Raw genomic sequence first — 72,089 nt, 5'->3', positions numbered from 1 at the left:
TTCCCTTAGGTGGCCCACTTTCCAAAGAATAATATTATACATTTTTTTGGAATTCAGTTTTAGACTATGGCTATGGCACCAATTATTAATTAGTGACAAGCCGTCTTGGAGAATATTAATGTCCTTTGGGGAGTCTATAATTGTACTGAGCTTGCAATTGTCTGTGAACTTGGTCAATCAAAAGCCGTTGACTAGCTTCGACTTTCAAAAATTAGATGCCAAAAGGAATGGCCCCAGCACCGAGCCCTGAGGGACTCTGCTGGTAACAAACCCTTTTATGGCTGTAGAGTCCCCTATCCTGACTTCCTTTGCCTTATCTGTGAGTCAGCTGGCTGGCCAATGGGTGACATAGCAGTTTATTTCTAGTTTTGTGAGTTTGCCTGCAATACCCGAATGGGAAATAATGCTGAATGCTTTGATCAGGTCAAGATAGGGATCATGTACTTCTTTGCCATCATTCGCAGCTTTGCTTACTTTCTTAAAAAAGTCCACCTGGTTGAGTAGGCATAATATACCTTCAACAAAACCAAACTGTGTTGCATCCAGTGTCTGAAGGTTTCCTGTGTTTTTATTTTTTAATATTCATGATAATTCTTTCCATGGTTTTATATGTGAAACTTGTCAAACTTGGGTCAGTAGTTACCCTGGTCAGTGGATGGCCAACTCCAGTTCATTTAGGTATGTGTTATGGGTGGTCTGGGTCACAGAAGTGGACCTACAGTTTGTAATAATACGGTAGGGACTTTGCTTATGGTGAGCTGGGCATGGAGAAGCTCAAGTGCATCATATTACTTGACCAGTCTTGAGGTGTGAATGCGTGACTGCTCTTGATAAATAATGAGACATCTCCACCTTTTGTCCCTTCCAGTGCAGTAAATGGTTTAAACATGCGTAAGGCATTATAGCCTTGCACTGCTGGGATGCTCTCTATGGCTTTAAACTATACCTTCATAACTACACAGATGTCTACAATCTCCAGGGTGAGGACAGCTTGCAGGGAGTGGAGTTTTTTGTTTAGACTCCTGGCACTGAGTAGTAATACTTTTAGACTATCCTAAGTTGGTTTTGCTAGATTTATCAGTCTTGACATTGCCTAAAAAGGGAATTATGACAGTAGACAAAGTTTTAGCTAATATCTGAATCCCTAAAGGAGGTGGGTACAGACCATCCCTGGCAAAGCAGCATGGTCTGTCAACCATATCCTCCCACGCTGACAAATATTGTACCTCGTTTGACTGACACCAAAAACTAAGCTAGCTGTTAAAGTCAATTATCTTCTGCTCATATTGTGGCATCATCCTCAAAGAAGGTAGAAAACTGCTCAATGTTAGGCTCATAGTCTTGCCATTTAGTCCAGAAAGGTACATCTCAGGTCATTTACACCCACATGTACAATGGCAGAGTCATACTGGTACTTGTGGTTCAATGACATGAGTACTTGTGTCTTCTGGCAGATCCTGGCAACTGATAGGCAGCTGACTGTGACCCTCTCTTTGTTCAACTTAGCGAGTGGAACATGTGTGTGTCTCACAATGGAATCACTTATGATTAGAACATTTGTTTGTGTGGAGGTTTGCCTTATGGGCTTACAAGTTGAGACACCATAAACTGAAGCTATATGTGCCATGGTGGATGTTGCTTTGATAGAATGTTTGTGGGGTTGCTGAGGATCTTTGTTGCTATAGGCTACAGCCAGTCTATATTTCTATCTAGATTAAATCTTATGAAATTTTAATACCTGGAAAGTGACCAAAAAGTAGGTGAAAATAAAGTTGACGGTCACAAAAAAAGGAATACCTCAAGGAGAACTCATGGGACAACATATAAGGAATAATTATGCAGGTAGACTTTTGAGGTAAAATGGCTGAGAAGAGTGCAGTTACATGGGAGGAGAACACAACATTCATCTACTTTCTGCCCTATTGCTGCATAAAATGGACAGCAAAAATGAATTATTGGCCATTCACTGTCTGGATGTGTTATAGCCTGTAGTTACAGTCACACAAACCTTGATTAAGAAATTTCATTGCTGGCAGACAGGTCTTAGCCATTCTTCCTCTGAACAACAAAATCAATTGTTAGGTAGTAGGCCCCTGAAGAACAAAAGCAGAGGTTAAAAAGTATTCTGATGTCTTCAAAAGAGCATCCTCTACTGACAGATTCCCTCCCACTCTCTATGATCATAATAACATTAAAAATGCTGTAACCTGCATGCTAGTACTGTGCTACAATATGTGGACTTGAAATCTGCTGCCAAAATAAGGACAAAGCTGAGTGAGGCCTGCCAATAACAAGAAAATGTTAAGATGGGGAAAAAAGAAAGCATTTTACAGAAGTCTCTCTCTTTTCTCATTGCCTGCTAAGATTTCTGTACCTGAGTTTATGGCATTTAGAAAATCATTGTATCTGTGACGTAGTCACTCAAAACTTAGCACACACCTGCATCCTTCACTCTTAGCAATTTAAATATGCCCCTCTTACCCACCACTCTATCATTCAGAACATAGCTCTCATGGCAATCTCCAGATTTTTGGCAGAATGTCCAAGTTTTTGTCCCATACTTTTGGTCTTCTCCTCATAAAATTTGTGGTTTGCTGGCAAATCACTGGAATTGTCTAAGTATTGAAGTCAGTAAATAATGACATACTTTTGAGTTTCAGACTTCACATCCTTCAGAAAATGAATGTTAGCACAAATCCACTTCATCTAATGATTTTCAAAGTTTATTTTAACAATATTTAAAATCTGTTCCTGTTTTTGGCTCTCCCGTCATGTCAGCCTTTGTCCAGATTTCTTGCACTAAGAGAATGAGAGGTATGCTCCAGAGGGAATGCTGTAACAGTGATACATTAGCAAAAATGAAAACCTTTTATGACTGCCTGTAAAGTATGCAAAGTGAGAAACAGTAATCTTCTTACAAACTAATTTTTATCCTTCAAACACTTTAATCTGAATCCACAAAAATGTCAGCAAACAATCTGCATCAGTAAAAATCTGCATAGCAAGACAAAAACACCCCTTCCTCCTATACGGCACAAAAGCAAGCATGGCATCCTGTTCATGTTCAGCTGCAGATTCTTCCTTCTCTGTAAGATACTATATTTGGCCTTGGAAAGAGGAAGGCTGCCAAAAGTTGTGTTAATTTAAGGGTGTTATTGGGCAATACCTTTGTAGTGTCATGCTTTAGCCAAACCCATGCCAGACAAGGAAGAGAATGTGTGTACATGTTTATATCTGTGCACATTTGCCAAGTAACAGAAAATAAAATCTGCTTTAATATTTTGTCATGTGTTACACTAATTTATGCATATAAAATACAAAAGCACTATCCCCAGAGATTGAGTTTAAATCCATGTGATTAAACAACAGTCTTGTATCATTAGATGGTCAGCTACACAAAGAACATTTAGTAACACAACTCCTGCATGTGACCATATGATTAAATTGTGTCACAGGATCAAGGAAAGGATTCCTGAAAGCAAAAACATACCTTCAAAGCTACTTAGCAGTTGAAATGTAATCAGTTACCCATCCATCTTTGCTTAGTACACTAACAGTGTCAATAAAAGCACTACCAGAGGACAGAAGATGAGGTCTATGTAACTCTGAAACTTAAAATCAGGACAAAACCAGAATGACTAATAAGTTAAATGATACAGTAACAGTCTGTAAAGCAGAAACTACCATGTCTGCAACAGCCCAAGCTTCCAGGGAGGGCTTAAGGCAGGGGATATATCTAACTACAGTGGCCAAATGGTTAAAAGTAGAGTAAGGGTAACAACACAACAGCTGAATATGCAAAGATGCACAAATGACCAATAAGCACTTTCATCAATGAAGGTCACTGTAAGAGGAAAACTCCTTCATGCCAAGGAGCAACAACCATTGAATGTTTATAGTAAGTAGCGGGTGCAAATGATGTAAAACTGAATAACATCACCTACAAATGATTAGATCCCACTCTCACATTTGTATTCCATATCCTTGCAGAGGTAAAAGTGGTAGAATTTAACCTAAAGAGAATATATACCATGCCAGAAGTTGTACTATCACATCAATATCCATGAAACTGGACAGCAGCTTTCATGACTCTGATAACCAAAAGGCACCCCAAGAAGATTACAACTACTGTGGGTGTGGGATGCAACATGGCCTGACTTATAGTGATGTCTAAATACTCAAAAGGTGGTGAGGTAAAACATTGCACCTGTCATACTGTGATGATCGAGAATAATAAGGAGTAAACCACTGAGAAACTGAAATAACTGTACTGAAAGTGCGCAAGGGATAGCTGCCACCAGGCGATCACTTAGCGAAAACCTTGGGAGCCAAGAGAGATACTGAAATATCTGTACTGAAAGTACACAAGGGATAGCTGCCACCAGGCGATCACTTAGCAAAAACCTTGGGAGCCAAGAGAGATACTGAAATATCTGTACTGAAAGTGCGCAAGGGATAGCTGCCACCAGGGTGATCGCTTGGTGAAAACCTTGGGAGCCAAGAGAGATACTGAAATATCTGTACTGAAAGTACACAAGGGATAGCTGCCACCAGGCGATCACTTAGCGAAAACCTTGGGAGCCAAGAGAGATACTGAAATATCTGTACTGAAAGTACGCAAGGGATAGCTGCCACCAGGCGATCACTTAGCGAAAACCTTGGGAGCCAAGAGATACTGAAATATCTGTACTGAAAGTACACAAGGGATAGCTGCCACCAGGCGATCACTTAGCGAAAACCTTGGGAGCCAAGAGAGATACTGAAATATCTGTACTGAAGGTACACAAGGGATAGCTGCCACCAGGCGATCACTTAGTGAAAACCCTGGGAGCCAAGAAAAGCTCAAGGCATGGAGACCTAAACTGAAAGTGAGTGGTTCTACCTAGAAATTAAGGAAAACTTCATACCTCTTCTTGATGTGGAGACGGGCATACTGAAAACCCAGTTATCACTACCAGTTAACTATGGTATGGAAAGATGGAAAGGAGTGTTACCATATGGATCTTTACCTCAGGAATAAACAGTTCAGTGTGCTGGGTTTCAAGAAGGGTCTTGCAACTCCTGTGACTTTGCAATTAAACAAAAAAAATGAAATAGTGAACACTTCTCTGAAGGACTTCAGCAATGGGCAGGAGGGTCCAAACTTCTCAGTGTACAGCCACCTTCGCAATGGAAACTCATCTGGTAAGAAAGTGGTTATGGGATGGATGGGAAACAAAGCTAATATATAACCACTGGCAAAGATCTTCCGTACCTATTCATTTACAGTAAGAGATACCCCTGCCAAGGGAGTGGAGCAAGCATGGGGAAAAAATTAACAGAGACCCTATAAGGGCCTACTAGAACTTGCTGGAGGCCTCTGTATTGAAACTTACTGCCACAGTCCTTTCTAGATCTTAGTGTTGGGCTTGCTGCTGCATTTGCTCATGCAACAAATGTCATCTGTTAATGCTATCATTTTAAAAAGGTCCTCTATGTTAGGTGGAAGGAGGCTGCCCAGCAAAGAGACTGTCCCTTCTCTTTCTCTCTCTCTCTCTGTCTTCATGTGCTCACTTTCTGGCACAAAACATCACCAACTCCGTAAAAGGGAACATCCATAAAAATGACTCTGACATCCTTAAGAATGAGCATCCACAGCTACCAGAAATGCCTGCGGATAGCTATGCCAAATCTCCCTGCATGGCTCACAGATTTAGCATCATCATAAGCGATCAACGTCATTAGCAGCTTACAGTACAAGCTGTAGTGTCCTGAACCTTGAGTTCACCCTCAGTATTAGACTAGGCCTTCATACTTTCAGAGGCCTCTTCCAAGAGAGCTTCCTGAAAGAACAGCATAGGTACCTGATAGGTCAACTCCCTTATTATCAGTATTTAAAATGTAAATAACATCTTCCTGAAATGGTCCCCAGAGTTAAGCTCTCTGTCTGGAGGACAGACTCCTTAAGTGGCAGGTGCAGGATTACACTTCATTGTCACAGTAGCCACAGTTTGAGCAAGACGAGGTTTATCTTCTATCACAACTTTCATCTCGCAAAGCAAGAATCCTAAGAGATGGTAATATTCTGAAGGCTTTTCTAGCTACTGGTGCCATTACATTAGGGTGGGTCCAGTTTTGTGTAACTACATCTTTAAATATTAGCAATCACAAGGCTCATCAATTGGGTATGATCTACAGCCATGCAGGCTTGTTGCAGATTCTGCTAATGAGAAGGGGTGTCCTCCAGTGGCCATCATTTCCTTTCTCTCATGACTTTGTGACCCAGCATCAGAAGACTGTTGTTGGCAGCCCTGGTGCTACCTATGACCAACTGAAAATGACAAGGAGCTCAGCTTCTTGGCTATTGCCACTGCTGGAGGCCATAATAATAGGCTTGTTGACTCCCAAAAGACTATTGTTACAGCTGCAAACTGCACTGTAGCTCTGTGAAAGAGTGCTGTGGGGAGGTGACATTTCACACCTGCTACAGCAGGTTTGTCCTTTTCCCTTCAACTGGACAACTCATCAACAAGGATGGTCTAACAGTCTAAGCTGTTGCCTCGGGGACCATTGTGGTTTCCCACCTAGAAAGGTACCCTATTAACCATACAATGGCCACTGTCAAATGGTGATAGTCTCTAGTAAAATGTACTTACACCAGATAATGGCACATGGAAGAGGGAACAAAAAGTGCTAGGAATTCAAACATTCACCTCGGCCTAGGAAACCCAACAATATGAATGAGCTTTACATTAGCCACAGCTGGGAAAGGCTGCATCGAGAGAATTATAAAAGTATAATCTGTGGTAACAGAAGCTTCCACCAATATGTGAAAAAGCACTGGAAAACACAGGCAAACAAAACACACAAACAAGTAATATTAGCTAAAAAATCTGACAATCATATATAAAGTATATATAGTGCATACCTAAAGGAAAATTTCACACACAAAATGACTGCACAACCAAAAAAGGATTCTACAGGAATAAATAAGTTTAGGCCTCTCATGACCAGTACCGGCCAATGTCCTGCATTACCTTTTGAACTAAAAAGTATCTTGAATGAACATCCATGTCCTTGTTTGTCTAGCACAACCTCCTGGAAATCTCTTTACTCACGGAGTTTCTCCAAAGCTTTCCAGAGGGGTATCTGACAAAGGTTAGAGATGCAGATGTTGCGAGGGTAAGGATGATAACTTCTCATGACAGCCTCTCCTTTTTCTTACATTTTGGTGGTAACCTTAAGTAATAACAATGCATGGCAGGAAATCTCCCCCCAGCCATTTCCCTCTAGGTGGGAGTTAACGCTGTTGTTGGCAGCCCTGGTGCTACCTATTACCTCCCTAAAATTCCAAGGAGCTCAGCTTGTTGGCTACTGCCATTGCTGGGAGTCAGAAGACTAGGCTTGTTGACTCCCAAAGGACTCTTGTTACAGCTGCAAACTCCTCTGCAGCTCTATGAAAGAGTGCTGTGGGCGGTGATATTTCGTAACTGCTCCAGCCGAAGGTTTGTCCTTTTTCCTTCAACTGGACAACTCATCAATGAAGGATGGTATAACAGTCTAAGCAGAGAGGGTAAAAAAAAGCCAGTAAAGCAGATGTATATCTATCCTGGATCCTTCTGTCTTGGCAAACATATTCACTTCATCATACGTCACTTTGACCACCATGCTGCATAAGATGTGAAAGCCTAGAACTTCTTGCTTTCAGGCATCTTCTACAGAATGCCGATTGTTGACAGGATAGTATTTTTCAGGTGGTTTAATGCCAGCTCTAGCCAGAATCTCTAATTCTCTGTCATTGGGGCAGGATAGCTGGGGACTGAGGAGCAGGGTTCTTCCTCAGGGCCAGTGCTGACACTGTTAATTCTGATCTACGACTCTCTGCTCATGAAACCTCTACATAGGGGAATAAAATACACAACCCATTTTTATAGGTAACAGGTTACTCAATAACAGGATGTTCATAGCATAGTTAATATCTTGAGAGGAGTCCAACAAAAGTAGAACAACTCAGGACTAACCTTCTTCCTAGAGGCTTTCTATAGTGTTCTTTGTGGGTATGAAATGGAGGTGGTGAGTTAACCTCTCCCAGTTTTAAAACTTCCCTGAATTTATGATCATCGAGTAAGATGGGGGTGGCACATCCTTCAATACCTGACCATGATCTTGGAGGCAAACTTCTGTAAATTTTACCTTTTGTAGACTTTGCCTAGAACTAATGACTTCTGTAGACCCAGTAGAAGAAAAAGAACACTCTGCAGCCATTTTTATAAACATCGTTATTAAATCACAACTAAAACCATGACACATGTACACATACATTGAAATACAGGAAAAAAACATTCTTTAAAAGTAGTACACCCATTTCCTTTTTCCTAATTAGCATTCACTCTGACATTACCTAAATCCTGCCTTCCCTTAAAACTCACAACTTCTCCTCAGCATTATTCTGCATGTATTGTCCCAAAAGATTACCTTTACTTCTGTATAATTAATTATTTCCTATTTCTAAGGATCCCAACTTAATTCGTCTCTTTTACAGTATTCAGTACTTCAATTACTGTTGGTTTAAATATTGATTTTTCATTTTCTATTAATTGCTTTTTTGGCAGCCAGTAGCATTAGACCTAGTAAGGCATTATTAAGTCTGGGCATTTCAGAGCCTAAGTCCTAGCGCAAAAGAATGGTTTCCTTAGTTACAACAATGTTTCCCCAAGATCTCCGACAATATAATCTGCGGGGAATTTTTAAAACTTGCCAACTTGTTACATTCCCAGAGATATTCCCAATTACCTCTCTTTCCCATCACACCTCCAGCATTTGCTATCTACCTCAGGAAAAATTCTCTGAAATCTGTTTTGGCTACAAAATATCTATACAAACATTTCCAAGCAAAAGTCCTAAAGCTTCCAGACAATCTGCATACTTGGGAGCCATAAAGATGCCTTTCCACTATTCCTTGGTAAACTGTCTTCCCAGTCTCTCTTCCCAATATTTTCTAACCTCCTCTGATTAATGCATACAATTATCATGCAATATTTTATATGCTGTACTAACTATTCCTTTTTAACAGCTGCTTCTGTTCTAGACTCAACTAAAACTCTACCACAGCTGGTCTATCACTTACCAGTCTGTTATCCCTTACTTTTTTGGAGCTCAGAGAAGTATATGCTGAATACCAGAGGTCCTAACATGGATCCCTTAAGGACTCAACTGGTTACCTTAATGCTTTCTGGGGAAGCATCTGCTGCACTTGTTAAGAAAGGGACTAACACTTGCCAGCCACTACTGTATATGCAGTAGCAAGAGCCACCCATTCCTTCTGATTAATATTACAGATGTTGATGCCTATTTATAGACATGCATTGGAGGTCTAATAAAGTCCAATAAGGCCAATTGCGAGGACATGATAAGGACAATCACAAGGCCTTCTTCAGCTATGTCAGGAACCTTAAAAGTAATACTCAGAAATTTGCAGAACTAGGGGTAAATGGCAGAGCCCTCACTGACCAGGGTGACATAACAAATCTAGTGGCTGATAATTTAGCTCTAACTTCAACTGCCCATTCCCCCTGTGAAATCCCTTCTAGCATATCACCTCAAACTACCAACAGGGAGCAAGTCCTGGTGGCACTCACTAAGGCCAAAAACACTGCTTCAATGGACGCTGATAATATCCCCAGTTGCCTCCTAAATATCCTAAAACATGACCTGGCAGAACACTTGAGTCAGTCTTCAGCTACAGCCTCAAAACAGGTTACATTTCAGGTGAATGGAGTGCTGCAATGGTTATTCCTCTTCATAAGGGTGGATAATCAACTAACCCCAGGAACTGCAGACTCATCAGTCTGACAGGTCTAATATACAAAGTCATAGAATGAATTACCATGGAAATAATCAACAAGGACATTGGCAACCTACAGATACTGGACCCATCCCAGTTTTGCTTTGTTAAGGGAAGGTCTTGCCTACTTAACCTGGTAGACTTCTTTGACAGGGTTTCCATAGCTATGGGGAAAATGTTATATACTGCCTAGCTTGATCTGGCCAAGGCATTCAATACACTACCCCATTTGGGTATTGTTAACAAACTCTCAGAATTAGGCATAAATCCCTACATAACTCACTATATTTCCAGCTTGCTCAGAGATAGGACCCAAGAAGTAAGGATCAGTGAGACCCCCCCCCTCCACCAGTAGACCAGTCACCAGAGGAGTACCTCAGGGCTCCATGCTGGGCCTGTTCCTGTTTAGTATGTGCTTCTCGGAAGTCACGGTTAATGTCAAAGGCCTCTGGATCACCAAGTTTGAAGATGACAGTAAATTGACAGCTATCATAGATTCCACCTACCACACTAACATCCTACAAGAAGGTTTAACACAAACAAATAATTGGTGTGAAACCCACAGATTAAAACTCAATGCAAAGAAATCCATTACAGTGTCTATTGGGAAATCATACACCCAAGTTAATTACTCCATTGATAAAACACTCTGATAGTTAAAGATCTGGAAACTAATGTACACAGAAATCTGGCATTCAACCAACACATATCCAAAATAGCAAGAAAATCATTCTCTGTCACCCAACTCATAAGCAAGGGTATGGCATCAGGTCCAAGGAAGTTATACAACCACTCTACTCAGCCATATTAGACCCATCATTGAGTACAATACCCCCTTTGGAATGTACCAAAACAGGCACTTGCAACAGTTGGAATGCCCTCCTCACCAGGAGAATCCAGGGTATGAATACCCTGTCCTACAGAGATCACCTTAAGGTCATATCTCTGTACTCAGTCTCCTATAGGTTACTGAAAGGCGATCTATGCCTAGCATATAAAGCATTCTCTGATCCAGCTCTGATGGATTTCTTGCACATCTGCAAGACAAACAGGACCAGAAGCACTAGATTTAAGGGCCTGAACTTTGCCTCCAACATAAATAGCACGTCGGAATGACCAATAGGCATCTCAAAGGACCCATATACTATGGAATAAGCACTCCATCTACATGAAGCAGAATTCATTCCTAAACCTATTCAAAAGAAACCTTGATCATTGAATGAGAAATTGCAAATTTACCCCCTGATCTGGCCCCCATGTCTCTGAAGGACAGAGGTCAACAGTAAGTAAATTAATCCCCAACTGTCATACCACCCATATAACCCTTAGCCTCCTCTTTACTAACATATAGATGTCTAAGAAACTTAGGGACAAAACTGGGTTGGGTTGTGGGTTGAACTTCTAGGCTTGTAAAGACCCTGGTGGCAGTTAGTTTTGAATAAACCTATGAACCTTCGTCTATATTCTGTTATCAGTCTCAGGTATGGGAGACCATCTTTAACTCACAGTAAAAACTTCTGCTTGGCTTCATCTCATCCATTAACAGTCCCTCCTTAGTTACTTGCTCTTAACACCTAGGTTAATTTGCTGATTTTCTCCAGTAAATGCCAGCTCCATCTTGTCTATTTTCTGTCCCCTTATGTGCAGTAATTCCTATTAAAAAAATCTCCTTTCTATCGTCTGGTGTTGGCTCATACCTCTCTGCTCTTAACTCACGAAATCTGGAAATCCTGACATAATGGGGGTACAAAGGCCCAAAAATAGGGAGAGATTTTAAATATTGCTCTTGTAAACTTAGAAAGTTGCTAGAATAACAGGGTATGTATTAAACTACACTTTCTAAAGGAAATGAAACTCAAATGCATGACATTATTTACTAAGTTCATTCCTCGGGTCATCCCAGTAATTTGCCAGATAACCAAAATTTTATGAGAAACAAATCAAAATTTTAAGGCAGAAATATGGACATTCTGTGAAAATCTGGACAGTTGAGAGGTATGTGTTGGCCTAGTTTTTTAGAATACTTTTTGCTACTTTATGAATATAATGTTCTGTATGGTTGACATTATTTTTCTAAATAACCTGCACCCGAAATCCTACTCTCGCCCCCCCACCACCACTTTCATCATCATCCCCTTCCACTTTGATTTATAACCTTCTGCTTGTGTTTATACACACACACACACACACACACACACACACAGACACATACATACATACATGTATGGGAACACTTTATAACCTCGAAATACTGAAATGTTGAATTTCAGTATCTCGAGACTATAAAGCCAAATGTTGAAAATAGCAAAAGTTCATAATCGGTTATAGACTTATGCTACATTGTTTCCGGGTTTGTGTGTTGTGCGCGGTGCCGTGTGTAGATCTAGGTGTTATGTCAGGTAAGTGAGTGTTTTATAAGGGTTTTGAGTGGGAGGCAGAGTGTATGTGAGTGTGCTGATATGTTTGATGTGTGTGTGAGGGACTGGAGAATGTACATGTGTGAGTTTGCTTTTGTTTCTTGTATGTGCGATCTTGGAGTTAGTATATATAAGTAAGGGGTGTGGGGGGTGCAGGGGGGGCTTCCATGAGTTGTGTATGTGTGTAGTTTTGTGTTTTAAATTGTGATGTCCTTGTTTTGGTGTATGTGTGGTGTGGTGTGTGCGGTTTGTTTGGGTTTTTGAATTTTTTCGGTTTTGGGCTCGGGTTTTGTAGTTTCGGTGTTTTGTGGATTCGGTTTCATGGTCTCGAGATACTGAAATTTGATGTTTCAGTATTTTGAGATTATGAAGTGAATCCGTGTGTGTGTGCGTGTGTTTATATATATATATATATATATATATATATATTAATGTATATATATATAAGCCTTAATTGTGTAGATCTAAAGTAATCCTTCAAATCCTTTAATTTTAAACCACCTTGTTCTATCGGGAGAAATGACCTATCCCACTGCAGTCCTTTTTGATCTAACTGACTGGTCTATATGGGGTGAGGATGGGGAGTGTAGAGTATGCCACTGAATGGGGAGGTGAAAATGTCATGTATGGATGACTGGCAGTGCAGGACTATAATGCCTTCCACACATTTAGACCATCTAATACATAGGAAGGGACAAAAGCTGGCAGTGTCTCAATTTACATCAAACACAAAGACACCTTAAAGCTGGTCAAACAGTATAATGCACTGCAGCTTCTCCACATCCAGCTTATCATAAACAAAGTCAGACCATATTTTGGCAAACTACAGATCCCCCTCTATGATCCATGAAGCCCATATCACATACTTAAAACATACTGGAGACTCAACCCAAAATGACATTCATGAACAACTTAAACTTCCCCAGTATAAACTGCGACTCATGCAGGCCCAGAGATTCCTGGATTTTATCAACACAAACACCATAGACTGGCTGGTCTGTATACCCACTAGGGGTGCTAAAATCTTTGACCTGGTCCTCACAAACGTGGAGGAATATCGCACTCCCAGCGTAATGTCCTCACTAGTCAGGCTGGACTGTAAAGCTGTCTCCTTTAAAATAAAAAATCAAACCTTGGAACTTTTAAGAATTATTGTGAGGTTAATTTCCTACTATTAAGTGACATCCTAGAAAAATTCCAAGCCTGCAAACCCTGAGAACACTACTGTATTGGCAGAACTGTTCACAAATATCCTGTAGAATGATGCAAACAGCTGTATATACCTGAAAGACATTTAGGACAACCTCAAAAAACAAGCCACCCTGGTGGAATTCCAAAATCAATAGGCTGTATAACAAACAAAAGAAAAGCATGGTCAAAATTAGAAAGGGCTGTGCCCATTAAGGTAATAACTCCCTCATCCAACTAAACAAGCAACACAGGGGACTAATCAAGTCTACCAAAGCCAAATTTGAGGTAATTTTTTTTTCCCATGCATAGGACCACAACCTCAAAGGTAACACACAGCAACATGCCAAACAAATTGCGAATGACGCCAACTATTTTGAGCCAGAGGACAAATTTAGCTCCAGTTTTATTCCTCTCCCCCCAATTACGCCTCAGGAAATACCCTCAACCATGACTTCCCCAACTGTCACTTGGTAGCAGGTCCTCAATGCAATCTCTAAGGTCAGGAACACTATATCAATGGGTCCCCAAAATATCCCAGGATGCATCTTAAACATTATGAAACATGACCTATCAGGCCCACTAGAAACACTATTCAACTGAAACCTCCAGAGAAGTTTGCTGCCAAGCAAATGAAGGACTGCAAACATTACCCTCTACACAAGGAGGAGGACATCTATGAACCCTGGTAACTACAAAAATAAAACTCTGACTAGTCTCATATGCAAATCCATGGACTCAGTCATCATAGAACAATGACATAGGAAACCTACAGTCATTGGATCCAACCTGCTTTTGTTTCATCGCAGGCAGGTCATTCCTACTCAACCTGGTGGACTTCTTTGAGAAAGTCACTAAAGTTATGGGCAAGAGCATAATAGTGCACACTGCCTACTCTGATCTGGCCAAAGCATTCAACACAATACCTCATTTGGGTATTATGAATAAACTCATTAACTTAGGCATAAGCACATATGTCATCTGATGGATAGTTAGCTGGTCCACAGATAGGACCAAATAAGTTAGGCTACAAGAGACTACCCTTACAAAGAGGCCAGTCACCAGTCTAGTCCCTTGGCCTCTCCTTTTTGGCATCTACTTCTTTGAAGTCAAGGCCAATGTCAACTGCCTCTGACTAACCATGTTTGTAGATGAATGCAAATTACGAACAGTCATCAAATCATCCAAAGACACAACACGGACTAATAAATTGTGGCACAGTCACTATAACTCAGTGTAAAGAAATGTATAATCATATCATTTGGAAAGATGGCCCCCTTTGGAAATTACCAAATTGATAATACACTCCTAAGAGTAGACCTATTGGTTAGAGATTTAGAAACACGTCGACACTAACCTTGCCCTTGACCATCACATGTCTACAGTGGTGAGAAAGTCATTCCACATTGCACAACTTTTGAGCAAGGGTATGGTATCTGGATCCAGGGATGTCATTGTACTAATACACTCGGCCCTCATCAGACCTATCATTGAGTACATGCACCCTTTGGTATATATTTGACCAGGCATTTGCAACAAATAAGAGTAACTATAGATGTTCCTTACAAAAAGAATACAGGGCATAAATATGTCCTACACGGACCAACTCAAAGCCATATCCATGGACTCAGTCGGCTATAGACAGCTGAGATGTGATCTATGCCTGGCCTATAAAGCATCATCTGATCCTGCTCTGCTGGACCTGCTGCACATTCACAAAACAAATAACATCAGAAATACATGATCTAGGGACTTGAACCTCATCTGCAATATATGTGTATCAGAGACTAACCCTCTTCTGGAACAGGCTTCCCATCCATATGAAGCAGAGCTCTTCCTTAACCAAATTCAAGCATAACTTAGACCAGTGGATGGGGAATGAGAAATGTATTCTTGGTCTGGTACCTATGCCTTTTATGGACAGAGACATCCCGGAAATGCTTTGCCACCCATTGCCCATGCTTACATCCATCCCTTAACATTACTCTGTGGTATCAAATCATGTCAGATACATTTGGGGAAGTATGGCTAGGCTTTAAAATCCTGAGTAAGGGTGTTATCCTAGTAACCAGTTATGAACCGATGGTGAAGGAAAGTACAGTTGTGTACCTACCATAAATGTAGATGTCCGAGTGTATTCACTGTTGCAGTCATTACTCTTGGGTTATCCTGCTGGCAGGCTACCCTCAGTCAGCCAGAATTCCAAAGTCTAGGTCCGGCGTCAGTTGCTGTCGCCTCTTCCCTGACGTCAGAGCGCCAGGGGTATAAATGATGCAGCCGACGCCATTTTCTTCAGTTTTTCTTGCCCCAGATGTCAGGTTCCCCAAATTGGTAGGCTGAAAAATATGACAATAAGAAATGCATGCACAAAAATAACATTTCCTTCATCTACAAGCAAATACATCAAAAAGGTTGTATAGGATAGAGAAGTGCAGATAAGTCTCAGCAAAGAGAAGGGGGATGGTGGGTGGGTAACCTGGACTGTAACAGTAAATACACTCGAACATCTACATTTATGGTAGGTACACAACTGTACTATGTTCATCGTGTTTCACTGTTGCAGTCATTACTCTTGGGTAGAATCCCAAAGCTGAGGATGGGTGGCTGGGCTAAATAGGATTAGGAGAGGCTATGAGGCCCTGCAGAACTGCAGTGGCAAAGCCTGCTCTAGACTTAGAGTAGAGTGGCAAGTGGTAGTGCTTTGTAAAGGTGTGCACTGAACTCCAAGTTGCAGCCTCTAAGATATCTTTGGTTGGTACTCCTCTGAGGAAGGCTGCTGAAGTGGCTGCTGCTCTGGTGGAATGAGGCCTAATGCCCTTAGGCACTGATTTGCCATGTTGAAAATAACAGAAATGGATGCAATTACCTATCCATTTAGAAATAGACTGTTTTGAGATAGCCTTTCCTTGTGATCCTGCAGCATATGACACTAAAAGTTGCTCAGTCTTTCTGAAAGCTTTAGTTCTGTCCAAGTAGAAGATTAACTGCCTGTGTATGTCCAAATAATGCAGAATTTTCTCACCCTTGTTCTGTGGATTTGGGTAAAAGGTAGGCAAGTGAATGGTTTGGTTGAGGGCCACACTGGACACTGCCTTAGGCATAAATGTAGGGTTTGTCCTCAGAGAAACCCTGTCTGAATGAAAAATGATGAAAGGTTCACAGCCATGAGTGCTTGTAACTCTGAGACTCGCCTTGCAGAGGTTATTGCTGGGAGCAGAGCTGTTTTCCAGGATAAGAATTTTATATCTGCTGTTGATGCTGGCTCGAAAGGAGGCAGTGCGAGTTTTTCCAAAACATAATTGAGGTCCCAGGCCGGAACTGGTGCTCTCCTTGGAGGCCTAATGTTTTTGGCTCCTCTGAGGTACTGCCTTATTAAAGGATAAGAAAAGATAGGTGGTTCTGTATTGTAATGGGCTGAAATGGCAGAGGCATGAATCTTAATTGATGAGAAAGAAAGGCCTTTGTTCAGCATCTCAGTTAAGTATTGTAAAATCTGAGGTATATTTGGTACAGATGTGTCAATGCCTTGTTCCTGGTTCCAACCACAGAATCTCTTCCATTTTTCTGCATACGATTTTCTGGTATTGGGCCTCCTGGACTCCAAGATAACATACATAACAGCTTTTGAAAGAGGAGTGTTCTGAATGGCTACATTATCCGCCATGCTGCGAGATTTAAGGTTCTGAGTTGGCTGTGCTTGTTTTGTTGGGTCAGCAAGTGAGAAGTTTGAGGCAATATCCATGCTGGACCTTGAGACAAGCTCTTTAGGATTGGGTACCAGTGCTGGCGTGGCCAATCTGGTGCAATCAGTATCATTTTTGGCTTCTCTTGTCTGATCTTAAGGAGTACTCTGGGAAGGAGAGGCAGTGGGGGAAAAGCATATGCTGTTAGATTTTTCCAGCTGAATGATAGGGCATCCACTTTCCATGCTTGCTTGTGATAAATCTTTGTGCAAAATATCTGCAATTGACAGTTGTGAGGGGAGGCAAATAGATCTATGTCTGGGCATCCCCATTTCCTTATTATCATGCTGAAGACTTGTGGATCCAGTTTCCATTCGTAGGGATCCATGAGGTTTCTGCTTAGTTCGTCTGCCAGAGTATTTGTTTTTCCTGGCAGGAATTGTGCTTGCAGGTGAACTTGAAAAGCCAATGCTGTGTCCCATAAGGTCATTGCTTGTCTGCAGAGGGGGTAGGAATGTGTACCTCCCTGCTTGTTTATGTACCACATGACCGTAGTGTTGTCTGTCTTTATCAGTAACTGTCCTGGATGAAGCAGGTCCTTGAAAGCTGTCAGGGTATTTTGAACAGCTAGCATCTCTTTTTGATTGATGTGAAGATGCATTTGGTTTGCAGGCCATGTGCTCTGAATACATTTTCCTGCCATATGGGCCCTCCAGGCATAATCTGATGCATCCGTTGTCAGTGTCTGTCTGGCTGTGGGTAAACTGATTGGCAGACCCTTGTTGTGGTGACAGGCTTCTGCCCACCATCAAAACTCCTTTTATAGGCAGGGGATGAGTGCAATTACTGTCTCCAGGCTGTGGCAATGCTGAGTCCAAACACTTTTCAGATACCATTGTAGTTTCCTCATATGCAGTCTGGCATATGGAATTAGTAGAATGCAGGATGCCATGGAACCCAAAGCCTGCAGGATTTTCCTTGCAGATAAGTGGGTCTTTGTTGCCAATTTCTTGAATTAAGTAGTCAGTTGCTTTTGCTTGACTGGCGTGAGATAAGCCATCCAGGCAGTTGTATTTAAGCTTGCACCCAAGAATATTATCTCTTGAGAGGGCACTAGTTTTGATTTCTTTTTGTTTACTGTGTTCCCTGGGCCAATTAGTAATCTTTTTACAAACTCCGGATGCTTTAGAAGAGTGTCTTTGTTCTCTGCTTGAATTAGGCAGTCGTCCAAGTAGGGATATATTTGAATTCCTTTTTGTCTGCAAAACTTAATTACTGGTGCCAGGCATTTTGTGAAGACCCTGGGTGCAGTAGATAAGCCAAAGGGCAGTGCAGAGAATTGGTAATGCATTGAGCCAGCTATGAATCTGAGGTATCTTCTGCAAGATTGTCTGATTGGGACATGTAGGTATGCCTCTTTTAGGTCCAAAGTTACGAGCCAAGCCCTCTTGCCCAGCATGGGCAGTAGCTGCTGTAGAGTCAACATCCTGAATTTTGGAACTTCCAGAAACGTATTTAGTATAGACAGGTCCAGTATTCATCTCCAGGTTTTGTCCTTCCTGTGTACTAGGAAAAGTCTGGAGTAAAATCCTTGCCCCTGCTCTTGTTGTGGTACTTGCTGAATGGCCCTCATGTCCATGAGGGCTGAAATTTGCTTTTGTGCCTCTGCCCATTGATTGTGTGGCAGGTCTGGCATGCCCTTTGACCTTGGTAGAGTGTGAAAATGGAACCTGTAGCCTTGGGAAACTATGTTCAGGACCAATTTGTCTTGGGTAACCATTTGCCAATTTGATGAAAAAAGTGCTAGTTTTCCCCCTAAGGGGGCTGTCAAAAGAAAACTGCTTGGAACTGGTAGAGGTAAGTCATTCGGACTTGTTTCCTGTAAGGTTGTGATTTGTCTTCTCTGCTTTTGGAGGTAGGTGCACCCGTTTGTTTAGGCCTGTATGAGCTTTGGGGCTGAGATCTGCCTCTGGGATGCCTGTATCAGCCTCTTTGTGGTCTGTCTGACACTGGAAAGGACCAATTTTTAGAAGGCCAGTTCCTGCTAAACCTGGGTGGCTGTACCTGTAAGAAATCCTTGACTGTCTGCATGGATTTTGCTTTATCCTCCATTTTTTTCAACACCTCTTCTGCTTTAGTACCAAGCAAAGTATCATGCTGTAATGGTGCATCTAATAAATTTGGTTTAACATGATCAGGCAGAATCTGTTGCTTTAACCAAGCATGCCTTCTAATAACAGAACCTGTAACAGCGGCCCTGTAAGAGGCCTCCAGTGAATCATAACCACATTGCAAAGTATACTTTCCCACTTGTTCAGTTGCATGCAATAAATCCTGAAATTCCTTGTTCTCTGAACATTCAGTATTTGTCAACATTTTCTGTTTAAGCAGTGACATTAAACATTGCTGATATTTAAACATATGAAACTGACAATTTAAAGTCCTTACAGCCAGGGTAGCAGAAGTGTAGACTTTTTCTCCCATCTGTCTAGAGCCCTAGAATCCCTATCAGAGGGAACAGGGTTTTTTTGCAGTGGAAGCTTTACCCCCTTGGGACCCTGAGATATAGTTTCTGGGTCAGCAGCAGGGTTTTTATATAGGAATTTGCGAATCCGGGACCCTGTAGTATCTGTCTGGCTTAGCAGGTGCAGGGGGTAAAGAGTCAGGGGACAGGCCAGACTCTGAAAATACATCATCTACAATGTCTAGAACAGGTGGAATAGCAAGGGGTCTGTGCTGCGGAAGAAGCAGGAAGTCTCTGAGCCTTTTCTTAGATTCAGAATAATCTTGGCTCTCCCAGTGGAAATGCTCCCTCATAGTATGCAGGGTTTCCCCAAAAGAATAATCCTCAGGAGGAGAGGTTGAAGGAATGGATTCTTCAGCATCAGAATCCTCATAGGGAAGCATGGAGTAATCCTGTTCAGAAGAGGAATCAGAGGAAATAGATACCTGATCAGAAGAATCATACTCTGTCTCTTGCCTAGGCCTCTAATCAGGAGGGGGATGGGAGCCCCTGATCAAAGTAATTAGGTCTTCGGCCATTTTGAGCATCTGTTTTTAGGCATGGAAGTCTGAGTAGGAGAATGCTGTACTTGTTTCTTTGTCTTTAGAGCTGCTTTAGTCTTTGTCTTTGAAGCTGAGGATGGCTTAATATATAGTTGTGTAGGTCTGAAGACACCTTCAGAAGCCGATGCCTGATCAGCGGCTCCGGACCCATCTGAGGGAATGATTTCCAAGTGTCCAATACCTTGAGTATCCAGAGGCCCAGTCAGCTCCACGTGGGAGTCGGTAGCGGCCTGTTGCTCTGAGGTAGCGGGCGCCAGGGGCTGTGAAAGCGCCTCACTGAGAACCGGCGAACCGGCGACTGGCCTAGTAGAGGCTTCATCATCGGTTTTGAACCTCGGATGCCTATCCTTGTCCTTTTCCTTGCGTTCTTTGTAAACTCTGGTTGTCGGCTGGTCCGATGGCATTATATAATTAAATCTTCGGCCAAAGTAATGAAATGCAAAATCAAACCGACGCTTGATAGTGTGTTGGTTAAATCTAGCACAAAAGCGACAGCTAGCAATGTTGTGATCAGAGCCTAGGCAAGGAATACAGTAAGAGTGAAAATCCTTATGAGGTATTTGCTTCCCACAAGAAATACAATTGTAAACTTTTTCTGACATCGGTCTGGAGCAAGAAAAAAGTTTCCCCAACGGGGTACTTAGCTTTAATGAAGACTTCAGTTCTGAAATACGGATTTGAAAATCTCAGGAGTCGGCCGACTGGCACTTGCAAACTGCTTTTGCTTCGGGCACCGCGCGGCAAGAAAGACTGAAGAAACTGTTGTTGGCTGCATCTTTTATACCCCAGACGCTCTGACGTCAGGGAAGAGGTGACAGCAACCGATGCCGGACCTAGACTTTAGAATTCTGGCCGACTGAGGGTAGCCTGCCAGCAGGATAACCCAAGAGTAATGACTGCAACAGTGAAACACGATGAACATCTGGCTGATGCAAGAGGGCAGCAAGAATAGACTATGTCTAAAATAAAGACCAAAAACTGCAAAGTAGGTCCAGAACTTAGTTGTGTCAACTATGGCTCCCTATAACGTTACACTGTAGAGTAAGACTGATGAATCGCCACAAGCACCATTAATACCCAAAGTCATCCAGCTGACACCAGGTAAGCCAATATCAGGTAGCTGTTTCTGATGGAACGGGGGCAAGTGGGACTGGAACCTGCTGAACAGTCAGCTGAACTGTCTTCTGTCTAGTATGTGGTAGTCAATTGGATACCAGGTAAGACTGCAAGCATTTGAAGTCCAGTAAGAGACTGAGCCTCCAGTCTTTTAATGGCTGCTGCCAACTTATCTCAGTCAATCTCAATGGGTACAGGTCTGTCAGAGTAAGGGACTAAGAAGGGAGCAGAAGGTGAAACACCTGGGAACATACCTTTCAACCTTTTAGCACAAGAGATCTCGAGAGTGCCTAAAATAATGGGGGACAAAGACTCACCAATAGGGACAGATTTTAAATATTGCTCTTATAAACTTAGAATTTAACTTATTTTGTATTAACATCCATTTTCTGAAGAATATAAGGTCTGAAACTCAAATGTGTGTCATTATTTAGTCACTTCAATTATCTGTAATTTGCCAGAAAAGAGCAAATTTTATGAGGAACAGACCAAAAATATGTGGCAAAAATCTGGATAGTCTGTGAAAATCTGCATAGTTGAAAGGGATGCCTGGGAAAGAAACAGGCCCTAGAAGAAAAGGAAGATTAGACAATTGAACAGGGGTCTCAGATGTAATAAGTGTACAGAGTTTAGTCTCTTTTTCTGCATTCTGCACCATTATTTCTGGCTGCTTTTCAAATTTCTCATTTGAGTTACAAACTGACCTGTGATTCTTCTCACCTTCTTTATATAATTTCCTCACATTTGTGAAATGATCTGAATTTTTTTCTGTTCATATGGCCTGAGCTCCTGTTCTAAAATCTGGATCTTTTGATACATTAAATTTTGAGGGGTTTTCTGCAGTACCTTCTACAAGTGCCATTAAACTGACTGCATACAGAACAATTTTGGATGTCATGTGAAGTTCCCAAGTAAGTTAAACAATTGAGTATCTGTCTGGACGGGGGAATGTCTCTCACAGGGATATGATTTCTGATGTCATGACTGCAAGGCCAATAGTTTACATGCAGCACTGATAGATGATGCAAGGAAAAATCTGAGCCAGGTAGCTTAGTGCACAATTTAAACAAGAAAACAATGGAAGCAGTTTTGGACAAGAAATGTGTTGTAAAAAGACAAACCTAAGAGTATTTGTCTCATGAGTAAGATGTATTCCTTGAAGCAGCCTGGGGCCATCCAGTGTATGATCTAACTCTTTCACAGCAAGAAAAATTCTGGACTGTTCTTGGTCATAACTTTACAGAAGCTGTGGGTGGGGTTGCCTGAGAAAGTTTTGTGTGCCAGACAATCTGAACAGCAATGTTTCTTCAGCCAAAGAACTACATTATATCATTATACCAGTTCCTTAGTGCAATAAAACATGCTGGGATGTGTGTTGAATAGAAACTACCACATACTAAGATTTGCACTTAATACAGTTAATTTGAGCACTGTGTTTGTATCTCAAGGTATTCTGGTTGTGTAGTATAACATCTGTACTGTCTAAGCCTAGCATGTGTCACTGCTTAAAAGTGTGTGTGTGTATGTATGTGTGTGTGTGTGTGTGTGTGTGTGTGTGTGTGTGTGTGTGTGCAATATATCTATAACTGTACTATTAATGGTTTAACAGAGACCTTTTGAACAAAAAACTGTTGAAAAAAAATAATCAAAACACAAACTATTAAAAATTACAAAAAAGGAAATACTAAAATACCTGAAAAAAGTGTTTTGTGGGGGGTAAGCCCTTCTGCACCATTTACACCCCCTGCTGTTATACACCAACTATGAGGTTGTACAACAATAAGGAAAGGGCAAATTCTCCAATTCTGCTGTACCGCCATCCAGTAGCATAGCTAGGGTGGGGTGAGAAAGGCAACTGCCCCAGGTGCAAACTGTTGGAGGGAGATCGATCAGTGATCCAGATCTCTCTTTAATGCAATACCAGCTTTTAAAAGCTGGTATTGCATTTGAGTTCAAACCTGAGCACTGCAGCACTCCATGTGTGTGGTCTAATCTGTAGCAACTTCTTGTAGCAAACAGTTTGTCACAGTTTAAAAATAATAAAAGAAAATCTCTTTTTTAAACTAAAACCTAAGTGCTGTAGCACTCTGCACAGGCAGGTTATAAACTGTAGCAACTGTCTGCTACATTTGTAGTAAGCAGTTTACTTAAGTTTAAAAGAAGAAAAGTTTTTTTTTTTTTTTTTTTTTTTAATAAAATGTGCAGAAGGATGGTCGGGACAGAACACAGAAACAGGACCTGAATATCTGGGATAGGTGGGAAGGAGGGAGGGGGATCTGCAATAGAAGGACTGGCCTTTTTTTTTGCTCTTTGGTGCTTCAGTGGAAGAGCTTGGGGGGGTGGATCTGACTGTAATAAGCCACAGTAAAGTGTTCTTCAGCAGAAGTGCTGAGGGAGGGGCTACATTGTAGCAATTGGCTTATTACAGTAAAGTTTTTTTTTTTTTTTGCTCTACACTTGAAGAGCTGAGGGGGTAGGGCACTGGTTCTGGCACAGGGTGCTGGTTGAGCCAGCAGTGCTTCTGCCTCCATGTCATACAACTGAATATTAATACTGTGCAATCAAAGGAATATGCAATCATTATTGTCGTCTCAGAGTGTTCAGTGAACTGAAAAAGAAGTTATGTACTCACCATAACATTCCATCTGAGTAGGTAAACTTAATTTGTCAGCAACCTGTGGGTATCGGATCCATATCGGATCTGAGCCGGCAGCTTCAAACAGCTAAGATCCGAGCTCCAAGCTCCCCCCCCCCTTACCCATAACCCCCTGCTATCCCTTCCTGACCTCAGATCGAGTTTGCTTAGTAACACAGCATTACAACACAAAGGATCACCTGCCCATCCTAACCTAGAGTTATCCGGAAACAAGGGCAAGGAATCCTTTAGTACGCACTGTAGGTTAGGGGGATGGAGGGTGGGTCGGTTGCTGACAAATGAAGTTTACCTACTCAGATGGAAAGTTATGGTGAGTACATAACTTCTTTATCTGAAGTAGTTAACTTCATTTGTCCATCAACCTGTGGGACAGAGTTCCCAGCTACCCAATCCTTGGGAGGTCCTCATGGAAGGATATTCTGGAGCACTGCACAGCCGAAAGATGCTCTCCCTCTGGAAATTATATCCAGCTTGTAATGGTTAATGAACGTATGAGATGATGCCCAAGTGGCTGCTGAACAAATGTCATCCAATGATACTCTGGACCAAAAGGCAGCAGATGTAGAAATCGATCGAGTAGAGTGGGCGTGGACTCCTTCGGGTTCAGGTTGGCCAGAGCTCTTATATGCAAGAAGTATACATTGGGAGATCCATCTGGACAATGTAACTTTTGATACTGGTTTTCCCAAAAAGGGCTTAGCAAAGGATACAAAGAGTTGCTCAGATTTCCTGTGATCAGCGGTCCTGTGCAAGTAGAACCTCAATTGCCTGTGTACGTCCAGAGAATGTAACTTGTATTCACCCTTGTTCTGATAATTTGGAAAGAATACTGGTAAATTAATAGATTGATTGATATTGGGCTCCGAAGCAACTTTGGGCAAAAAGGAGGGATTGGTCCTGAGAGAAACTCTATCTTTATGGAAAACCAAGTATGGTGGTTTGGGGCAAAGGGCTTGAAGCTCCGAAACCCTTCTGGTCAAAGTGATGGCAATAAGAAACGCCGTCTTCCAAGATAAGTACTTTAGATCTACTGAAGCTGCAGGCTCAAAGGGAGGAGCTGTCAGAGACTGGAGAACAAGAGTTAAATCCCATGGGGGAACTGCATCTTTAACAGGAGACCTCAAGAGGAAAGTACCTTTTAAGAAGGTCTTGCATAATATGGAAGAGGCCAAGGGACCGAGATCACTTCCCACATGACAGTGGGAGATTGCGGCTAACTGTACTTTGACCGTAGAGAAGCTAGCACCCTGGTCGAATAAGATTGACAAAAATTCTAGTACTGCTGGTAATGGAGCTGTAAAGGGGTCTAAGTTTCTATGCTCCACCCAAATTGAAAAGTGTTTCCATTTGCTATTATAAACCTTTCTCATAGAAGGCTTGTGAGCGGCTACTAGAATAGCCTTAACAGAGGGCGAGATACCGGGAGTCCTAGCTATTACTGGAACTGGATCAACCAAGCTATAAGTTTGAGGTTGTCCAGGTTCGGGCTTGTTAATCCTAGTGGGTGAGAGATCAGATCCGGAGTGGGATCTAGAATCCATGGGGAATTCACTAGATGAGACCATAGACATGGGAACCATGCTTGACGAGGCCAGAATGGGGCTATGAGGATCACTCTGCTCCCCAACCGACAGGCTTTCTGCAAGAACTGTAGCATTAGGGGAAGAGATGGATAAGCATAAAGTAGACCAGATGGCCAAACATGCACTAGAGCGTCTCTGGGGGATTCCCCTGGTGGGGGGATTAGAGTGAAGTAATCGCTGCACTTTGCATTCGAAGGAGACGCGAAGAGATCGCAACAAGGTTGACCCCACTTGAGGAAGATCTGCTTTGCTACTCCCGGGTTCAGAGACCACTTGTACGGTGAAAGGATGGTTCGACTCATCCTGTCTGCCAAGATGTTCGACCGGCCCGGAATGTGCGTTGCTATGAGAAAGCGGTTGGTGGAGATCGTCCATTCCCAGACTCTCATGGCCTCTCGACAAAGTGGGTAGGATCTGGTTCCCCCTTGCTTGTTGATATACCAGACTACTGACATGTTGTCTGTCTGAATTGCAATTGTCCCCAAGGGAAGAAGGGCTTGGAGTGCTTGCAATGCTAAAAGCACCGCTCTCATCTCTAGGACATTGATATGCAAACAAGGTCTCTGAATGGGTCCACGTGCCTTGGACGGTTCTGACCATACAGTGCCCCCCCACCTGAGGCAAGAAGTGTCCGTGGTCACCGTGGTTAGAGGAGGAGACATAGAGAAGGGGCGCCCTTTCTGGAGGTCCAGTGACTGGAGCCACCAGAATAGGGCTTTCCTGCAAACTCTGCTGAGGAGGATGGGTGAACTCAGTGGATGTTGCAGGATGGACCATTGAACCTGCAAGGTCCATTGTAGTACCCTCATGTTCAAGTGCGCTAAGGGTAGCAGGTTGATTGCTGCCGCCATGGAACCTAGAGCCCTCAGGACCAATTCCGCTGGAGGAGCCAGGGAGTGTAGAAGGGCCAGCACATGGAGCTTTAGTGTTAGAAGCCGGTCCGGAGTTAAGAAGACTTGCAAAAGGTTTGTGTTTAATCTGGCCCCAATGAAGTCCAAGATCTGGGTTGGTTGAAGAGAAGATTTTTTGATACTGATTGTGATTCCCAGTCGGGAGGCCAAGTGGAGGAAGTAATCTCTGGCTGAACACAGTAGATGCCTGGTGGGGGTGGTCAGGAGCCAGTCGTCCAGGTACGGAAAGACCTGTATTCCCTGGAGTCTCAGGTGGGCCTCTACAACTGCCAAGACTTTGGTGAACACCCTGGGGGCTGTGGTGAGGCCAAAGGGAAGGATCCTGAACTGGTAGTAGCTGGCTCCTAGCCGGAAGCGGAAAAACCTTCTGGATCGTCTGTCCATCAGAATGTGATAGTACGCATCCTTGAGGTCTATAGAACACATCCAGTCATTCTCCAGCAGGAGTGGGAGAATGGATTGAATGGTGATCATCCAGAACTTTTCTTTGGCCACTGACAGGTTTAGCAAGGATAGGTCGAGGATCGGTCTTAAGTCCTCCGTCTTTTTTGGCACCAAGAAGAACCTGGAGTAAAAGCCTGATCCTGATTGGTCTGGGGGGACGTGCTGGATTGCTCTTTTTTCTAGCAGCTGGAGTATTTCTGCGGCTGCTGCCTCCCTTTGGTTGGGTGGGACATCGGGGAGGCTCCAGGGTTTTGGAGGGAGATTGAGAAAGGGGATCTTGTAATCTCTGGATATGATTCGAAGCACCCAGTGATTTGTTGTAATGGACTCCCAAACTGCTAGGTGCCTCGAGAAACGCCCCCCGACTGCCTCCAGAGTGGAGCAGTCGGGTAACCCTTCAGGGTTGCTGCGCAGGCCGATCAGAAAAGGGTTCTCTCGACCCAAAATTCTTCGGACCCCCTCTGCCTCTGGGCCGGCATCCACCCTGTCCTCCTCTGCCTCTGAAGGACGAGGGGTCCGGAGCAAAACGGGACTGTTGAGACTTCCGGAACCACATCTTCTCCTGTCCCTTTTGGTTCCTAGAGAAGGACCTCTGGGGAGCAGAGAAGTGGAATCCGACGGCAGACAACGTCTTCCCATCTTTCTCGTTCTGGACCAGCGTGTCGCGTACAGTCTTGCCAAATAGCGAAGGACCATCAAATGGGGCATTAATGAAGGACGCCTTGAAGGGTTCCGCAAAATCGCAATGGCGGAGCCAAGCATGCCGTCGTAAAACAATGCCCGCTCCTCTAGCTCTAGCAGCTCCTTCCATAGCATGGGAGAGGAGCCGCATAGAGGTGTTCGTAATGGATTTGAGAGTGGCCATTCGGGTTGAGAATACTTTCTTATCCTCGGCCGACATGGACTCTGGGGGTGACCCAGCATATTCTTTGATGAGATCCCGCTGGAGTCATATCACGTGTGCCATATAATTCAGCGACCTTACAGAGAAGGTAGCTGAAGTGAACATCCTCTTCCCCAGGCGGTCCATCGTCCGAGACTCCTTGTCTGGAGGATGGATTGAGGAACTCTCCTGGGCTAGTTCCTTTCTGGTGGCGGCCACCACCAACATGGCATCTACAGGAGCACCCTTGCTCCAGCACATCCTATTAGAAGGGGGGGCTGAGAATTTTATCTGGTCTCTTTGGAATGGGCTCCACAGTGTCTGGCTCCTTCCATGCCCTGGTAGTAATGAGGTCTACCAGGGGATCGGCGGGAGGGGACACCCAAGAGGTAGATGGGCCTGCATCAAACACCTCCAGAAACACAGACTCATCAGAGGAAGGTTTTTGGGCTGACCACCCCCCTCTAATATGCAGCATTTCCATGATGTCTCCGAAGGAGACGTCTCCGGGAGGTAACCTTGGGGAACCTTCCCCTTCCTCTAAGTCTGTGTCTTCTGTCAAGGACTCAGGTGAGTCCAAGTGCCTCCTCTTCCACTTACGTTTGTGAGTAACCTCCTCGGGGGGGGCTGTCCGAAAAGGCTTCACCAACCACATCCTGTTCCTCCAAGGGAACTATCTGGGACATAGGCGCAGGCTGACCCTGGGGCTGGGTGATGGAAGGTAGGCCCATCTGAGTGGGAGTGCAGGGTGGAACCGTAGCAGGAGCCTGGGTCCTCGAATCCCTTGACAATACCCTCTCCACGACATCGAACGCCGAAGGAGAACTGCTCTCTCTGGGATCCGAGAGCAGCCCCCTCGGATCCGATGTGTGGATCGGAGCCGGCGCTGAAGCAATCGGATCCAAAGGGCCAGTATGCTCCGACCAAGATGGAGCCGAAGACACACTGACACCTCCGGATCCGAAGCTCAGCTCGAGGGTGCCGTCAGCACCGAAGTACGAGGTACTATCGGCACCGACACTCCCCCAGCTCCCATGCTACCTGGCTCCGAAGGCTCCGAACCCCAGAAGTGGGTCGGAGAAGGAGCAATCAGGGTGAAAAAGGGGGTCGAGCTCCCGCCCGGAGGGGGGGGGCAGGAGCACTCCCATCTGCAGCTGGGCCTGGAGGAACCTACTCATCATCTGGTCCATGTCTGCATCGGACAAGCTTCGAGATGACCTAAAGGAGGCCAACGAGGTGGGCCAGGAGTGCTGCCTCGATGACCTCGAAGGCGGCAGGGTCTCCTCCTCCTCCGGGGAAAAACGTGGTGAATGGAGCCGGGAAGGAGAAGTCCCGGAGGCCCTGGGAGAAGCTACTTGCTTGGCCGGCGGGGCCGAGGAGGAAGACTCGGCCCGCCACTTGTGGTGCTTCTCTTTTCTCCTCTCCCTCCTAGCTTCCCTCTCCTCCTGGCCTGAGGTGGGAGGGTGAGTCCTGGCCAGGGGAGCAGGGATGGAAGGTGGCACTGCCGCGGCAGGTGTCACGGAGGGAGAGGAGGACGAAGTAGAGTCCGGGGGCAACAGTCCCGCCAGAATCAACTTCGACCTCCTGTCCCTCAAAGCCCTGAGGTTGAAGGCTACACAAATGGTGCATTGCTAAAACTCCACTCCACACACCTTCAGATAGAAACAACTCTGATCCAAAACAATACCAAAACAGCAAAATCTTCAGAAGTCAGGAATCGAAAAACAGGAACCAAAGTCAAATCTAAAAGCAAATTCTTTATTCTCCAGCGCCTCGATGTAACCACCTTTCAAGAGTATACATTCTCACTGAAAGAATGGATATATATATATACTCATAGCAATTAATTAAACAATTAATTAAACAATTATGTTCAAAAAAGTTTTAAAGCAGACACCTCCAGTTTATTTCATTATTCAGTCCACAGGGTGTCACTGCATTGTATTTCAAAATAAAAATACTTTCCTTATATTGTAAGTTATATTTCAAAGCATTTTCATCATTACAAAGACATTTCACACTTTCTAAAACTGTTCCTGTTAAAATGAAGCATCACTATTATGATAAACACTAAAATGTGTGGCAATAATTTTATTTTCCCTTTTATGTCTTATGTCTCTAATGTGCTCACCTAACCTAATGAAACTCTCTTTAGTTTCACCTATATAATATAATCCACAGGGACAGTGTAAAGCATACACAACTCCCTTGCTTCTACAGGTAAAACTATCTCTTACTGTGAACCTAATGTTGTTAATATAATTAAATGTTCTAACTATATTCCTACAAACACTGCATCTACTGCAACATCTTGTACCAAATTCACTTAGTGGTCTTGGTAAACAAAATTTTGGCATTACAAATTTACCATGTACCACCATATCTTTCAAATTTCTTCCCTTTTATATGAGAATAAAGGTTTTTGTGGCAAAATGTGCATCAACACCTTGTCTTTCACTAAAATTTCCAAAAATGTTCCACTACATCCTTTATGTCTCCACTTTTTACATTATATGTAGAGACAAAATAAATATCCTTACAAGTTTTATCACTGGTTGCCAGATGATATTTCTTATAATGGTGATGTTCACCCTTATTACATTTATTCCTTACCATATTATTCTCCTTTTTTACCTTCATAAGGGCATTTTCTAAAATATTCACACTGTACCCTCTTTTCAAACACATATTATATGTGATATCCAATTCCTTTTGTAAATTTTCTTGTGTGTTACATAATCTAGATACCCTTGCCAATTCCCCATAAGGGAGAGCTTCCAAAGTATGTACAGGATGGCAACTAGATGCATGAAGGTATTGATTACCATCTATAAACTTCCTATGTATATTTGATATAATTTTACCATGTTCTGTACCCTCCAAAACAAGATCCAAGAATATTACTTTGTTTCCCTTCTGTATTCCATCAAATTCTAACCCAAATGGGTTACCATGTAAGTCTGTCAAAAATTCATTAACTGAATCAAAACCACCATCACAAATAAAAATCAAATCATCTATGTAACGAAAATAAAATAACACATTACATTTCATAAAATTTAACTCAAATAGAAAGCTGACCATGGGGAACCGCTATCTCTGTACAGTGCGGAATGGGAAATGTTCCTTCTTCCGCACTGTAGTACGATCTTGGAGTTGGTATATTTAAGTTACAGAGGGTCTGGGGGCAGAGTCCCCCATGGAGGTGCAGGGGGGCTTGCCCCCCATTAATAGTGAAAGGTAAGTGTTTGTTGTGTGTTTTTTGTTTATTTTACATGGATGGCTTTTTGAAAGTCGATCATATGGTCTCGGCCATATGAAAGTCGACTTTCTGAACAGTCGACCATGTAAAGTAGACCCATATATATATATGTATATATATATATATATATATATATATATATATATATATATATGTGTGTGTATATATACATTTATTTATTTATTTAACATTTGTTGACTGGGAAAGTCCGACTAGGGCAGAGTTTATTTTCAGCAGAGGCCCAGCGAGAAACTCCGCCAGACTAAACATTTTATTCTGTGAAAGCAATGTGTTTAAACAAGGTTGATTTATTCAAACCTTACATGCCAGAGGAGTATTTATGTATAGAAGACAATATGCAAGTTATCCCCATAATATATAAGCACTTGAATGTCTTGAGGAACAGATCTAAACACGGTTCCACATTTATAGACAATCCAACTCCTCCCTGCACCCAGGTGCCTATAGTATTGCAGATTTTAGACCATACTTTTCTCTACACTGGAGGAGTACTTTGATGCAAGACTGGATGGAAACAAGATCCCTTTGGCATCGGCAGGCACTATTCCATCTTCGGTATGGAAAAACATGCAAATAGCCAACAGCATGGCAACCTGCAGAGCGATCATTCCAGTGGCCTTAGCAAATATCATATCAAAAGACAGGGTCTGCAAAGCATCTGACCTTGTAAGGCCCTGGCAGACTCATGGAGGCCAGAGCCCTCTGTCAGAATAACCTCATTCTCCTGACATCTCTTTCCATGTTATTTACCAGCATTTTTCTTCTTCAGAGGTTGGTCCCCAGAGGCCTTGGCTGCTGTCCAGCAGCCCCTTAATGACCTGAAAATTCCCACAGAAATGTGTCACTTCTACTAATTGTTCTTTGGGGTGAATCTGGTGCAGTGTGGACAACTACTATCCATGCCATGCTGTAGGCCATAGAAAAAATGAACAATGGAAGTGTAAATCTTTGTTAGGAATTTCTTTCCAACAGCCGAAATATTAACTTGAATACGAGAGCCTGACTCAAAATCACATCTGACTTCAGATAAGTAATACAGCACCGCAAAATTTAAAAAAAAAAAAAGAAAATAAACTATTCCACTGCGGTACTTCTTTTTCTTCTGGAAGCAACCAGACCTGAAAACTGACAACATGGTGGTTATGTACAGGATCAAACTGCATGTCAATAAAGATCTGAAGGTGGTGTCAACCATCATCTCTCTTATAACACTGATATATTTATGAGGCAATTGGAGGGAGTTAGCATAAGCCTTGGGATATGTGCAGCTCTGGAAGTTGGGCCAGCCAGTCAGGTTTCTTTAGGCAGGAGATACCAATAGTGACTGCAACAGTGAATAGCAACATGAACATCTTGAGATGCAGATTAAACTGTATGCCTGGAATGCTCCAGGAATGGATAAGCATGAATTCATTAAAAATGCAGTCCGGTTCCACAAATGTCCCCATACTGCAAGCAGTTTTCCAAATGACTAGCAATAGACACATCAGCTAGGTCATTGACCAGCAATACAGACTACAGGTCCTTGCTGAGATCGTTTGTATTCCAATTGTTTACATCTCTAAATTGAAAACCACTGTTTTTATTCTTTTAGCCATTGTTTTTCTAAAACTGTTGGCATTAGCTTAACTGTTTACTGTTTGCCAGGAATTACACCTTTCATAAGACTGCGGACACTAACATGGTAAAGCAAAGCATTTTAGGGTTACTTCATTGGCTTCTATGTTACGTAAGTTTTTTAAGGTTGATAAATATTGCATTTATAGGTTTTTGCTTTCTTTTTCAGGAGCACAAGTTGTATCAATGGCTTTTTATTACTCCTACTTAAGCTGAGTCTTTGAGTCCAGATTTTAAATATTCCCTTAAATGCACATTTCTGCTTTTTTAGGTATTGATTTCCAAGTTTAAGCTAATCTACCCTTTTTATCAGCTTAAGCATTCCCACATGTAAAGATCATATTATTTGTGGCCATTTGTTGTAATGTCTAACCAGTATGATGAAATCTCCTTTTGGGGAAAAACATTGTTTCTGATTAGTCCAACACTTTTTACACCGTTCTTATTTTCCTACTGCATTTTATTTGTACGCTTTCCCTGTTTTCTACGCAAGTGTTGAAGTGACAGGAACTTAGCTAGTTGCAAAATGTCTGCCTTTTAGCAACTCTAATTTTTTTCCTTTGTTTCTTTAGATGTTTTTCTAGGCTGAAATAGAAAATATCATGCAACATTTAAGATGGATACACATCATTAAAGTAAATGTTTAACTTAGCAAACATCACGCATCACCTGATCACACCCAAATACTTGAACACAAAATAACTGAAAAAAAAAAGAAAAAAAGAAAAAATTTTTAAACATTTTTTTTCAGGGGCTGCAAATTATATATTAACAGTTCCAAGATAACACTATAGCGGGGAAATGACAAATTCCCTGATCTCCACTGTACACTCAGAAAAAGGCTAATATGTCTGATCTCTGATTTTTGATCACACACACCATCTTTTTCCTTGTTAGACAAGGTAAACTTTTAAACACATTAATGTATTCCTTTAACATATATTAAGACATATTTTTGGCTTAGAGAGGTGTCTGAGTTTACCTGCAGAGACCATCAATTTTATTTTTTTCTTAATTTCCTTTTTATTTTTTTCTTCACCCCTTTTGCCTTTACTAGGGTCTAGATAGTAGGTCTGCATAAAAACCAACTCCCCACTAAGAATATTTCTAGTTATGAGACTCCCAAGGTCTTTTTCGTGTTTGTCTTCCCCACCTGCAAATCACCTGCCAATACATTTTTGTTTGTTTGTTTTTTTTTCTGTGCTTCATTTTATGTTATCTCAAATACCAGCCTGAATCATGGATTCTTTGGCAACATCTTTTATCAATATATATATATATATATATATATATATATATATATATATATATATATATATATATATATATGTGTGTGTGTGTGTGTGTGGATCCCCTTCAGAAGATCAAAAGCTCAAAAGGCTAAAAAATCAAAATATCTAAAACTCAAAATATCAAAAATGGAATTTGCCCTTTCTACAGTGTTGTGTGATCTTGGTGTTGCTATATATATAATTAGCAGGGTGTGTGGGGGCACAGCCATGAGGGTTGTAGGGGCTGCTTACCCCCTGCATTAAAAACATTTTCAATATTTTGACTTTTAGATATTTTGATTTTCAGTCTTTTGAACTTTTATCTTCAGACACAGACCTGTGTGTGTGTGTGTGTGTGTGTGTGTGTGTGTGTGTGTGTGTGTGTGTGTATGCATGTATACGTATATATACATTTACCTATATAGGGTCTATGTATTCGGTGACTAGAGCTTTCAGTCTTTCAATATAGACCCTACGCGAATACACTGAATGCCCTAAACCGCGAAATTCAAAAACTCGAACCGTCATAGTTGTCCCACCCCACCGCCTGCTACATACTACCTTACCCAAACAAACTAAATAAACACATACATACACTAACTAAAACCCTACTTCTAACCCTAAACTAAACCCTACTTCTAACCCTACACTAAATCTTGCATATACCACCATTTATGCACTTACCTTAACCCGCACCCTAACCCTAAGGTCCGGAACTATCGCACACTTACCTTAAGAAGCTATACCCACACAAAATAAATAATCCACACACATACACGTAACAAAACTCTACTTCTAACCCTACACTAAATCTCACATACATTACCATCTATACACTTACCTTAACCCGCACCCTAACCCTAAGGTCCATACTATCGCACACTTACCTTATGGAGCTATACCGGACAAGGGCCAACCATGACGATTCGACATTTTGGATTTCACCCTTCAGGACAACTGATGTTTTCGCAGTTCGATGAAGACGTGTCAGCATTTACGTATTCGGGTAAGTGCACCTTCCAGGTTGTAATAGGGAACCCCTATATATATATATATATATATATATATATATATATATATATATATATATATATATATATATATATATATATATATATATATATATATATATGTGTGTGTGTGTGTGTGTGTGTTTGCACTGGGGAGATGTGAGAGTGAATTGCTCAGAATACAATTTTATGGCATTGCTAATCACCAGCATTTCCTGGGTGGAAACAGTGGTTATTTCTGATTTTCACCACATCCCTTAAATATCTGTTTCTTGTAGAAATCAACCTTATTTGAATTCAGTGTTGTCAATGGATAAAACATTTGTCTGGTGCAATCCTTTTTAGAACAAAAGTTCTCACTTATTTGGCAACAAAGAAAAAACAAGTTCTCTTCCAGCCTTGTCTCCTTTTTTTTAGCTTTCTTTTTCATTAATCTGGAAAGTTTAGATCAACTCTATTCATTTTTACACCACACACACACACACACACACACACACACACACACACACACACACACACACACACACGCGCGCGCGCGCATGTACGCACACATACAAACATGTCTCAAATCCCACCTGCAGACATCAATTACAAGTGACAAACTGGTTATAATCTTGTGATCTGCACCACTGCTACAAATTTATGAGTGTTAGAAAGTACAGTTTTTTACACTTACCATAAATGTAGATGTACGAGTGTATTCACTGTTGCAGTCATTACATTTGGGTAATCGGCTGGCAGGTTGCTCTCAGTCAGCCTGAATTCCAAAGTCTTGGGTCCTGCTCCGGTTGCTGTCTCCTCTTCCATGACGTCAGGTCATCAGGGGGTATAAAACATGCAGCCAATGCCATTTTCTTTAGTTTTTCTTGCCCCCGATGCCCAGGTGCCCCCAAAAAGGTAGCAAAACTATATATATATATATATATATATATATATATATATATATATATATATATATATACATACACATGCATAAACTGTACCTGTATCTACATGCAAATACACCACATAGGTTGTAGAAGATAGAGAAGGAAAGATAAACTCCAGAATGACAGGGGGATGGCGGGAGGGTAACCTGAACTGCAACAGTGAATACACTCGAACATCTACATTTATGGTAAGTGTACACAACTGTACTATGTTCTTCGTGTTTCACTGCTACAGTCATTACATTTGGGTAGAATCCCAAAGCTATGGTTGGGAGGCTGGAGCTAAACAGCATTAGGAGTGGCTATAAGGTCCTGCAGAACTGCAGTGGCAAAGCCTGCCCTGGATTTAGAGTAGAGAGGCAAATGATAATGCTTTGTAAAGGTGTGAACAGAACTCCAAGTAGCAGCCTCTAGAATGCCTTTGGTTGGTACTCCCCTGAGAAAGGCTGCTGAAGTAGCTGCAGCTCTGGTGGAATGAGACCTAATGCCCTTGGGCACAGGCTTACCATGGTGTAAGTAGCAAAAACGGATGCAGTGGCTTATCCACTTTGAAATAGTCTGCTTTGAAATAGCCTTGCCTTCTGATCCTGCAGCATAAGTCACTAGTAATCGCTCAGTTTTTCTTAGAGCTTTAGTCCTGCTCAAGTAGAATCTTAGCTGTCTGTGTACGTCCAAGGAATGCAGAATTCTCTCCCCCTTGTTCTGCGGATTTGGATAAAAGGTTGGCAGATGAATTGTTTGGTTAAGAGCTACACTGGAAACCACCTTAGGCATAAAAGTAGGATTTGTCCTCAGTGACACCCTGTCTGGGTAAAATATGATGAAAGGCTCTACAGCCATGAGGGCCTGTAGCTCTGAAACTCTTCTAGCTGAAGTAATTGCTGGTAGCAGAGTTGTTTTCCATGATAAGAACTTTATATCAGCGATAGCAGCTGGTTCAAATGGAGGCAGGGTGAGCTTTTCCAACACATAATTGAGGTCCCATGCAGGCAATGGTGATCTTCTAGGAGGCCTTAAAATTTTGGATCCTCTAAGATACTGTTTTAGTAAAGGATGAGAAAAGATTGGTGGCTCTGTATTATAATGAGCCAAAATGGCAGAGGCATGGATTTTAATTGATGAGAAAGATAGGCCTTTGTCAAGCATCTCAGTTAAGTATTGCAATATCTGAGGAATATTTGGTTCTGCTGTATCAGTCCCTTGTGCTTGATTCCAAGCACAGAATCTCTTCCATTTGTCAGCATAAGATTTTCTAGTACTAGGCCTTCTGGCCTCCAAAATCACATCCATCACAGCTTTACTGAGAGGTGTTGTTTGTACGACTACATGATCAGCCATGCTGCCAGGTTCAGAGTTTGTAGTTGATTGTGCAGGATCTAACTGTTTTGCTGGGACAGTAGTTGTGGTCTTTGAGGCAAGGTTCAAGCTGGGTATTGAGACAAGTTCCTTAGGATTGGGTACCAGTATTGGTGGGGCCAGTCTGGGGCAATTAGTATCATCTTTGGTTTCTCGTCTGACTTTTAGGAGAAGAGGCAGAGGAGGAAAGGCGTAAACTGATAGGTTTTTCCAACTGAAGGATATGGCGTCCACTTTCCATGCTTGTCTGTGATAAGTCCTTGTGCAGAATCTTTTGAACTGATAATTTTGAGGAGAGGCAAAAAGATCTATGTCTGGGCTCCCCCATTTCTCTGTTATGCTGAAGACTTGTGGATTTAGTTTCCACTTGTGAGGATCCATAAGGTTTCTGCTTGAATCGTCTGCCAGAGTGTTTTGTTTTCCTGGCAGGAATTGAGCTTGAAGATGTATTTGGTAGGTCAAAGCTTTGTCCCACAGTGCCATGGCTAATCTGCAAAGGTGGTATGAGTGTGTGCCCCCTTGCTTGTTTATATACCACATGACTGTGGTGTTGCCCGTCTTTATCAGTAGTTGTCCAGGATGACGTAAGTCCTTGAAGGCTGTTAGGGCATTTTGCACAGCTAGCATCTCTTTCTGGTTGATATGTAGATGCATTTGTTTTGGTGTCCATATGCCCTGAATGCATCTTCCTGCCATGTGGGCCCCCGAGGCATAATCTGATGTGTCTGTTGTTAAGGTTTGGCTGGCAGGGGGTAGAGTGAATGGCCGTCCCATGTTTTGGTGACATGCCTTTGCCCACCATAGAAACTCCTGTTGCAGGTAGGGAATGAGAGGAATCATTGTTTCCAGACTGTGCGAATGTTGACTCCATAAACTTTTTAAGTTCCACTGAAGTTTCCTCATATTCAGTCTTGCATATGGAATCAGTAGGATACAGGATGCCATGTAGCCCAGAGCCTGCAGGATTTGCCTTGCAGAAGACTGGGTTTTTGATGCCATCAGTTTGAAGTAAGTAGTCAGTTGCCTTTGCTTGTCTGGCATGAGGTAAGCCATCTGGGCAGTTGTAGTCAAGCTTACACCCAGGAATGTTATCTTTTGAGAGGGTACCAGTTGTGATTTCTTTTCGTTTATTGTGTACCCTAGGCATGTTAGAAGCCTTTTCACAAATGCCAGGTGTCGAAGAAGAGTGTCCTTGTTCTCTGCTTGAATGAGACAGTCGTCCAAGTAAGGATATATTTGTATACTTCTTTGTCTGCAAAATGCAATTACTGGGGCCAGGCACTTTGTAAAGACCCTGGGCGCAGTAGATAAGCCAAAGGGCAGTGCAGAGAAATGGTAATGCATTAAGCCAGCCTTGAATCTGAGGTATCTTCTGCACGATTACCTTATTGGGACATGCAGGTATGCCTCTTTTAGGTCTAAAGTCACCAGCCAAGCATTCTTGCCCAGTATGGGGAGAAGCTGCTGCAAAGTCAGCATTTTGAGTTTTGGAATGTCCAGGTATGTGCTCAAAATCGATAAATCCAGTATTGGCCACCAGGCCTTGTCCTTTCTGGGTACCAAGAACAGTCTTGAGTAAAAACCTTGTCCTTTTTCCTGTTCTGGTACTGTCTGAATGGCCCCCCTATCCATGAGGGATGTAACCTGTTTCTGTGCCTCTGTCCATTGAATTTTCTGGCAGATCTGGCCAACCATTTGCCATTGGCAGAGTGTGGAAATGGAATCTGTATCCCTGTGATATGATGTTTAGTACCCACTTGTCCTGGGTTATTAACTGCCAATTTTGAGCAAAAAGTGTTAACTTTCCCCCTATGGGTGCTGCCAAAAGATAAGTGCTTGGTGCAGGCAGAGGGAAGTCATTGGGATTAATTTCTGTAGGTCTGCGCTTTATCTCCTCCAGATTTGGAGGTGGAGGCGCCCCATTGCTTTGACCTGTATGAATCTTGCGTCTGGTATCTGGAAACCTTAGGGCATCTGGATTTGCCCCTTTGAGCTCTGTCTGATACAGGAAAGGACCAATTTTTTGTAGGCCAGTGTCTACTGAATCTTGGTAGCTGCACTTGCAAGACGTCTTTAACAGTTTGCATAGACTTAGCTTTGTCTTCCATTTTCTTTAAAACCTCTTCTGCCTTAATACCAAACAGAGAAGCATGCTGTAAAGGTGCATCTAGGAATTTAGCTTTAACATGATCAGGCAAATTTTGTTCCTTTAACCAGGCATGCCTCCTAATCACAGATCCAGTAACTGCGGCCCTGCAGGAGGCCTCTAAGGAATCAAAAATTGCAGTTTTGTACCTACCATAAATGTAGATGTTCGAGTGTACACCCTGCTGCAGTCATCACACTTGGGTTATCCTGTAGTCAGGCGGTCCCGCAGTCGGCCGGAATTCTAAAGTCTTGGTCCGGCGTCGGTTGCTGTCGCTTCTTCCCTGACGTCAGTGCGCCAGGGGTATATATAATGCATCCGACGCCATTTTCTTTAGTTTTTCTTGCCCCAGATGTCAGGTGCCCCCAAAAAAGTGGTCAGTAATTAGTACCAAATTAAGTAATTTTTGCACAAACACAAAATCCCTCCAGCTATAAGCAAATACATCAGGAAGGTATTGCAGAGATTTAGCCAGTTAGATCAGAGGGGATGGAGGGAGGGTAACCTGGACTGCAGCAGGGTGTACACTCGAACATCTACATTTATGGTAGGTACAAAACTGTACTATGTTCATCGTGTTACCCTGCTGCAGTCATCACACTTGGGTAGAATCCCAAAGCTAAGGATGGGTGGAGGAGTTATAGAGGGTTAGAGGAGGCTAGAAGGCCCTGCAGAACTGCAGTGGCGAAGCCAGCTCTAGTCTTAGAGTAAAGTGGTAAGTGAAAGTGTTTGGTAAAGGTGTGTACTGAACTCCAAGTTGCAGCTTCCAAAATCTCCTTGGTTGGAACCCCCCTGAGGAAGGTTGTAGATGTAGCTGTTGCCCTGGTAGAGTGGGGCCTAATGGTAGCAGGAACTGGTTTTCCATGATGGGTATAGCAAAAACGAATGCAATGTCCTATCCATTTGGAAATGGTTTGTTTTGATATAGCCTTCCCTTGTGAAGCTGTAGCATAGGATGCAAAGAGCTGGTCAGATTTTCTGAAAGCCTTAGTTTTATCCAAGTAGTAACGAAGTTGCCTGTGAATGTCCAAGGAATGCAGGAGTCTTTCTCCTTTGTTCTGTGGATTTGGGAAGAAGGTGGGTAAGTGGATAGTTTGATTTAAAGCCACACTGGAAACCACCTTAGGCATGAAGGAAGGATTAGTTCGTAGAGAAACTCTGTCTTGATGGAAAATGAGGAAAGTTCCACTGCCATTAGTGCCTGCAGCTCTGAGACTCTTCTAGCTGAAGTTATTGATAGCAGCAGGGCAGTCTTCCATGATAGAAACTGTAGATCTGCAGAGAAGGCTGGTTCAAAGGGAGGTAGCGTAAGTTTTTCCAGAACAAAATTGAGGTCCCATGTTGGTGTAGGTGCTCTCCTGGGGGGCCTAATGTTTTTTGCCCCTCTGAGGAACTGCCTTAGAAGTGGATGCGAAAAAAAGTGTGGATCCATGTTGTAGTGGGCTGAAATAGCTGATGCATGGATTTTAATGGAAGAAAAAGAAAGTCCTTTGTGCAACATCTCAGTTAAATAATGTAGAATCTGAGGCATGTGAGGCTGAAGTGTGTTTTGGCCTTTAGCTTGGTTCCAGGCGAAAAACCTTTTCCATTTATCCGAATAGGCCTTCCTGGTGCTGGGCCTCCTAGCTTCCAGAATAACATCCATAACTGCTTGGGAAAGAGGAGCTGGCTGGATGCTTAGGTGATTTGCCATGCAGCCAGATTTAAGGTTTTGAGCTGGCTGTGAAGAATCTGATTGTTTTGCTGTGTGAGCAAATGGGCAATTTGTGGTAAAATCCAAGGTGGGCCCTGGACCATATTCCTCAATAGTGGGTACCAGTGCTGGCGTGGCCAGTCTGGGGCTATGAGTATCAGTCGTGGTCTCTCCTTTCTGACTTTCAGAAGCACCTTTGTGAGGAGAAGCAATGGAGGGAAGGCATATACTGTCAGGCTTTTCCAACTGAATGAGAGTGCGTCCACTTTCCAAGCTTGATGGTGAAGTGTCCTTGTACAAAATTTTGTTAGTTGATAGTTTTGAGGACTGACAAACAGGTCTATGTCTGGAAGGCCCCACTTTTGAGTTATCATTGCAAATACTTGTGGATCCAGTTTCCACTCGTGGGGATCCGTGATGTTTCTGCTAAGGTCGTCTGCCAGTGTGTTCTTTTTTCCTTGCAGGAATTGAGCTTGTAATTGAACTTGGTAAGCCAGAGCTGTGTTCCACAAGGTCATTGCTTGCCTGCATAGAGGGTAGGAGTGTGTACCCCCTTGTTTGTTTATGTACCACATTACTGTGGTGTTGTCCGTCCTTATTGTAAGTTGTCCTGGATGTAATAGATTCTTGAAGGCTGTCAGAGCATTCTGTACATCTAGCATCTCTTTTTAATTGATGTGCAGATTCCTTTGATCTGCAGTCCATACGCCTTGAATGCACTGTCCTGCCATGTGTGCCCCCCAGGCGTAGTCCGATGCATCTGTTGTCATAGTTTGCCTGGCTGGGGGCAAGGTGAAAGGCTGACCCTTGTTGAGGTGACATGCCTGTGCCCACCATAGAAACTCCTGTTGTAGGCAGGGAATGAGAGATATCATTGTGTCCAAGCTGTGGCTGTGTTGAGACCATACGCTTTTTAGGTACCACTGTAATTTCCTCACATGCAGCTTTGCAAATGGTAGTAGTAGTAAGCAAGATGCCATGAAGCCCAAGGCCTGCAGAATTTTTCTTGCAGGTAGTTGGGTCTTAGTTGCCATTGTTTTGAAATATTGAGTCAGTTGTAGTTGTTTGTCTGGTGTCAGATAAGCCTTCTGGGCCATTTTATTCAAGCTGGCACCCAGGAATGTCATATTTTGTGAGGGTACTAGTTTTGATTTCTTTTCGTTTACTGTGTACCCCAGGCAACTTAGAAGATGTTTTACAAAAGCCAGATGTTGTAAGAGGATGTCCTTGCTTTCTGCTTGGATGAGGCAGTCGTCCAGGTATGGGTATATTTGAATTCCTCTTTGTCTGCAGTATGAATTACTGGTGCCAGGCATTTTGTGAAGACCCTGGGCGCAGTAGATAAGCCAAAGGGCAGTGCAGATAATTGGTAATGGGTTGAACCTGCAATGAAACAGAGGTATCTTCTGCAACTTTGTCTGATAGGGACATGCAGGTATGCCTCCTTGAGGTCCAACGTTACTAGCCATGCTTTCTTGCCCAACATGGGAAGGAGCTGCTTTAGTGTAAGCATCTTGAATTTGGGTACTTGTAAGAAGGTGTTTAGAATTGAAAGGTCCAGAATTGGTCTCCAGGCATTGTCCTTTCTGGACACTAGAAAGAGTCTTGAGTAAAATCATTGGCCTTGCTCTCGAGTAGGTACCAGATGAATGGCTCTCATGTCCATGAGAGCTTGTGCCTCTGCCCATTGATTTTGTGGCAGGTTTGGCATTCCTCTTTTCATTGGCAAGGTGTGAAAATGGAATCTGTATCTTCAGGAAATTATGTCTAGGACTCATTTGTCCTTTGTGACAATGTGCCAGTTGTCTGAAAAAAGTGTGAGTTTTCCTCCCAAGGGGGCTGCCAAGAGAGTGTTGCTTGGCCAGATGAGGTGCAAGTCATTGAGTTTGCCTTCTGGTAGTTTGGGACCTGTTTTCTCCTCCCTTCTGTGTTGCAGTGCCCCATTGTTGAGGTTTGTACTGTGCTTGTGGTTGTCCTCTGCCTCTTGGACATCTGTATTTACCCCTCTGTGGTCTGTCAGTAGCTGGAAAGGACCAATTTTTTGTTGGCCAATTTCTGCTGAAGCGAGGGGCTGTACCTGTAGAAAATCTTTGACTGTCTGCATAGATTTTGCCTTATCCTCCATTTTCTTTAAGACTTCTTCTGCTTTAACTCCAAAAAGAACATCCTGCTGTAAGGGAGCATCTAGAAGTTTTGCTTTAACATGATCAGGCAGAGCTTGTTCCTTTAACCAAGCATGCCTACGTATAACAGACCCAGTGACAGCTGCTCTGCAGGAAGCCTCCAAAGAATCAAACCCACATTGTAAAGTATGTTTGCCCACCTGTTCAGTTGCATGCAACAGATCCCGCATCTCTTTCAATTCAGACTGTTGAGGGAGTGTGCTCATTTTTTGTTTTAACTGAGACATTAGAAATTGCTGATATTTTAGCATGTGAAATTGGCAATTTAGTGCTCTCATAGCTAGAGTGGCTGAGGTGTAAACCTTTTTCCCCCACTGGTCTAGTGCTCTGGAGTCCCTTTCAGAGGGTACAGGATTTTTTGCCATAGAAGCCTTAGCCCCTTTGGGATCCTGGGAGATAGTCTCTGGATCAGCAACAGGGCTTATATAAAGGAATTTGTGGGAATCAGGCACTCTATAGTATCTGTCAGGTTTGGCTGGAGCAGGAGGCATAGAATCTGGGTTCAAACTGGATTCTAAGTAAACATCATCCACAATGTCTAAAACTAGGGGGATGTCAAGTGGTCTGTGCTGGGGGAGTAAAAGAAACTCTGAGCCTTTTCTTTGAGTCAGAGTAGTCCTGACCTTCCCTGTGAAAATGTTCCCTCATAGTGTGTAAAGTTTCCCCAAAGGAGTAGTCCTCAGGAGGAGAAGCTGAGGGAATAGAATCCTCAGCATCAGAATCTACATAAGGGGAGAAGGAGTAATCTTGGTCCTCAGAGGAGCCTGAGGAAATAGACACTTGTTCAGAGGAGGCATAATCTTCCTCTTGTCTAGGCCTTTTGTCGGGTGGGGGTTGGGAACCCCTGATTAAAGAGATCAAATCTTCAGCCATTTTGAGCATCTGTTTCTTAGGCATGGGGCCTTGAACTGGAGACTGAAGTGCAGTCTTTTTAGGTTTAATAGGAGTCTTAGTCTTAGTATACGTTTTTATGGTGAGCGTCGACGGTCTGAAGATGCCTTCAGAAACCGAAGGTGTTTCTGCAGCACAGACATCTTTATCAGCAGTGTCATCGGCAGGGGCTAAACAAAATGGCTGCGTCAGCCTAGTACTCTCCGCCAAAAGCTCCGAAGCGGTCTCGGGTTCCAGATCTGCGGTAGTCAGGGGCTGCATCGGAGCCTCACCGAAGACCGGTGAACCGGAGACCAGACCAGCCGAGGCATGTGAGGCTGAAGTGTGTTTTGGCCTTTAGCTTGGTTCCAAGCGCAAAACCTTTTCCATTTATCCGAATAGGCCTTCCTGGTGCTGGGCCTCCTAGCTTCCAGAATAACATCCATAACTGCTTGGGAAAGAGGAGCTGGCTGGATGCTTAGGTGATCTGCCATGCAGCCAGATTTAAGGTTTTGAGCTGGCTGTGAAGAATCTGATTGTTTTGCTGTGTGAGCAAATGGGCAATTTGTGGTAAAATCCAAGGTGGGCCCTGGACCATATTCCTCAATAGTGGGTACCAGTGCTGGCATGGCCAGTCTGGGGCTATGAGTATCAGTCGTGGTCTCTTCTTTCTGACTTTCAGAAGCACCTTTGTGAGGAGAAGCAATGGAGGGAAGGTATATACTGTCAGGTTTTTCCAACTGAATGAGAGTGCGTCCACTTTCCAAGCTTGATGGTGAAGTGTCCTTGTACAAAATTTTGTTAGTTGATAGTTTTGAGGACTGACAAACAGGTCTATGTCTGGAAGGCCCAACTTTTGAGTTATCATTGCAAATACTTGTGGATCCAGTTTCCACTCGTGGGGATCCATGATGTTTCTGCTAAGGTCGTCTGCCAATGTGTTCTTTTTGCCTTGCAGGAATTGAGCTTGTAACTGAACTTGGTAAGCCAGAGCTGTGTTCCACAAGGTCATTGCTTGCCTGCATAGAGGGTAGGAGTGTGTACCCCCTTGTTTGTTTATGTACCACATTACTGTGGTGTTGTCCGTCCTTATTGTAAGCTGTCCTGGATGTAATAGATTCTTGAAGGCTGTCAGAGCATTCTGTACATCTAGCATCTCTTTTTGATTGATGTGCAGATTCCTTTGATCTGCAGTCCATACGCCTTGAACGCACTGTCCTGCCATGTGTGCCCCCCAGGCATAGTCCGATGCATCTGTTGTCATAGTTTGCCTGGCTGAGGGCAAGGTGAAAGGCTAACCCTTGTTGAGGTGACATGCCTGTGACCACCATAGAAACTCCTGTTGTAGGCAGGGAATGAGAGATATCATTGTGTCCAAGCTGTGGCTGTGTTGAGACCATACGCTTTTTAGGTACCACTGTAATTTCCTCATATGCAGCTTTGCAAATGGTATTAGTAGTATGCAAGATGCCATGAAGCCCAAGGCCTGCAGAATTTTTCTTGCAGGTAGTTGGGTCTTAGTTGCCATTGTTTTGAAATATTGAGTCAGTTGTAGTTGTTTGTCTGGTGTCAGATAAGCCTTCTGGGCCATTTTATTCAAGCTGGCACCCAGGAATGTCATATTTTGTGAGGGTACTAGTTTTGATTTCTTTTCGTTTACTGTGTACCCCAGGCAACTTAGAAGATGTTTTACAAAAGCCAGATGTTATAAGAGGATGTCCTTGCTTTCTGCTTGGATGAGGCAGTCGTCCAGGTATGGGTATATTTGAATTCCTCTTTGTCTGCAGTATGAATTACTGGTGCCAGGCATTTTGTGAAGACCCTGGGCACAGTAGATAAGCCAAAGGGCAGTGCAGAGAATTGGTAATGGGTTGAACCTGCAATGAAACAGAGGTATCTTCTGCAACTTTGTCTGATAGGGACATGCAGGTATGCCTCCTTGAGGTCCAACGTTACTAGCCATGCTTTCTTGCCCAACATGGGAAGGAGCTGCTGTAGTGTAAGCATCTTGAATTTGGGTACTTGTAAGAAGGTGTTTAGAATTGAAAGGTCCAGAATTGGTCTCCAGGCATTGTCCTTTCTGGACACTAGAAAGAGTCTTGAGTAAAATCATTGGCCTTGCTCTCGAGTAGGTACCAGTTGAATGGCTCTCATGTCCATGAGAGCTGTAATTTGTTTTTGTGCCTCTGCCCATTGATTTTGTGGCAGGTTTGGCATTCCTCTTTTCATTGGCAAGGTGTGAAAATGGAATCTGTATCTTTGGGAAATTATGTCTAGGACTCATTTTTCCTTTGTGACAATGTGCCAGTTGTCTGAAAAAAGTGCGAGTTTTCCTCCCAAGGGGGCTGCCAAGAGAGTGTTGCTTGGCCAGAAGAGGTGCAAGTCATTGAGTTTGCCTTCTGGTAGTTTGGGACCTGTTTTCTCCTCCCTTCTGTGTTGCAGTGCCCCATTGTCGAGGTTTGTACTGTGCTTGTGGTTGTCCTCTGCCTCTTGGACATCTGTATTTACCCCTCTGTGGTCTGTCAGTAGCTGGAAAGGACCAATTTTTTGTTGGCCAATTTCTGCTGAAGCGAGGGGCTGTACCTGTAGAAAATCTTTGACTGTCTGCATAGATTTTGCCTTATCCTCCATTTTCTTTAAGACTTCTTCTGCTTTAACTCCAAAAAGAACATCCTGCTGTAAGGGAGCATCTAGAAGTTTTGCTTTAACATGATCAGGCAGAGTTTGTTCCTTTAACCAAGCATGCCTATGTATAACAGACCCAGTGACAGCTGCTCTGCAGGAAGCCTCCAAAGAATCAAACCCACATTGTAAAGTATGTTTGCCCACCTGTTCAGTTGCATGCAACAGATCCTGCATCTCTTTCAATTCAGACTGTTGAGGGAGTGTGCTCATTTTTTGTTTTAACTGAGACATTAGAAATTGCTGATATTTTAGCATGTGAAATTGGCAATTTAGTGCCCTCATAGCTAGAGTGGCTGAGGTGTAAACCTTTTTCCCCCACTGGTCTAGTGCTCTAGAGTCCCTTTCAGAGGGTACAGGATTTTTTGCCATAGAAGCCTTAGCCCCTTTGGGATCCTGGGAGATAGTCTCTGGATCAGCAACAGGGCTTATATAAAGGAATTTGTGGGAATCAGGCACTCTATAGTATCTGTCAGGTTTGGCTGGAGCAGGAGGCAGAGAATCTGGGTTCAAACTGTATTCTAAGTAAACATCATCCACAATGTCTAAAACTGGGGGGATGGCAAGTGGTCTGTGCTGGGGGAGTAAAAGAAACTCTCTGAGCCTTTTCTTTGAGTCAGAGTAGTCCTGACCTTCCCAGTGAAAATGTTCCCTCATAGTGTGTAAAGTTTCCCCAAAGGAGTAGTCCTCAGGAGGAGAAGCTGAGGGAATAGAATCCTCAGCATCAGAATCTACATAAGGGGAGAAGGAGTAATCTTGGTCCTCAGAGGAGCCTGAGGAAATAGACACTTGTTCAGAGGAGGCATAATCTTCCTCTTGTCTAGGCCTTTTGTCGGGTGGTGGTTGGGAACCCCTGATTAAAGAGATCAAATCTTCAGCCATTTTGAGCATCTGTTTCTTAGGCATGGGGCCTTGAACTGGAGACTGAAGTGCAGTCTTTTTAGGTTTAATAGGAGTCTTAGTCTTAGTATACATTTTATGGTGAGCGTCGACGGTCTGAAGACGCCTTCAGAAACCGATGGTGTTTCTGCAGCACAGACATCTTTATCAGCAGTGTCATCGGTAGGGGCTAAACAAAATGGCTGCGTCGGCCTAGTACTCTCCGCCAAAAGCTCCGAAGCGGTCTCGGGTTCCAGATCTGCGGTAGTCAGGGGCTGCGTCGGAGCCTCACTGAAGACCGGTGAACCGGAGACCAGACGAGCTGAGGCCTCGGAGTCTGGCTTGGGTCTAGGCTGCCTGTCCTTATCCTTGCATGTTTTGTGCATGCTGGTAGTCGGTTGCTCCGACGGCATAGTGTAGTTAAATTTTCTACCGAAGTAGTGTTGTGCGAAATCAAAGCGTCTTTTTATAGTACGCTTATTAAACCTAGCACAAAAACGACAACCAGTGACATCGTGGTCTGGGCCTAGGCAAGGTATGCTGTAAGAATGAAAATCCTTATTAGGTATTTGCTTCCCACAAGAAATACAATTGTTAACTTTTTCTGACATCGGTCTGAGGCAAGAAAAGTTTCCCCAATGGGGTACTTAGCTTTATTGAAGACTTCGGATCTGAAATTCGACTTCGAAAATCTCAGGAGTCGGCCGACCAGCACTTGCGAATCGCTTCTGCTTCGGGCTCCGCGCGGCAAGAAAGACGGAAGAAAATGGCATCGGATGCATTATATATACCCCTGGCGCACTGACGTCAGGGAAGAAGCGACAGCAACCGATGCCGGACTAAGACTTTGGAATTCCAGCCGATTGCGGGACCGCCTGACGACAGGATAACCCAAGTGTGAAGATTGCAGCAGGGTAACACGATGAACATCCACATTGCAAAGTATGCTTTCCAACTTGTTCAGCTGCATGCAATAATTCCTGCAATTCTTTATTTTCTGCACATTCTGAAATCAACATCATTTTCTGTTTCAGCAATCCCATAACATGTTGTTGGTACTTAAGCATATGAAATTGACAGTTTAAGGCCCTGATTGCCAAGGTTGCAGATGTATAAACCTTTTTTCCCCATCTGTCTAGTGCTCTTGAATCTCTGTCAGAGGGGGTAGGATTTTTTGCTGTTGAGGCCTTAACTCCCTTTGGACCCTGTGAAATAGTTTCAGGGTCAGCAACAGGGTTTCTAAATAAAAAATTATGTGAGTCAGGGACCCTGTAGTATCTGTCAGGCTTACTGGGAGTCGGAGGTAAGGAGTCAGCGATCAAGCTTGACTCCGAAAACACATCATCCACAATGTCTAAAACAGGGGGGAATGGCTAAAGGCCTGTGCTGAGGGAGAAGAAGGAAATCCCTGAGCCTCTTTTTTGGTTCTGAGAAGTCTTGACTCTCCCAGTGAAAATGCTCCCTCAACGTATGCAAGGTTTCTCCAAATGAATAATCCTCAGGAGGAGATGCAGATGGAATAGACTCCTCAGCATCAGAATCCTCATAGGGAGGTATAGATAATTCCTGATCAGAAGAGGAACCAGAAGAAATTGAAACCTGATCTGAAGATTCATAATCAGTGTCTTGCCTAGGCCTCTTATCTGGAGGGGGATGGGTACCCCTGATCAAGGTAATAAGGTCTTCAGCCATTTTGATCATCTGTTTTTTAGGCATAGATGCCTGTGCACATGGCTCATGCGTCAGTTTTTTAGTTTTAGAAGTTGCTTTTGTCTTTGGTCTTGCAGCTGTCATCGGTTTGATATGCAAATGTTGAGGTTTGAATACACCGTCAGAAGCTGGTGCCTGCTCAGTGGCACCGGACCCATCCGAGAGAGATACATCCGTCGGTCCAATACCTTGAGTATCTTGCGGCATGCCGGACTCCACATGGGTGTCGGTAGAGGCCTGCGACTAGAAGGTAGCAGGTATCGGGGGCTGCGAAAGCACCTCACTGAGTACCAGCGAACCAGCGACTGGCTTAGGAGAAGCTTTGTCGGTTTTGGACCTTTTCTTTGCGTTTTTTATGTACTTCAGTAGTCGGATTGCTATCCGACGACACTTCTGGGTAGTTAAATCTGTTTCCAAAATACTTTGATGCAAAAATATACCAATGCTTAATAGTGCATTGGTTAAATCTAGCACAAAACCGACAGCCAGGCATGCTGTGATCAGGGCCTAGGCAAGGAATACAGTATAAATGAAAATCCTTATGAGGTATTTTCTCCCCACAAATAATGCAGTTATTAACTTTTTCTGACATCGGTAAAAAGCAAGAAAAAAGTTTCCCCAACGGGGTACTTAGCTTTAGTGAAGACTTCGGTTCTGAAACTCAAACTGGAATATTTCAGTAGTCGGCCGACTGGCACTTGCGAAATGCTTCTGCTTCGGGCACTGCGCGGCAAGAAAGACTAAAGAAAATGGCGTCGGCTGCATGTTTTATACCCCTGACGACCTGACGTCATGAAAGAGGAGACAGCAACCGATGCAGGACCCAAGACTTTGGAATTCAGGCCGAATGAGGGCAACCTGCCCGCAGATTACCCAAATGTAATGACTGCAACAGTGAAACACAAAGTACTTTTACCTTGAAATCTGCACTGCTGGCACAAAATAATATACATGGGTTGACTACCCTTAACAGCATGTAATAAAAGCATTCTATTGATTGTGGTAATAGCCATCACCTGCCACATTGAAATAAGCTGTACACTGCACAGCTGCCAACCAGATGTAATACATGGCTCCCCAACACTTCAAACACCTCAGACTAAGCCCAATATCTTCCAGTGTAAACTTGTAAACAGAGACTGAAACTTGTCCAGGATTATTCCACACAAAACAAATAAAATACATTCCAAAAGGAGGGTAATGACATCCTTCTGATATCAATGTTGCCTTTCTAGTCTTTGTTTGTATTATTTTTGCCTATCAAGGTTCTCCTCAGTAAGACACTACCTTGTCCAAGGGGTTCATAATTCAAACAGCCATGAAGGTACTTTGTGATCTTACTGACTGGTACCTCATAATGATTTTTTTTTTTTTTTTAATTTGGCTGAATCTCACTGCAAGTGCTACCTATGTTCCCTTGTCCACATATGCATGCTCCTCACATTTGCTGAGAGGGGCCATCATCACTGATTTGGGCAGACACACCTTTATCTTTACTGATGCCAGCTCCCTGCATTGCAGTGGGCCTCTACTCTCTAGCCAAGGCCATACACACAGATGTCTTTCCTGACACCTGCTCCCAGCACTGCAATGGACCACCACTCTCCAGCCAAGGCCAAGCCTTTAGAGCAGTAGCATAAACAGAGCTGCAAGTACCATCCCTCCCAAAATGGGCATGCTCATCCTCCTTGCCTGTGCTGCCAATTGCTCAAACTGCTGTTTGAACTTGGCTCACTTGGCTGTAGTCAGGGCTTTATCCATCTACACCACCCACACAGGCTTCCTAATTTTTGACTATACTGCTATCAGTTAGATTACACTATCATATCAAAACACGTTTACTGTTTACCCTAAACAAAATACCAAAGATTGGTCTTCTAGAAATTACTTGAGTAATAAGTCTTTAAATGTAAAAGCCAGTTATGATTAGTGCACCATTCAAATACAGACACTATTAAGCTATTAATAAAACAAAAAAAAAATAAATCACCATCCACAAGTACTTAAAATGGAATGACAAAACAATTTACTTCAAATTAATACAATTAACGAATGCACTTATAGAAGCAGCCTTAAGCTTGCACAGAGAATAAAATGTGTTTAAACAGACAAATATCATACAGAAAATGTCTATTAACTAATCCAAATCTAACACTACCAACAGATAGAGACATACTGGGATTCAATATACTTTTGTCTTGGTAGTGCAAACAGCAGATATACAATCCACAAACAAAGATGTAATCCAATTTTAGGGGATACTGGCAAGGAATTAAGATTGCACCACCATGTATTTATGTTTCACCTAAAACTGCTATTTTGGAGCTTAAAAGAATTTTGGGAAAAATAATCAGCTTTCAGCAAGGAATATTGCTTATAGATGGGGACTGGAATTTGATTTTCAACAATGCAGATATATCTGGGGGCCTAAAAGGAAAAATATAAAAAGAGGATAGGTAGATTTCTGAAGACATTTGGGAAAATATTTAGTAAGAAAGGCATGACTTTATTAGCAGGAATGCAGAGAGAATTTGCAAATTATTCCTAAAGGTACAGTAACTGGGCTGGACTTGTCAGGAATTCTGGGTGAGCAAATCAGTGTAACTAAAGAAATGTTTTTTTGAGCTGGGATACATGATCTGAATTTCCTAGACACAGTAAAGCTTTGTTAAGTTTAATTCTGGTTGCTGCCAAAAAAGCAATTACTAGAAACCGGAAATCAAAATCTAAACCAGCTATACTTTAAAGTACTGAATATTGTAACAGAGAGACAAAAAACAGGAAGTGGGATCTTTAAAAAGGGTAGGAGTAAATTACATAGAAAAAAATGGAAATTGTGAAAACAATACATTAAAAGAAATGTTTTGGAGGAGGAATGAGGTTTAAGAGAAGGCATGAACTGAATAATTTATGTAATGCTGCTTAGATAATACAGCACATATATTGTTATATATCCTATAACATTTGTAAATGTGAACTTGTTAGTTTGGTTTGATTACTTTTATATAAATGTAAGTTTGCCTGTGTCACAAGTGATTCAATCTTCTTCTTCTTTCAGCTGTTCCCATTAGGGGTCACCATAGCTGATCATCTGTCTTCATTTATTCCTGTCCTCTGCATCTTGGTCTATCACATCAAACACCTGCGTGTCCTCTCTCACCACATCCACAAACCTGATCTTAGGCCTTCCTCTTTTCGTCTTACCTGGCAGCTCCATCTTTAGCATCCTTTTCCCAATATACCCAGCATCCCTCCTCAGCGCGTCTTAACCTCTCTGGCTTTGTCTCCAAACCATACAACCTGAGCTGACTCTCTAATATACCAATTCCTAATCCTGTCCATCCTCGTCACACCCAATGAAAATCTTAACATCTTTAACTCTGCCACCTCCAGCTGTGACTGCTGACTTTTTGTCAATGCCACAGTCTCCAACCCATATAACATAGCTGGCCTCCTTTCACTCTTATTGGTACCTGTCACAAATCATTCCTGACAATCTTCTCCACCCACTCCACCCTGCCTGTACTCTCTTCTTCATCTCTCTTCAACATTCATCATTACTCTGAACTGTTGATCCCAAGTATTTAAACTCATTCACCTTTGCCAACTCTACTCCCTGCATCCTCACCATTCCTCTATCCTCTCTCTCATCCACAGACATATTTTGTCTTAGTCCTGTTGACCTTCATTCCTCTCCTCTCTAGAGCATATCTCCACCTCTCTGGGGTCTCCTCAACCTGTTACCTACTCTCACTACAGATCACAATGTCGTCCGCAAACATCATAGTCCACATCTCTGATCTCATCTGTCAACCTTTCATCACAATTACAAATAAGAAGGGGCTCATAGCTGATCCATGATGTAATCCCACCTCCACCTTAAACACATCCATCACTCCTAACGCAGACCTCACCACTGTCACACTACCCTTGTACATATCCTGTACCACTCTTACATGCTTCTCTGCCACTCCTGACTTCCTCATACAATACCACAACTCCTCTCTAGGCACCCTGTCATATGCTTTCTCTAAGTCCACAAAGACACAGTGCAACTCCTTCTGTATGCTTCTCCATCAACACCCTCAGAGCAAACATTGTATCTGTAGTGCTCTTTCCCGGCATGAACCCATACTGCTGCTCACTAATCATCACCCCCCTTCTTAGTTACTACAGCTCACAAGTGATTCAATAAAGGTGTTTAAAAAATACAATCCAGTTTTAGTTCTGCACAGAAATGCAAGCCACTTTTACAGTCCAGAAAGAAAAAAACAAATCTATCAGCTTATCTGGATCTAGCACCATTAGTAGATAAATAGATTTACTGTGTTTCCATCTTATTATGACTTAGTCCAAACAGTAGCTATATAAATCCACAGGTGAACATGGAATCTTATTTTACCTCTATCTAGAAATGCAAGCCATCTGCAGGGTCCAGAAGTAAGGCAGTATTTCACTTGACAATTGCTTTCTGTCCAATTAAGAGAGTCCAAGGTGGAACTTGCTGTTTGTATTCAAAGGTGGATGATGCTCTACCTGTTCTCAGTCTTTTAACTGAGGGGTAGGTTGAGTCTACCACGTTAATGCTAAAGCTAATGCATCTAAGCACTGCACGTTTGGACAGTTTTGAAGCCAGATTAGTTTCAGTTTCTGTTAAAATTCAGTTTACATTATTGTATTCTACACATTATACATTTAATATGCTGGAAGATTTGCAAGAACCACAGTTTTTATTTAAAAAAAAAACAATTAATACAGTTTCTCTACGTCTCTCACCCTTTGGCAGACTCCAAGAGTATTTTGTTGTGATATCACCAAAAACGTGACGCCTCTATCCAAAAATGGATTTTAAGTTATGACGCCCAGTGCTCAGTCTTAGTAAAACCATCTGTATTTGCATTAATGACATCACTCCGGTGCTGAGCTGTCATACTGTAGGACTGTAGGACTGTAATCCCAACTGCCATGTAAGAAGCTTGTGATTTTGTTTACAGATTGTAAATAACCATTTGAAGGAATTATGACTTGTAGCTAATGTGAATTTTCTACTACGTAGATAGGGTTGGATCTTTTGAAATACTCACACTGTTTACTAATATTGCTTCTCCACAGCTGCATATTATTTCTTTTTTGGATGACGTCTATGACTAAGACATACTACTAGATATTCTTTGCCCTTTGAAAAGCTCGGACTGAGTGTACACAGAAGTCATGGTTTGAAGACTTAGCAAATACAGGGGTTCATTCAAGGACTTCTTGAGTTTCGGAAAAGGCTGCTCACAATCTGTTCTCCAGATAATTTTATCTAGCCTATATTTTCAGGTTAGGTCCATGAGAAGAGTGGCTATGCTAACGTAATGACAGGAAAATCTCCTACAATACCTGATGTCCAGAACAATGCCCTCACATGCATTTTGTACCCAGAGTAAGCAATAATGGCCAGTAGAAGCTACTGCTGCTAGTTTCTACCAGAATTCTCTTTGCATTAATATTCAAGTTAGCCCTTTTTAATCTGCTAAGCATTTCGTATACAAATCTGTGCCAGGACCAACTAAAGATTGTTGTGTCATCTATGTAAGCAAGAACATAGTTTATAGGTGAATACTAGACTAACTGCCCTGAAGGGTCATTTTAAGCCTAGTCAATAACCTAAGGTCAGAATCAAACCCTGTACCTTGTTTCTATAAAGGTGAAGAGCTTGACCATTATGCAAAATCCAACCCCATCCACAGCCTGGCTACGTGCTTCAGACGGCTAGAGCCCTTACTACAAACTAGGTGACTGGCATTCAGTTAGCAGCTCTGGAACTGGAGGAACCAGGCAGAAAGGGGAAGGAGTAAAGGGGCATGACCTGCTCACCTCTACTGGGGGGTGGGGAGGGGTGCATGAATTCAGGGCCACATGTAGTAAATGTAATGTCCCTGGTGGAGTCTTAGGAAATAACCACTCATGCTTTCTGGGGAAGGGTGGAGCTGCTTGGAGGAAATACCTTGTCCAGAAGTGAGACTACAATCTCTGTGGTCAACCCATGGCATGACCTCCCAGTGCTTAGTAGATGCATACAGGGGATAGGTAACTAGAAGGAAAAGAAGAGGATCCCTATGATGACTGCTTAAATGATGGACAACTATCATTCCAGTAATAAGGAACAGACAGGTCCACTGACTGAGAGAGAGTACAAAGGTTTAGTCCAGATAAAATAACTTTAGCTAGCAGATCTATGAAACTCTCTCACCGATACCTTCCTCTAGGGAGGAATATAGACACCTTGTTAACGTTTCAAGTAGTCTATTCAGCTAAGTAGGTAGATGGATGACGGTTCTTCTTCTAATACATTAGATTCAATAGGTCAGTTATTTAAAGGCAGTTACAGACAATAGCAGAAGGATCCAGGGGTGATGATTCGTGGAAAATCTGGGAGATGGAATGACAAGTAGCTTGGAGGTTAGTCCTTTATTTGAATATTCCTGAAAGACTGGTGAGCATTTACCAGCTCAGTAGCCTGTAGGACTTCATTCTTAGTCATTCTTAGTTAAAAGGTTTTTATTTTTATGTTTAACAAACAAAACATGACAATACACCATGAGCTACCACTATAGAGCTATCTTTAACAAAGCACTTTCACCTGAGCTTCATCAGGTTTACACTTTGATCATTGAAAATGCGTGCTTTTATGAGGCTATCACCAGAGGTTCTTAGCCTGTTTTGTATCACATGCAATAGGATGAGGCTGTGCCAAATTTTACAGGACTCCTATCTCCTGAAATACATTATGAAAAAATAATCTTCTCTTGTTTGGCAAAAAGGTTTACAGTGCCTGTTTAAAGAGGCTTGTATACATGATTAATGTGACCAGTCCCTATTCAACTTTCTTATGAAGTTAGACCTTTTTATATGCAGGGGAGGTAGTAACTTGCAGGTACACTAGGTGACTCCCATTTTTGAACAATACATGCTTCCAGAGAAATAGCTTACAGTGGAAACAAGTCACACATTGCCCATTTTTATAGAGTTCATGGATGTGCACAAGTAAGAGGAAAAATGTAAGTAACATTTGAGACCTCTGAACCTTTTGTATAATCTTTCTGTGCCCATGGAATAAAAATCTGCCAAGTGGTGAAATGCAGAGTATAAAATTTTTGTAATAAAAATACGAATCTTAGATCTTTTTTGTGCATAGGTAAACTGTGCCTATGGTGTACAGAAAACAGCAGTGTGGAGTGGTGCCCTGGGATAACAATTTTTATTGAAGAGCAAATTACACAAATTTTGTTAAATATAGGCCAAGTGGCTAAAATATCTACACCTGGTTGTTCTGGGCTATTTACAGTGAGAGGTAGAATACCCTGGGTCTCAGAGCATGGTTCTATTGTTCTCCAGTTTGGGGTCTTCGCTATCAACTTTCTTCCTGGCTCTAGCAGTTAGTGAGGGTTCTTCTGTTCAGATTCTTCCTCTCTTCAGGTTCCAGGTGGTGAAGTCAGGGCTGTTCTGTTCAGATTCTTCCTCTCCTCAAGTTCCAGGTGGTGAAGTCAGTGCAAAAGAGGGCTAGATGTGCATTGTGCCTGGCTAGAAAAAGAGCTGGAAACTGGGGGGAATCAGACAGAAGAGCAGTTAACCAATCTCCTGACAGAAGGGCTGCTACCATAGGCCTGGGGTGGAGTTAAATGGGGCCTATATCTGATCAGCAAAATGGCATTACAGTGAATGCCGTTTCGCCGACACATTCCCTGTGTTACTAGTTCACTAGATAAACCATATCTAGGTAGATAGAGTGATCTACAGATCTAATTTCTTGATTGGCTTTTCCATATTAACAGCGGTGTTTAGGGTTAATTAACAATTTATGTCCAAATCCTGGGTTAAACAGTACATGTGTTTTAGCTGTATGATTTATGGTTTAGTTTTCTGAGTGCAAGAACATTTTAAGTAGAAGTCTATACTCATGTTTAAAAGAAATTTGTTGTTATGGCAGAGGGATTTCGCAGACCTAAACCACTAGTATTTGATAAAAATATTGCAGAGAATTGGCGAGTGTTTGAGCAGGAATATGATATTTTCTGATAAAGACGTGCGCACAAGAACATTTATACTTCACAATTTAGCTGGCTGAGAGGCCAGTGAACGAGGACATTCATTTGTGTATGCACCTGCTGTGTATGCAGGGGAGGGGGAGAATCACTATATTGTGATACAGGCTGAAATGGGAGAAAACCCTGAGTGCTTAAAACGTAACTTTATTGAAATTTGTAACCCTCAAATGGATATTACAATGGAAACACACAAATTTTACAAAAGAAATCAAAAGCCTGGTAAAACTATTGCAGCATATATTACCGATTTAAGAAATAAAGCAAAAAGATGCAGATTTGGTGAACTACAAAATTAGTTGATAAAAGACTGTCTTGTATGTGGTGTTAATGATGCAGTAAGAAAAATTTCACTTCAAGATAATGAAACATTGAGCAACGCCATTGAGATTTGTCAAATACATGAGATTACAGAAAAGCATACAATTTTGCTTACGAATGATAAAAGCATGTTTGCAGTAACTGCTAGTGCGAATGTTGATAGTGTGCAACAGAAAGTTAAGATGAGAAAGAAATATAAACTGAAGGATAGTATCACACCCAACCTCATTGTAAACTGTCACAATTGTGGAGGCAGTCGTGAACCTAAATGGGAAATGTGTTTAGCTTTTGGTCACCAATGTCAAAAATGTAAAAAGTGGAATAATTTCAAAACGCTTTGCAAGTCTGAAGTGCTGCAAATGTACGTTAAAAGAAAGTATCTGAAGAAGCACAAAGATCAAATAGAGACTGTACCAAACTCTAAGAGTTATGAGCAAAGCCTCTATGTTGGTGTCTCTGTGACTGATGAAAAAGTTAATACAGTAGACTATCAGTTGTCAGCAAAGAGTGAAATATTTTGTACTGTACAGATTAATGTAAAACCTGTAGAGCTTAAAGTAGACACTGGATCTAAGTATAATGTTATATCAGCACAAATGTATGATAAAGTAAGAGCTGGTGAGAAACTTGATTCGGCAAAGTCTGCAAAACTAGTTGCTTATGGTCGTAAGACATTCAAACTGATGGCGCAATAGTTCTTTCACCCCATTTTGCTGGAAACAGCTATGACTTCCAGTTTTAGATAATCAAAAGATATGTGCAATCACTGTTAGGCCTCAAAGACACTCTGAGAATGGGACTAATTTCTTTTAATAAAGAGGTTCATTATATAAGTATGAATAACAACAATAGTTTTACACAGAGTATTTTTAGTGAATATGCTGATAATTTCAAAGACAAGGTTGGTAAACTTCCAGTCACATATTTCATGGAGTTAAAACCATAAAGTAAGTCCAGCTGTTAGACCAGCATAAAAGATTCTAGTAACAATGCAGAGTAAAGTAAAAACAGAACTAGACAAAATGGTTAGTTTAGGTGTCTTTACTCCAGAGGAAGAACTGACTGAATGGGTATCCTCTATAGTCGTAGCTCATAAGAAAAGCTCAGATGATATTCGAATATGTATTGACCCAAGAAACTTAAGCATCCTCATCATCCAGTGCGTACAGTAGAAGAGGTAGCCGCTGTCATGCAAAATTTCATTGTTTTCTCAGTCTTGAATGCAAAAAGTTATTTTTGGCAAATTTCACTGGATTGCAAATCTACATTGTTAACTATATTCAGTATACCATTTGGTAGATACAGATTTTTGGCAATGCCATTTGGAATTAATTCTGCCAGTGAAGTCTTTCAACGTGCCATAGAACTACTTTTTTCTGGATACCCATGTGCTACTATAGTAGACAACATTATTGTTGGAGGCAATGATGAAGACGGACATAATAGAAACCTCAGGAAAGTTCTAGATCATGCACGTGAAGTAAATCTTAAACTGAACCCCAAAAATGTAAATTCACACTGGAACAAGTTACTTACATGGCATATTTGTTTACCATTTCTGGCTTACAACCAGATCTGTCTAAACAAACAGCAATTCTTGAGATGCCAGCTCCAGAGACTGTTACATCTATACAAAATTTTTTCGCTATGGTCAACTATTTAGGAAGGTTCATCCCAGACTTGAGTAAGCTTTCTGCCCTATTACATAAGCTGACACGCAAAAAAATGTAAACTGGCGCACAACCTTGTAGAAAGAGAAGAAAAGAATGAGGCCTAATCCCAGCTGGAATCTCCTTGCCATGATGGGAATAACAGTGTGCAAAATCTTTTCCCTTATTTTGGGGATCTGCATAAAAGTAGGCAAATGAATAGTTTGGTTTAAAGCCACACTAGAGACCACCTTAGGCATAAAGGAAAGGATTAGTACGTAATGATACCTATCCTTATGGAAAAAAAAAAAAAGCAGGCTCCTGGGCAGGGCCTGTATTCAGAAACCCTTCTTGCAGAAGTAATGGCCAACAAAAAAAAAGTCTCTTGTATTTCAATTCAGCATTCAGCAGTAGTGCAAGGGCTCAAAAAGGTTGTTAGAGTGTTTCTCCAACACAAAAAATTGAGGGCAGCCAGGGAGCTAGGTGCTCTACATTTCTTATTTCTAAGAAATTGCCTCTAAGAAATTGCTTGAACAACAGAAAGTCAACAATGGTGGGTCACAATCATAGCTGCTGAAATTTGCATGAGCAAGAATCTTATCTAAATGAAAGACCAAACTCTCAGTAAAGATATTGAATCACATATTCCAAATGCTGAAAAAGGTCTTCCTGTTCTTGAGCCAGAATCAAAGTTCCATCAGTCTTTTCCTCAGCAGTGAGAAAGCTGCTGTAACGATAACATTTTGAACACTTGGAATGTCCAGATAAGTGTTGAGGATAGATCAAGGCAGGTCATTGGGTCTGTTTTCTGAAAGGACTGACCTGCCTCACCAGAAAGACTGAGCAGGTGAACTCCTGTTCTAGGCCTAAAAAGAACCTTGAGCCCCTGAATTATATAATATTTGTCTGCTGAAGTTTGATTATTACATAATTTGACCAACTATGTTACCAATGAACCAATGAATATAGCCAAACTTTCACTATGAACTTTTGGAATCCCAGCATTGTGAACAGAGATCTGCATACAGCGTGGAATGGAAGATTTCCCTTTTCATAGGTTCATAGGTTTATACAAGGCTATCTGCCCCAAGGCATTTATAAGCCTAGCCCGAATTTTTGTGGCTTACGCCACCCCTTATATGAAAAAATACTGTACCCATTAGTTTGTTGTGCCTCTGTCCAGCAGTGACACAGAGATGATTCCCGGGGTAAACCTACGATCTCCCATCCACAGGTCAAGATTTCTCTTGAACAGAGCCAGCGAGGTGCTCTGCCTCACATGGACCAGGACTCTATTCCACAGCATAGGGAGTCTCTGAGTGATAAATCTATCCCTCCAGCACGTCCTATTTATATCCGTGCTAAGGTTTAAGTCACTTGCTCTAGTGGTTTTGGTGGATTTGGATTTTTGAGGTGGAGCATGTCCATTAATTCTGGGTTGGACATGGCCTTGTATGTCAGGCACATGTCACCTCTGAGCAGACGGTATGCGACTGAATAGAGCTGGAGTTTCTTCAATCTGGCAGCATATGACAGATTTTGGAGTCCCTTTATCCTTTTGGTGAGAAACTTTTGGGGTCTCTCCAATTGCTGCAGATGTCGGGCGAGATACATCCCGAATGGGGCATTGTACTCGATCATTGGTCTGATAAGTGAAGAGTACAGGTGAACAATGACCTCACTAGATCTGGATGTGAATCCCTTCATGATCAGGTGGGCAATGTAGAAGGTCTTTCTAACCACTTTAGCAACGTGAGTGTCAAAAGAAAGGCCACTGTCAACCTGGGTCCCCAGGTCCCTGATAACCTCTTCTGTGCTTAGTGGATTGCCACCTATATGGTAGCTTGGGGTTACCTTGTTTTTCCCAAAGGGTATGACTATACATTTTTTGGTGTTTAACTTCAGGCCATGGCTCTGGCACCAGCTATCTGTTTCTGTGAGTCCCTTCTGAAGGATATCCGTGTCCGATGCACTTTCCACTATGGCTCCCAGTTTGCAGTCGTCTGCAAACTTTGTCAGCCAAAGTCCTCCCATGTTGGCCTGTACTTCTGAGAAGTAGATGCCGAACAATAGGGGGCCAAGGACCGAGCCCTGTGGGACACCACTTGTGACCGGCTTGGAGTCTGACAGCGCCAGCAACTCTAACCCTGTGGGTTCTGTCCTTAAGCCAGTTTGCAACCCATCTTGTGACATATGGGTTTACATTTAAGCTGGTAAGTTTTTCTACAATACCCGAGTGGGGTATTGTGTCGAAAGCCTTTGCAAGGTCAAGGTAGGCTGTATGGACTGCCTTTCCTCATCAATGGCCTTGGTGACTGTTTCGAAGAAGTCGACCAAGTTCAAAAGGCATGATCTTCCCTTGACGAAGCCAAACTGGGTCGGGTCCAATGTCTGCAAGTCCCCTATATCTTTGTTTATGAGCTCCATTATGATCCTCTCCATAGCTTTGCAGACTAGACTTGTTAAGCTTATGGGGCGGTAATTACCAGGGTCCGAGATGCACCGCCTTTGTGGAGTGGGACCACAGTTGCCGTACGCCACTCCTTGGGCATGTATCCTGTGGTAAGGCTAAGATTAAACAGCTGCCTTATGTGCGGGTTTAATTCCTCATTTAGCTCGTGTAGCACACAGCCGGGGACACCATCCGGTCCCATTGATGCTGTGTTTTTAGCTTTAGAGAGAGCAGCTTTCACCTGCGCATTTGAGATGTCTGGGAGGCTACACTCCGCTGGGATAGTTATCTCTCCTTTAGGGGAGAGGGGTGAAGTTTGCACTGAACCTGTCTGCCAGTATGTTGGCAATGTCTGTGGGTTCAGTGATTTTTGTATCATTTTGGACTAATTCTGAGCATATCTGGGAGTTTCCACCCAGGTTCCTAACATAGCTGAAAAGGCCTTATGATTGTCCTTTGAATCCATGGCAATTTTTCTCTCAAAATTGGCCTTAGTTGATTTTATGAGTGCTCGTATTTTTTTACTAATAATGATCAGGGGTGACTTCCCTTTTATGGATTTTGTTCTATCATGTAATAGCTTTCTCATCTTATTGTAAAGTTTGTTAATGGCTGGGGTCCACCAGACTGGACGTTTGCCCTTTGTGGAAAGAGTCTTGGTTTTATTTGGGATTGCCTGATCCATGCAGTCCTGGAGGTGTTCATAGAAGGCATTTGTAAGGGTTTCCGCAGCTTGGGTTGTGGTTTCCACTGTCTCAGGGGCCTTGAAGGATACCACACCAGTCTTGAGTAGTGTGAAGTTTGCTTTAGAGAAGTTCTTCACTGTGGTCTTTTTGTTTGGGGTGGGGCGGATGTGGATTTCCAGTGAGATTAGTTTATGATCAGATCTCACCAATGAGGGATATACTTCCGGTGTGGAGCATTTTGTCCCCATGTTTGTGATAATGAGATCTAGTATATTTTCTCCTCGTGGGAACAGTGACTAGCTGTTCCATGGCATTTGAATTTATGAACTCCAGGAACTGTTGGGCTAGAAAGTTAGGGCTTGAGTAATGTTCCCAGTCTATATTCAGGTAGTTGAAGTCACCCAATATGATGGTGTTTGGAGATACATTTATACCCTCCAGTGTCTTCAGGAAGGCTGTGTGGGGTTCCTGAGTTTGAGAGGGTGGCCTGTAGCATGCTACAATTTGTAGAGCAGTTTTGCCTATGGTTAGTTGCACCTGGATGGTTTCCAAATCTTCGTGCGTTGCCACCAACCTGGAGGTGTGGGTATCCTTTATGAATATGGATACACCCCCTCCTTTTGTGGTGTGGTCCGGGTTTTGGGGCCGGAACGCATGATATGAGGTAAAACCTAATAGTGCCAGGGTGCTCTCAGGAGCCTTGAACCAGGTTTCAGTTACAGCACAGACATCGATGTTCTCCATACTGAGAAGGGCCTCGAGTGCGTGCATTTTGAGATTTAGACTTCTGGCATTGAGCAGCATTACCCTCAGTTTCTTTCCATTTTTGTTTTCTAGGGTGGTAGGTTTAGAATTTGAGCCTTGCCTAAAAAGGCACTATGGGGTGGCAAGAGCCTTAGCCAATATCCGGAATACCAGGGGTGACAGGTGCAAGCCGTCCTTGCATGCAGCGTGGCTTGTCAAGCATGTCATCCCAGGCAGACAGACACTGGATCCCCTTTGAATGACACCAGACATTAAGCCAATTGTTAAAGCTGATCATCTTGTCTCTATATTGTGGCATCATTCTTGGTGAAGGAAGGATACTGCTCAGGGTTAGGGTCATACCTGCCTGGGCTACATAATCAGAGAGCTCCTCTATGTCTCTTTTCATGTAGTCCAGGGAGGTATCTCAGGTCGCTCACACCAGCATGGACAATGACTGTGTCATATTTGTACTTGCCGTGGAGTGACCCGAGTGCTTGTGTTATGTGGCGGATTCTAGCGCCCGATAGGCAGCTTACTGTGACCCTCTCCTTGTTCAGCCTGGTGAGTGGGACGTCAGTGTGTCTGACTATGGAGTCACCTATGACAAGTATGTTTGGTGTTGTATTTGGCCTTAAGGGCTGTGACTGCTTTGCACACTGCTTTTGTGGTTTATGTGTTGCTTGTGGGGTGTCTTGAGGTAGCAGTTGTTTGGGTGTCTGCTTTGGAGGCCTCTGCTGTTTAGGTAAATTTTACTCAGAGCCTCCGAGTATGTCTTTGTGTGTTTATGTGTTTGATTCAGTGGTGTGGTAGCATTATGTGAGGCTGGTTTTGTGGTGTGTGTAGTTGCCTTCTCCTCCTGTCTGGTCTTGCCAGTCCTGAGTTGAGAGAGCTCAGCCTCCAGTTTGGCTAAATAGCTGCATCTCTCGCAAGTATTTGTGTTATGTGGGAGGAGGAGAGGGTTGTCTGTGTACATGAGGCAGTTATAACATTGCCTCAAGATTCCCAGATTCACCAGCTGGACCGGAGAGGAGATTACAACTGACCTTTAGACATGCTAGAATAATATTGGGAATTCCTTAATAATTGAAAACAAGGGCCAGTGGGGAGTGAGGGTGTAGTGCTTTTAATTTTTAGTGCTGACTTATATAATTGCTTTAGTGAGCAAGTGCCAGGTAACTTGAGTGCAATGTGTTACAAGTAACTAAATGCAAAAACGACAAACCGTAACTTTCTTTCAAGTGAAACAAGGAAATAAGTACAGTAAGCAATGCAGATATCACTAGTGATCCACAGAAGCACTGAGAAGCCACGTATTAGGTGGAATTAGCTTCCAAGGAAATAACAAGCAAACAAACAACAAGCATATAAACAAAGCTAGATTCAGCAGGCCTGGATCTAGTCTATGCTAGAGCAAACAAGGTGTACCAATTTCAGTAAGATACAGTTCAAATGTTCAGGCACTATAAACCTTTAACCAGAAATTCCCAGCTCAGAAGGGCAGAGTCCAGCCTCTTCTCCCACAACAGTGCAGACCACGAACCTTCTTAATGTAAAATAACTGGCCTGAAGCCCAAGTGCCTAAACCAGAACTAATACACTTGGACACTGGGCTCTCAATCAGCAGTTCCCAACTTAGAAGGATGAAAGCTACCTGTCCTGCCACCACAGTGCTTGCCACAAACCTTCCTAATGTAAAACCACTGGTCTGAAGCCCAAGTGCTTAATCCAAAAGACTTAGAATGATAGCTACACTTTAATCAAGTTACAACCAAGCAGTAATAAATACAATTGAATACTTTAGAGAATGTCTGGATTAGTGCTCAAGTTACACAAACAACGCTAGATCCAGCAGGCCCGAATCCAGTCTATGCGACAGCAAACAAGGCGCACCAACTTCAGTAAGAAGCAGTTCAGATATGCATGCACTATAAGCCTTTAACCAGAAATTCCCAGCTCAGAAGGGCAGAGTCCAGCCTCTCCTCCCACAAGAGTGCAGACCACGAACCCTCTTAATGTAAAATAACTGGTCTGAAAGCCCAAGTGCTTAAACCAGAATTAATACACTTTTAGAATAACAGACACTGAGCCCTCAATCAGCGGTTCCCAACCTAGAAGGATGTAAGCTACCTGTTCTGCCACAACAGTGCAGACCACAAACCCTCTCAGTGCAAAACAACTGGTCCGAAGCCCAAGTGTTTAAACCAAAAGGCTTAGAATGAGTTACACCAAGCAGTAATAAATACAACTGAGTATTTTTAAGATGATGCAAAAGTAAAATGAAGTAGGTAGAAACACAAGTACAGTAAAAGCAGATGAAAATTCTTTTTTTTTTTTTTTTTTTTTATCTGAACAAGTGCTGAGATCAAAGAAACAGATTTGAGAGCTGAAACTAGAAAACTGGCTAGTTATAAGAAAAAAAAAACAAGCTAGAAGGCTTCCCTCAAACACAGAAGGGCTTGGGGGCTCAGAAGCCTACAAATAGTCTATACCACTTAACAGGAAAGGCAGGAAATGAGCTTAATTTTTTTTTGTCTGTTTCCCAGATGCTCTCTTTGTACACAGTAGGAGTGCCTGAAATCAGAATATGATCTTTTCCTTGCTGTAGTGTAATCTCGGAGTTGAAATATTTAAGTAGCAGGGGTGTGGGGGGTGCAGGGGGGCTTGTTTTTTTTTTTTTTTTTTATTTGTTTCAGAATTTTGATACTCCAAAACATCGATCATATGGTCTCGATCATATGAAATTCGTGTGTCAGGGCTTGTAACTCGGCACGTAAAAATCCACTACCAAACATTAGTGGACCAGAGTTCCGCTATGGTGACCCTTAACCGGGATAAGCCGAAAAACACCACACATATATATATATATATATATATATATATATATATATATATGTGTGTGTGTGTGTGTGTGTGTGTGTATTTACATATATATATATATATATATATATATATATATATATATATGTGTGTGTGTGTGTGTGTATGGGTCCACTTCACATGGTCGACATTTCAGAAAGCCGAAGACCATATGGCCGAGAACATATGATCGACTTTTTTTTCCCACTTCCATCTTCTACACTGTAGTTCGATCACGGAGTTGGTATATTTAAGTTTCAGGGGGGTGTGGGCCGGAGCCCCTCACAGGGGGTGCAGGGGGGCTTACCCCCCTGCTAGCAATGTTTAGGTTACTGACTGTTGTGTTTTTCTGTCTTCTTTACATGATCGACATTTCAAAAGTCGATCATATGGTCTTCAGCTTTCTGAAACGTCGACCATGTAAAGTAGATCCATATATATATATACACACACACATATACATATAAATATAAACACATGTATAAATACATGTACATATAAATAGATTCAGTACAAATACTACATATGGGCATGTGTAAAATATTTGGAGCTGCAAAACATTGCAGCACTGAATATTTTCATATAATAATCAAAATTCAAAATGCTGACACTGAAAGACACACACTCCAAGATATAAACGTGGAACCTGCAAATCACAAAAAAAGACCCAAACCCTTGCTACTTACATATACCAACTCCAGGATCAGACAGCATTTTTTCTAATCCTGTTATTGCAGAGATCTTCCACTGGTGCTGTTGAGCGGCTTATTCCTTGACAAAATGGAGTTGAAAGAACAGTTGTTGACCAAGCTCACAATTGATATTGATATTTATGGAGAGGACATCCCCCCCCCCCCACACACACACACACACACACACAGTACCCATGGTAACACTTGTAAGGGAGTTTCACTGAGCTGGATTTTAATGAATAGTTTGCAGTGCTTTATGAGCTGATGGTATGCAGACCAATAAAGCATGATGCAATCATATAACTCCATTATACTCAATACAAATTCCAAGGGTTTGAATCTTGAAATAGTAATCTCAGTCTACAGAATTATTCGAATCTCACTAAATACACATTCTACTTAAAGGAAAACAAAAATAAGAGCACCATGTTTCTTCCCTAACACCTCCCAGACTTGCATATAAAAAAACTCCATGACTACTCAACCTTGGAGAAGGTGAAATGCAAGTATACAAAAGTATTACTGCAGTGTTAGATCTGTGACCGACGCTTCAGCTGCAAAAACTAATAATGCATACACTACAGATATTAGGACTGCTCTGCATTTTAAACTTGCCTGAATTTATAGCTTCACCCTTTATCCTATGATAAAGGTGTCCACCTGTCTTTCCAGTACTAGATCAGGCAAAAGTTGCTAACAAGAAAATCTGAAGCACAAGACAGAGAGTTGAAGTGAGGTGATGAGACAGCAGAAGCTTTACTCAGAGCTCTAACACCACAAATAAAAACTATAAACCCCAAATGTAGGAGCTGACAAGACAGAGTCCATAGGTCACACTCCTGGATTGCTAGCTAAGGCCACCTTAATTATTGTAGCCCCAAAGAAAGTCTAAATAACAAAATGAATCCCAACAATTACAGGTGAGAAGTCAACTGGATTTTTACCACAGGTTTTTTGGTTTGAGCCAAGTTACCTTAAATGCAGTAAATTGTTCCATTTTTAACCAGAAGGATACAAATGTCACTGCTCCTTGGTGGTCTTTAACCACAGTTATAAACTTCACAAAGTTGTACGAATATTCAGTATGGTGTATTTGAGAATTTACTTACAATGGTGACCAATTTTCTTTACATACAGTAAAAAAGTGTGCAAATTATCATCTGAAGCTTCAAATATTGTAGGTTTGAGGTTTGATTCACCATGCTAACCATCTCCAATGTGCTGTCCAGAAGATCCTGTTTCAGGCTGGTCAGTAAGCAGCCTGACATGTTATCCAGCCCCACAGAAGCAGCGTTCTTGACCTTGGACAGTACCTTGAGGGCTTGTTCATGGGAAATTAGAAGGAGATGTAGATGTGGGTAAGGGATATGGAAATGTAGGAGAGGAGAAAAAAAGAGAGGAGGTAAAGGTAGAGCTAAAATTATCTGGCAGTAGACTGGCTATGTTCTCTTAGTCTGCATTGATGATATAATTTAATATTACTTCTGCACAGTGTTAGGCATTGATTATAAGTTTTCTAAGGCTTTGTGGTTGTCCTTTGTAAGGGTGCCAGTTTTTACCACACACACCTCTCAACCTCTTGGAGTAAGAAATCTGGACAAAGCCATAAATAAAAGTGGGACAAAGGCCCAAAAATAGGGACAGTTTTTAAATGTTGCTCTTACAAACTCTTACAAAAATATTTCACTCCTATGGTTACTTTGTATGTATGTATGTACAGTCATTTCTGATAATAGCTGCCTATATTTCATTGCTTCTATATATTTCTTTATATCTTGCGATACATACCCTGCCTTGTTTCTCATGTTGCAATTAAAATCACTAGCCACTATAAAATCCATTTTACTATAGCATACTGTTACTTTTCCTAAAACAGCCCTACCCTATCTCACATTTGTATATACATAACCTTTATATCACAAATTGGCAGTATTCCTGATGTTATCATAAATCTTAACATCATTCTTTAACAACAATGCAAACCCTGACCATTCGCCTTGTTCAAAAGTCCAATTGCACCATTACCCCCACAGTCACAGATATCCTCCTCCTTGCTTTTGCCCTTGATATTGAACAAGCAACATTATCAGCCTTCACCTACCTGCACACTTTAGGAACCAAAGATCTGTGTACTTCCCCATTAATATGATTTATATTTACTGAAATTATATTTATTTTAACATTTTCTTTTTTTTAGCTGTTTCATCCCTTAATTTTTTTCCATTTTTCATTTCTCTAATATAACCTTCTTCACTCTCTATCACAGTCACAACTTTCCTCTTCCCCTTCCTCAGATTCTAAAATCTCACATTTATTTTGTTTCCACATTTACTTCTGTTTCCTTCACAGTAGATAACATGGTTCTATTAAACATTTCTCCATTACCTGTATTAACGCTATTTATATCTATATTCTCTGTCTAATTTCCATTACCACAACTTCCATTTAACATTTCAATATGCATCTCACTATCTACTTTATTTTCATTGTCATGTATTATTTTCAGCACTGAATATGTGGCCATAAGTTATGAAACCATAAGTTGCTGTCTTGATTGCATTTGAGCAAGTCATTTTATAGTTCTTGACAGAATGTCTCCTTCTCACCCTCACTGCATGCAATGTATTTTTGTACACTTAATCCGATGAGAAAAATCCCCACAAAAAAGGTTACTCCAGCATTGCACAGTTTCATTTTTCACATTATAATGACCCCACCTGGTATTCTCTGAATCTTTGAACCCATAACAAACAAACCAATACATAACACCTATGTATCAGTCATGCGGTTTATCCATGCCTTATTGTTTTAGCATATATGGCTTGACAACAGTCAAGCAGTCATACAGTTCCTATTTGCATTTGCTGTAGTCTGCTATCATGCTGTACATGCTGTAGTCTGCTGTCTATACAGCATGATGAGTGGAGGTGTTGTCTACCAAAAGTGATGACACAACAATTAACATTTAGTTCAAGCCCATTTTTAGTGCACCAAGAGTTTACTAGGCAGGGTTCATTTTGGATGGTTTGGGTGTCAGAGGGTGACTTAACAATAACCACAAGTTTGCAGGTGTCTGGCAAACTTTGTTAGCCATAGGTCTTGGCTCTTTAGAAATCTGAGAAGTAAAGGCTGAAAAGAAGAGGTCTCAGCACCAAGCCCTGAGGGACACAATTGGTCACTTTCATACTTTCAGATCAGGCACCTGCAACTCGTATTGTGTGAGTTTTGTCTTTCTGCCAATTTGCTGTCCATCTTGCCGCACAAGTCAGTTTTTAAAGCATTTATTGTTTGTAGGGTGCCAGCATGCGAAATGTTATTGCAGGTCTTAATCAGGTCAAGATACACTGGGTGTACCTCATGGTTACCATGTACAGCCTGTATAATGCTATCAAAAAGATTAGCAGATTTTTCAATAGACATGATCTGTTCCTCAGAAAGCCAAACTGTTGAGGATCCAGTCAGATAGAGATCTCTATATCTTAGCTTACAGTTATACTACTTTCATGGATCTGTAGATGAGGCTTGTAAGACTGACAGGTCTGTAATCACCAACTGGATCACTTGTAAAGCAACCCTTATGGAGGGACATCACCACTGCAGTGCACCAATCATCATTCATTAAACCAGCAGCTAAACTTAGGTTTATCAGTTTAAGACATAAATCTGCAAGGGCATGTTTAACACTAGTAATTAAGCAACCAGGTATACTGTCAGGTCCCATGGAGGAAGTATTTTTGGTTTTGATTAGTGCTTTCAGTAAATGAGTTTTCAAGAGAATTGAGGGAGTAAAGGATTTATGTATTCTGGGGCTTTCAAAAGAAGTCTGAGGGGCGAGGTTGGCATTAAACTGATTTGCAAGAATGCTGGCAATGTTTATTGCATCCGAATAGAAGGTTTCATTATGAATAAGTTTAGAGCAACGTGGGTTGTGGTTTCTTAGTTTTCTTGTATAGCCAAAGAGTGATTTACAATTATATTTGGTTTCAGAGGTCAACTTATGCTCATGAGCTCCTTTAGTGTTTTTTGGGGGGGTTGTAAGCTTAAGATATTTTCCTTGAGAAGAGGGATTTTGGATCTGCTGTATAATTTAAAGAGTTTGTTTACGGTAGTGAACTACCAAGGTGATTTATTTTTAAATTTCTCATGCTATGTGGTTCTGGTAAAGACTTCCTGCTCTATGCATTTTTCTGAATGGAAGTAAAATTCTTTAGTGAAGCTTTAGGTCAGAGGTGATGCAGCCAAAAGTGAATTTTGATATTTCACATAGTGTGAGGTGAGGCTGGCAATTTTTTATTCTTTAAAGTCAGAGGGGTTTACTGTAGGGCCTTTTTGGATTTTAAAGAAGGTCTTGAGACTGTCCATGTACAGGAACATCTTCATGAAGTAATCTGTCTGTGGTAGAGTTCAGTGGGGAAAGTACAGTTTTGTACCTACCATAAATGTAGATGTCCGATAGGCATGCATCTGCAGTCCTTACAAATGGGTTGTCCTGTCGTCAGGCAGCCCTTCGGTCGGCCGGATTCCAAAGTCTGGGTCTGGCCTCGGCTGGTGTCGCACTTCACCCGACGTCATAGCGGCAGTGCATCAGCCGACGCCATTTTCCTCAGTGTTTCTTGCCCCAGATGCCAGGTGCCCTCTAGGAAGGCTTAATTTGGATAAATGCAAATGGTTCCAAATAGTAGAGAGCAAACAAAAAATAAGCATGTATGTACATATATACAAACAAATACACCATAATAGATTCCCCAGCTAGCTACAAGATGGGCAAATACCTAGAGTACCACAGAGGGGAAGGAGGGTATCTTGACTGCAGATGCATGCCTATCGGACATCTACATTTATGGTAGGTACAAAACTGTACTATGTCCTTCAAGGATGCATCTGCAGTCCTTACAAATGGGTAGAATACCATAGCCAAACTGGGGAGGAGGAGAAATAAGATTATGGTGTAGCTAAGATCCCTTGCAAAACAGCAGTGGCAAAACCTGCTCGGGATCTGGAGTATAAAGGTAAATTATAACGCTTGGCAAATGTATGCACGGAGCTCCAAGTAGCAGCCTCTAAAATGTCTTTGGTAGCCACGGAAAGCTGTGGTAGTGTCTGTTGCCCTTGTAGAGTGAGGCCTGATGTTTTCTGGAGTTTTCTTCCCATGGTAGGAGTAACAAAATCTAATGCAATTTCCTATCCACTTAGAGATTGT

The sequence above is a fragment of the Protopterus annectens genome, chromosome 13.part0 (genome assembly GCF_019279795.1).
Source record: "Protopterus annectens isolate FY-2018-M chromosome 13.part0, PAN1.0, whole genome shotgun sequence".
NCBI lineage: Eukaryota > Metazoa > Chordata > Ceratodontiformes > Protopteridae > Protopterus > Protopterus annectens.
Note: the sequence above shows the minus strand (reverse complement) of the source record.